Raw genomic sequence first — 51,439 nt, 5'->3', positions numbered from 1 at the left:
ACTCCACTCCACTCCACCGGACTCCGCTCCACTCCGCCCCACTCCGCCCCACTCCACTCCGCCCCACTCCACTCCGCCCCACTCCACTCCGCCCCACTCCACTCCACTCCGCCCCACTCCGCCCCACTCCGCCCCACTCCACTCCGCCCCACTCCACTCCGCCCCACTCCACTCCACTCCGCCCCACTGAACTGAACTCCACTCCGCCCCACCGAACTCCACTCCACCCCACTCCGCCCCACCGAACTCCACTCCACCGGACTCCACTCCACCCCGCTCCACTCCACTCCACTCCGCCCCACTGAACTGAACTCCACTCCACCGGACTCCACTCCACCCCACTCCCCTCCACCCCACCTCACGGAGCAAATGTACCTCCAATCTGTTCAAGAACGTTTTGGGAAACATGTCGTTCAGTGGCCGTTAAGCAACGTAGCAAACGTTCAATCAAACTGAAAGCACCCCTAGTGCAAATCATCGACTCATCAAGCTTTGATTATTGGAACCAGATTGGTAGTGCAAGGGCAAAAAGCCAGGGGAGGAAACGCTGCATTAGATATTAGGCTATTAGAATTTCTTGAAAGTATTCTCTTCTTGTTTATATTGTGTATATTTTGGTCTTCGCTGTTCTGTAAGGTAATTTTGTCGTGTGTGTGTGTGTGTGTAACACGCCATTGAAACCATTGAGGTAAATGATCGGTGTAGAGTGAAGTTGCCCCTAGATTCTGATCTTGAATCAGTTTTGTATTTCCCCTACTAATGTTATTTTTACGTTAGAATTTGTGGAGGGGAAAAGTTGATCCATGATCTGTACCTTGGTGAAACTTTACCCCGTACATCATGTGTTTTCTCTGCGGTATTTGTTAGGGTCCTTGCTATCTGGGATCCTTGGGACGTCCCAAGGATCTGTCATCCCAGTGAAGTTGCCATTTTAAAATAGTCTGGGTAAGAGTTAAGGTTCGGTTAGAGGTTAAACGCTCAGACACAGAACTAGCGTTTTCTGGCCCAGAGTACTTGGCCCCTCTGAACGTAATCTGTGAACCGAGTGCGTACAGATTTCACATGTAGAATCAGGTGAAATATGTAGAATGTAGAATCAGACGTCTATAGAGGGTGGTCCCTAAAACACAGTGCGCTGAACGATCAGCAGACGAACGCTAAATCCTCATTCGGTGCCATATGTGCAAGTCTTTCAAGTTAGGTTTAGGGTAGGGGCGTCCCAACCACTCCCGATTACCACTAACCCATTTGTTTGTGTGTTTTGGTTGAGCAGCAAGACAACGGGACTTCCTTAGTGGTTACCTGTGTTTCCTGTGTTGTTTCCAGACACGTTGTCAGGGTGATACTGGTGTAAATAGTTGATTGGACATAGGGGTGTATTCACTAGGAAATAAACAGAAGCAAGCGGGACTAAATGGGGAGGAGACCTACTGAAAACATGGTTTGCTACAGTTGGTGTGCACAAATAGACACCTCAAGCCACATGATTCAGTTTGTACCTGCAACACTTTGCTTACACCAATGTAGACTACACCCATTATGTAAATAATTATTTCACATGTTTTAGTTAATGTTATTTTTTATTTTATTGGGGGGGGTGAATTAAATAAATGTTCTTAGAAAGCATTTAGAATGTATTGAAGACAGTAAGATATGTGGTAATGTTGTTTTCTTTGGGACAGAACCTCATCCCTGTGATGAAATACCTGCTTCTCAAATGGTGCCCCCTAGTCCTCTACTTTTGACCAGGGTAGTGCACTATAAAAGGACTAGGGTGCCGTTTGGGAAGCACGCCGTATACTTTAACATTTGTATTTGTTGAAGGAATGATCTGATTGGGACTTTTGTATTGCTAAATGTTTCCTATTGTATCTCTGTAGAATCAAATGAACATGTCATTACTAATATATTAAAGATCCATTTGTATGTGTTGTGTTTGAGATTTTACTGTGGGACATGTTTCTGACTTACACTACTTTCTCAGTAGCTTGATTTCCATCTAATTGGCGATTTTTGATTTGTATGTGAATATTCTTGAATCCGCGTAATGAAAATATCCACATTTTCCCACCAGTGGAATGTTTCCACCTAATGGACTTGTTGCAAATCAAACACTGTTCATAACATCATCTGTTCACCCAGTTTAAAAAACGTATTTCTTTTCAATTCTACACAATTTTGTCATTGTGATGCGAAGAATCCTTTGCAGTTTTAAAAGCACATTTTCTTGGAATTCTATAAATGTTTTGCCCTGTCTAATGTGTATTCATGTGATATTTGAGTGACAAGAAAAATACAACAATTATCTATGTGCTAAAAAAAACCTAACTGGTCTGTAGGCTGGTTGATCTGGACATTTCTGACAAGTTATAAATATCTCTCTAAGAGGAACTGGTGATGCACCACCTTGTGCTTTCTGCTATTACAACTCTCAAGAGGAAGTTCACAGCCGGACTGAGTTCCTGCCATTTGGGAACCACTGGGCTAGTCTGCACGATGAGATTATTATCGATTTATAATCATTTTTTTTTATTTGGCAAACGGCAGTAAAGCATCATGTCACCAGAATAAGACCCTCGATTTATTGGAAAAGAGCATCGCTGTGCGCTTTATACCTCGGAAGTTCATCATCCATTTCGTCTGTAGCCTCATGAACTGCGTGGTTTCCTGAGTGGTGGTAGAGACCGCACCCCAGGTCATCGTGTGACTCCCAAGTTTACTTTGATATGATGGTGATTGTATCAATATTTCCGCATAAAGGCGTTTCCACCGCTATTTCTTGCATAATACATTTTAACGACACTTAAAAGGTCTCACCATGTCAAATGAACAAATTATCTGTCTGCATTTATAAAATTGTACCGAAACTTCCTGTTCCCAATATACAGTGAGGGGGGGGGGAAAGTATTTGATCCCCTGCTGATTTTGTACGTTTGCCCACTGACAAAGAAATGATCAGTCTATAATTTTAATGGTTTATTTGAACAGTGAGAGACAGAAGCAAGCCAGCAGTGGGATGCAGGTGGTATGCTGCTGGCTAGTGCCCTGCGAGGTTGCTAGGAGGCCGGACATCTGGCCACCCTCTTCACTATACAGGCCACACAAAACTGTCGGTCTCCCTCAAGCAGTGGCAGAGAGCAACATGGCCACAAAACTGTCAGTCTCCCTCAAGCAGTGGCAGAGAGCAACATGGCCACAAAACTGTCAGTCTCCCTCAAGCAGTGGCAGAGAGCAACATGTCTCTGCCCATCAACAACTGGACTCACTCATATCTCTGTACTTGTGGGATGGTGTAAAGTGAGTTGTGTGACGTATATATTGTTCTCAATACTTTGTTGTCGTTGCTTTATTTATGATTCCTCTGTATAGCTTGTAGCCTGTAAACATGTTCAGCGATGATGCAGTTAAAGTCAGAAGTTTACATACACTTAGGTTGGAGTCATTAAAACTCATTGTTCAACCACTCCACAATTTGTTGTTAACAAACTATAGTTTTGGCAAGTCAGTTAGGACATCTACTTTGTGCATGACACAAGTAATTTTTCCAACAATTGTTTACAGACAGATTATTTCACTTATAATTCACTGTATCACAATTCCAGTGGATCAGAAGTTTACATACACTAAGTTGACTGTGCCTTTAAACAGCTTGGAAAATTCCCTAAAATTATGTCATGGCTTTAGAAGCTTCTGATGGGCTAATTTACATCATTTGAGCCAATTGGAGGTGTACCTGTGGATGTATTTCAAGGCCTACCTTCAAACTCCGTGCCTCTTTGCTTGACATCCTGGGAAAATCAAAAGAGATCAGCCAAGACTTCAGAAAAAAATGGTAGACCTCCACAAGTCTGGTTCATTCTTGGGAGCAATTTCCAAATGCCTGAAGGTACCACGTTCATCTATACAAACAATAGTACGCAAGTACAAACATCATGGGACCACGCAGCCGTCATACCGCTCAGGAAGGAGATGCGTTCTGTCTCCTGGAGATGAACGTACTTTGGTGCGAAAAGTGCAAATCAATCCCAGAAGAACAGCAAAGGATCTTGTGAAGATGCTGGAGGAAACAGGTACAAAAGTATCTATATCCACAGTAAAACGAGTCCTATATCAACATAACCTGAAAGGCCGCTCAGCAAGGAAGAAGCCACTGCTCCAAAACCGCCATAAAAAAGCCAGACTACGGTTTGCAACGGCACATGGGGACAAAGATCGTACTTTTTGGAGAAATGTTCTCTGATCTGATGAAACAAAAACAGAACTGCTTGGCCATAATGACCATCGTTATGTTTGGAGGAAAAAGGGGGAGGCTTGCTAGCCGAAGAACACCATCCCAACCGTGATGCAAGGGGGTGGCAGCATCATGTTGTAGGGGTGCTTTGCTGCAGGAGGGACTGGTGCACTTCACAAAATAGATGGCATCATGAGGAAAGAAAATTAATGTGGATAAATTGAAGCAACATCTGAAGACATCAGTCAGGAAGTTAAAGCTTGGTCGCAAATGGGTCTTCCAAATAGACAATGACCCCAAGCATACTTCCAAAGTTGTGGCAAAATGGCTTAAGGACAACAAAGTCAAGGTATTGGAGTGTCCATCACAAAGCCCTGACCTCAATCCCATAGAAAATTTGTGGGCAGAACTGAAAAGGCGTGTGCGAGCAAGGAGGCCTACAAACCTGACTCAGTTACACCAGCTCTGTCAGGAGGAATGGGCCAAAATTCACCCAACTTATTGTGGGAAGCTTGTGGAAGGCTATCTAAACCATTTTACCCAAGTTAAACAATTTAAAGGCAATGCTACCAAATACTTCTGACCCATTGGGAATGTGATGAAAGAAATAAAAGCTGAAATAAATCATTCTCTCTACTATTTTTCTGACATTTCACATTCTTAAAATAAAGTGGTGATCCTAACTGACCTAAGACAGGGAATTTTTACTAGGATTAAATGTCAGGAATTGTGAAAAAACTGAGTTTAAATGTATTTGGCTAAAGTGTATGTAAACTTCAAATGTATGTCCTCTGTATAGCTTGTAACCTGTATGTTCAGGGATGATATGTCCTCTGTATAGCTTGTAACCTGTTTGTTCAGGGGTGATATGTCCTCTGTATAGCTTGTAACCTGTAGACATGTTCAGGGGTGATATGTCCTCTGTATAGCTTGTAACCTGTACGTTCAGGGATGATATGTCCTCTGTATAGCTTGTAACCTGTATGTTCAGGGATGATATGTCCTCTGAATAGCTTGTAGCCTGTATGTTCAGGGATGATATGTCCTCTGTATAGCTTGTAACCTGTATGTTCAGGGATGATATGTCCTCTGTATAGCTTGTAACCTGTATGTTCAGGGATGATATGTCCTCTGTATAGCTTGTAACCTGTATGTTCAGGGGTGATATGTCCTCTGTATAGCTTGTAACCTGTATGTTCAGGGGTGATATGTCCTTTATACAGTCCTTTATTACTGTTAGTACAGCTCTTGTCATATCGTATGTACAGTATATTGCTATACAGTATAGTTCCTGTGTGTTCATTCTTGGGTTGCTTTATTCCCCTCTAACCGGGGGTGGTGTCAGTGGGTCTAAACTAGTAAAATATATAGAGCCAGGTCTCTCTCTTTCACTCATAATGCCCAAGGTTACTTCTGGATGATAAACTGGGGTTCACCTGGTTGGAAGATATTGTAATGAAACAGACGGGGACACGAACCCTTAACCTTTAACCTTTCATCCTTAACCTCTTGATTAAACCTAGTCTGTTGACATTTCTCGACAATTATATATTTTTTTGTGTCAGAAACAAATGTTTATTTGTTGACTGAAACAGATGCTGTCCTTTTAAGTTTCATAACATGCAATATATATTTCCACAGTGTTGTATGATGTGCCATATCCAGTGGTGTAAAGTACTTAGGTAGAAATACTTTAAAGTATGACTTAAAATTGTTTTTGGGGTATCTGTACTTTACTATTAATATTTTTGACAACTTTTACTTTTGCTTCACTACATTCCTAAAGAAAATGATGTACTTTTTACTCCATACATTTTCCCTGACATCCAAAAGTACCCGTTACATTTTGAATGCTTATCAGGACAGGAAAATGGTTCAATTCACACACTGATCAACAGAACCTCTCTGGTCAGTGTGACGAACCTCCCACTCTGTGACGAACCTCCCACTCTGTGACGAACCTCCCACTCTGTGCCGACCCTCCCACTCTGTGCCGACCCTCCCACTCTGTGCCGACCCTCCCACTCTGTGACGAACCTCCCACTCTGTGACGAACCTCCCACTCTGTGACGAACCTCCCACTCTGTGCCGACCCTCCCACTCTGTGCCGACCCTCCGATTCCGTGCCGACCCTCCCACTCTGTGCCGACCCTCCCACTCTGTGACGAACCTCCCACTCTGTGCCGACCCTCCCACTCTGTGCCGACCCTCCCACTCTGTGCCGACCCTCCCACTCTGTGCCGACCCTCCCACTCTGTGCCGACCCTCCCACTCTGTCTGCCGAATTCTTTCTCTTTTCTCTTGTTTGCCTTAATAAGATGTCAGTGGGCGGAGCCAGGAGGGTTGTCAGCGAAATGGGACAGACCTAGGCTGGGTGTGTCCCAGGATAAATGCACCTCTTCCCCATTCATTGAAGAGACTCTCTCCATGCAGACACAGATTTTGGTTGTGGTATTTTTTGTTTGTTTGCGTTGGCACCTTTCAACACCCTTCATTATCACATTTATACACAACCACTCACGTACACTACTGATTACACACACACCATTGTTAATTATATTTAGTTTACTTTAGTTAATAAATATATTTTGTTATTCCTGATCTCCACGTTGTCTCCTTTTTTTGTTACGCACTTTGAGCCGGTTTGTGACAAGTGGGGGCTCGTCCGGGATCATAAGGTCGGTTTCTAGACATTTAAGGCGTATAGCACTCTGATGTATTATGAAGGACTAATATTAGTGTTGTTTGGCTTACTAGTGTGTTGTGTTTGGGAGAACGTGGAAATAATGTTGAACTCTGTAGGTGCTTTGTTTGCATCTTTTGTTACAGCTTGTTTGCGTTGTAATGTTTGGTGCCCAGTACTGGTTGCCTTTGTTTGTTTTGGTCAACTTGCCACTGTGGTGGATAGTTGGTTGTGTGCTGCGTTGGAGAATGTAGATTGGTTAGTTTCCAGGCCCATTCTCAGGCTGGAGACTCTTGGGTTGGGTAGTGACACTAGCTACCCGGAGCTATAGCCTTTTTCCCCCTCTGTTAGGCTTAGTGACGTGTTTCACTTTGGAATATGTTGGGCATGGGTTATTTCGTTTTGTTTTTGTGTCGGGTCTGTGGACTGAGCAGTTGGCTTGGGGGGAATCTGCCAGCGTGCTGGGGGGAATCTGCCAGCGTGCTGGGGGGAATCTGCCAGAGTGCTGGGGGGAATCTGCCAGCGTGCTGGGGGGAATCTGCCAGCGTGCTGGGGGGAATCTGCCAGAGTGCTGGGGGGAATCTGCCAGCGTGCTGGGGGGAATCTGCCAGCGTGCTGGGGGAATCTGCCAGCGTGCTGGGGGGAATCTGCCAGCGTGCTGGGGGGAATCTGCCAGCGTGCTGGGGGGTTGTTTGCTTGCCAGTCGGGCTACAGTGCGTAATTACCCACCGCAAATCCGTGTGAAGACTAGGGTTGAGTTACTGTAGGTTTTGGGAAAGCTCCATATATATCTCTTCTGTGGTGCCCAGTGTGATTGTCATTTATCTGGTTGTGGTCTGGTGTGCTCAGCAGAGGGGAAGAGCGACAATTTTTTTATTTTCTTGTGACTATGGTGTCTTACGTAAACGAGTTAACTCCATCAGAGGAACTGTTAGAATTATGTACTAAAGAACAGCTGTTGTAGTGTTCAGCGACCTTCAAAGTTAAAATTAGTGATAAACATCTAAAAAATGATGTTAGGTTGATATTGAAGGCCATTCTGATGGAGAGTGGAATGTGTTAAAATGAAGCTGCAACAAGAGGTTAGGGAAGGAAAGCTCTCAGGGGAGAGTTTGCTCTGGGAAGGTGACCCAGATTTACCTAGGGGTCGTTCTTCTTTTGGTCGTGCCCCGGACACATTTGATATTGTTGGGAACTTACGGTTGTTGCCTCAGTTTAATGAAAGGGACCCTGAGACATTCTTCTCGTTGTTTGAGCGTGTTGCTGGCGCTAGGAGTTGGCCTGATTCTGACCGCACTTTAATGTTGGAGTGTGTGCTGACTGGTAAAGTGCAGGAAGCATATTCAGCTCTTAGTGTAGCCGACAGTGTCAGTTATGATTAAAGGTTAAAACGGCTGTATTACAGATTTACGAATTGGTTCCTGAGGCTTACCGCCAACGATTTAGAACTTTATAAAGGCATAATAAAGAGACTCATGTTGAGTTTGCATGAGAGTTATCTTCACAGTTTAATCGCTGGTGTTCCGCCTCTGCAGTTATGACCTTCCAAGGGCTGTGTGATCTGATTATGTTAGAGCAATTTAAGGACACAGTCCCTGATCGTATAGCGACGTACATTAACGAACGAAAAGTAAAGATTGTCGCTGAAGCTGCGGTTTTGACGGACGAGTATGTTTTGACTCATAAAAGTGTCTTTGCAGAGCCCCGTATTCGGAGTGAGAGGGGGCGTTCGGAGTGAGAGGGGGCGTTCGGAGTGAGAGGGGGCGTTCGGAGTGAGAGGGGGCGTTCGGAGTGAGTGGGGGCGTTCGGAGTGAGTGGGGGCGTTCGGAGTGAGAGGGGGCGTTCGGAGTGAGTGGGGGCGTTCGGAGTGAGTGGGGGCGTTCGGAGTGAGTGGGGGCGTTCGGAGTGAGTGGGGGCGTTCGGAGTGAGTGGGGGCGTTCGGAGAGATTTGGGCCTCGCTCACCGAGATACTCTGGTTCAGGGGCAGAGTTTTATTCAACTAGGGTTGAGCCTGACTCCCGTGGTAAAGATGACGTGGGTCAAGAGTGTCACTGCTGTCAAAGCTCAGGTCATTGGAAAAACGAATGTCTGGTTCTCAGGGCTAGGGGTAAATTCAGTACGTGTGCTTACGTTAAATCCAAGCCAATGGTGTTAGCTGTGCCTGTTCCACATCAGTTTACTCCTGACACATTGTCTCATGCCCAGGGGCAGGTGAAAGTCCATATTGACCCAGACTATTTACCTTTCATTACGGAGGGTTTTGTGTCTATGTTAGGAAGTAACGACCTAGTGCCAGTGAAGATCCTGAGAGACACAGGTGCCTTTGAATCGTTTGTGTTGGAGTCTGTTACCCTTCTCTGCTGAGACTGATTCGGGGAATAGTGTTCTAATTAGGGGAATAGTGTTCTAATTAGGGGAATAGGTTTGAACACTCTGTCAGTTCCATTGCATAAACTGATGTTGGATTGTGGACTGGTGAAAGGTGAGGTTGTTGTGGGGCTGTGTCCTTCGTTGCCTATTGAGGGTATCGACGTTATCCTTGTGAATAACTTGGCAGGTGAGCATGTGTGGCCTGTCGTGTTTCCATCTCTAGTGGTTTCCACTAAGCCGTCATTTGTAGGGATTCCTGATGAGAGTGTGCAGAGTTTCCCAGCGGTGTTCTCTGCGTGGCGACCTGGTCACTGCGCCAGCTAACGAGAATACCATAAAGACTGTCACTACTTTCCCTGTTATCCCGTTATCTGTATCCCGCTCCGATCTAATCGATGCGCAACGGACTGACCCCACATTAAAAGAGTTGCGTGACCAAATTGTGCCTGTTGAACAGCTGGGAGATGTCGCTCATGGCTATTTTCTCCAAGAGGATGTCCTGATGAGATAGTCGGTGTTTCGTGGTAGTAGTTTTCTGGGGGAGGCGATTAGTCAGGTTGTTGTACCGGTTAAGCTTTGTGAGTTGGTGTTGACAACTTCCCACAACGATGTTGCTGGACATATGGGTGTGAGGAAAACCTACAATCGCATATTAATACTTTTCTTTTGGTCTAGGTTAAAGAGGGATGTTTTTGAGTTCATCAAAACGTGTCACACCTGTCAATTAACTGGTAAACCTAAGCAAGCTATTAAGCCGGTACCACTGCTTCCTATTCCTGTACTCAGCCAACCTTTTGAGTATCTGATTATTGATTGTGTTGGTCCTCTGCCTCGTTCTAAAAAGGGTAGTAGTTACCTGTTCACTGTGATGTCAGACCACTAGGTTTCCTGCTGCCTGTCCTCTCTGGTCTATCACCACTAGGTTTCCTGCTGCCTGTCCTCTCAGGTCTATCACCACTAGGTTTCCTGCTGCCTGTCCTATACGGTCTATCACCACTAGGTTTCCTGCTGCCTGTCCTCTCTGGTCTATCACCACTAGGTTTCCTGCTGCCTGTCCTCTCTGGTCTATCACCACTAGGTTTCCTGCTGCCTGTCCTCTCTGGTCTATCACCACTAGGTTTCCTGCTGCCTGTCCTCTCAGGTCTATCACCACTAGGTTTCCTGCTGCCTGTCCTCTCCGGTCTATCACCACTAGGTTTCCTGCTGCCTGTCCTCTCTGGTCTATCACCACTAGGTTTCCTGCTGCCTGTCCTCTCTGGTCTATCACCACTAGGTTTCCTGCTGCCTGTCCTCTCTGGTCTATCACCACTAGGTTTCCTGCTGCCTGTCCTCTCAGGTCTATCACCACTAAGTTTCCTGCTGCCTGTCCTCTCAGGTCTATCACCACTAGGTTTCCTGCTGCCTGTCCTCTCCGGTCTATCACCACTAGGTTTCCTGCTGCCTGTCCTCTCTGGTCTATCACCACTAGGTTTCCTGCTGCCTGTCCTCTCTGGTCTATCACCACTAGGTTTCCTGCTGCCTGTCCTCTCTGGTCTATCACCACTAGGTTTCCTGCTGCCTGTCCTCTCTGGTCTATCACCACTAGGTTTCCTGCTGCCTGTCCTCTCAGGTCTATCACCACTAGGTTTCCTGCTGCCTGTCCTCTCTGGTCTATCACCACTAAGTTTCCTGCTGCCTGTCCTCTCTGGTCTATCACCACTAGGTTTCCTGCTGCCTGTCCTCTCTGGTCTATCACCACTAGGTTTCCTGCTGCCTGTCCTCTCTGGTCTATCACCACTAAGTTTCCTGCTGCCTGTCCTCTCTGGTCTATCACCACTAGGTTTCCTGCTGCCTGTCCTCTCTGGTCTATCACCACTAGGTTTCCTGCTGCCTATCCTCTCTGGTCTATCACCACTAGGCTTCCTGCTGCCTGTCCTCTCAGGTCTATCATCACTAGGTTTCCTGCTGCCTGTCCTCTCCAGTCTATCACCACTAGGTTTCCTGCTGCCTGTCCTCTCTGGTCTATCACCACTAGGTTTCCTGCTGCCTGTCCTCTCTGGTCTATCACCACTAGGTTTCCTGCTGCCTGTCCTCAGGTCTATCACCACTAGGTTTCCTGCTGCCTGTCCTCTCTGGTCTATCACCACTAGGTTTCCTGCTGCCTGTCCTCAGGTCTATCACCACTAGGTTTCCTGCTGCCTGTCCTCTCTGGTCTATCACCACTAAGTCTGTGCTAAAAGCTTTGACTCAGTTTCTCTCACTGTTTGGAATCCCTAAGATCATTCAGAGTGATCAAGAATCTAATTTCACCTCTAATCTGTTTGGTCAGGTTCTCCAACAGCTCCATATTAAACACAATTTGTCTAGCGCCTATCATGCGCAAAGTCAAGGAGCGCTGGAACGTTTCCATCAAACACTTAAGTCTTTGTTGAGAGCTTATTGTACTGAGATGGATAAGGATTGGGAGGAGGGGTTGCCTTGGTTACTATTAGCCTCTAGGGAGGTTTCACAGGAGAGCACGGGTTTCAGTCCAAATGACCTTGTGTTTGGTCATAGGGTGCGTAGACTTCTCTGTTCTCCAGGATGACTGGAAGTCTCCTGAGCCCCCTCAGTCCTTGTTATCTTATGTGTGTGATTTCCGGCGACGCCTGTACGCCGCTGGTGAAATGGCTAAAGAGAAGCTATCATCTTCACAGGAGAGGATGAAGGGCGTATCTGATCGGCGAACTGAGCCTCGTCACTTTAGTCCAGGTGACCAGGTTCTTGCTCTGCTGCCAATTGTTGGTTCTCCTTTTCAAGCCAAGTTTCAAGGTCCATATACGGTTGTGCTCCAGTACACTGACCAAAACGATCTAGTTGCCACTCCAGAACGGAGAAAAGCACACCAACTGTGCCATGTAAATCTGTTAAAACCCTATTATGCACATTCCTCTGAGGCCGAACAGTGGGAGTCTACAGAGGACGGTAAACCTGTTATTTTGGCCGATACCGTTATTCCGCTGGGTTCTTGTCATGCTAGGTCTGTGCATGATGAGGAAGATGTTCCTGGTCCCGACGATTGCATACTGTAGATTGAAAAATTCAGAGACACTAGATATTTCAGACAGCCTTCTCGCTCATCTACCTGTTGATGGGCGGAAAGAGATGGTTGGTCTGATTCAGAGATTTCCATGTTTGTTTTCTGATACACGTACAAACTTAATAGAACACGATATTGACATTGGAGATGCTGATCCCATTCATCAGCGGTTCTATAGAGTTTCTTCAGAGAAACAGAGTTGCCTGGATGCTGAGATCAGGTACATGCTGAAGAGTAAGATAGCAGAGCCTTCTTTCTCCAGTTGGGCTTCTCCCTGTATCTTGGTCAGTAAACCGGATGGGACAAACAGATTTTGTACGGACTACCGTAAGGTAAAGTGTCACTAAGCCTGATTCATTTCCTCTTCCTCGGATGGAGGACTGCGTTGATCAAGTTGGCGCAGCTAAGTTTGTGAGCAAATTTTACCTGTTAAAGGGCTATTGGCAGGTGCCACTGACGAGTAGGACGTGGAATCTCTGCCTTTATTACACCCTCTGGTCTGTACTCGTATTCGGTTATGAGTTTCGGCCTGCGTAATGCACCTACCACTTTTCAGCAACTTGTGAACAGGGTTGTCTCCGGTCTGGCCGGGTGCGCTGTTTATCTGGACGATGTAGTGATATATGCAGATACATGGGAGGAACATCTGTCCCGTATTCAAGCCTTGTTCGAACTTCTGGCTGCGGGTCGCCTCACGATCAATCTGGCTAAATGTGAGTTTGCTCAGGCGACCGTTACATACCTTGGAAAGGTGGTTGGGCAGGGTGAAATGCGTCCTGTTCGGGCTAAAGTGGTAGCTATTGATGCTTTTCCACCACCAACTACTAAAAAGGAACTGATGCATTTCTTGGAAATGATTGGTTATTACCGTAGTTTTTGTAGGAACTTCTCTACTGTGGTCGCTCCCTTAACAGATTTGCTGAAAGCTAAGGCTGTTTACGTCTGGTCTTCTCATTGTCAACAGGCTGTTTACGTCTGGTCTTCTCGTTGTCAACAGGCTGTTTACGTCTGGTCTTCTCGTTGTCAACAGGCTTTTGAAGATGCAAAGAGGTTGCTTACCTCAACTCCGGTGCTGGCTGCTCCTCGCTTGGATATGTCATATACCTTGCAGGTGGATGCTAGTGATGTGGGGGCAGGTGCAGTTTTGCCGTTAGCAGATGTGTCTGGAGTTGAGAGGCCTGTTTCTTTTCCAAAAAGTTTAACCATTTCAGTTGAACTACTCGGTCATTGAAAAAGTGCTAGCATATGGGCGCTACAACACTTTGAGGTGTATGTCGGGTCGGGAGTAGTACCTATTGTGGTCTACACCAACCATAACCCTCTCACCTTTTTGAGGTCCATGATGTGGAATGCTTGTAAAAAATAAATACGATCTTGATGTGCGGCACATCCGGGGGACTGATAATGTCATTGCTGACGCGCTCTCTCGTGCGCCCTGTTCCTGAATGTCCACGTGACTGACCACTGTTATTTTGTGTCTGGTATTGTCCTGTTCTGTCGCTCCTGTCTGTTCCCTTCTGGTCTCGTTTTCTTTCCTCTTAAAGGTTGCTTCCTGTCCCCTGAGGTTGCTTCCTGTCCGCTGAGGTCTGGGGAGGATGATGTTGGCTGGGGCAAGCGGACGCAAAGGCTGGATCAATTTGTTGTGTGACTGGTATGGTGTTCTGGGGTCTTTGTTAGTCCCCGGTTTTATGGGGGGGGTGACGACCCTCCCACTCTGTGACGACCCTCCCATTCTGTCTGCCGAATTCTTTCTCTTTTCTCTTGTTTTCCTTATTAGGATGTCAGTGGGCGGAGCCGGGAGGGTTGTCAGCGAAATGGGACAGACCTGGGCTGGGTGTGTCCCAGGATAAATGCACCTCTTCCCCATTCATTGAAGAGACTCTCTCCATGCAGACACAGATTTTGGTTGTGGTATTTTTTGTTAGTTTGCGTTGGCACCTTTCAACACCCTTCATTATCACATTTATACACAACCACTCACGTACACTACTGATTACTGACTACACATCATTGTTAATTATATTTAGTTTACTTTAGTTAATAAATATATTTTGTTATTCCTGATCTCCACGTTGTCTCCTTTTTTTGTTACGCACTTTGAGCCGGTTCATGACATCATCCCTACTGCGTCTGGTCTGACAGACTCACTAAACACACACATCATTTGTAAATTATGTCTGACTGTTGGCGTGTGCCCCTGGCTATGCGTAAAATAAAATAAAAACAAATGTGCCGTCTGGTTTGCTTAATATAAGGAATTTTAAATGATTCATCCTTTTTTTTTTTTTTTCTTGAGTGGTCTGGGGGCCGGAACATAATTGTAATTTGTAGACTGCAAACTGACAGACAGATATACAATTTGACTAAAACATAATGATTTCAAACCTTGCTTATGAGTGGCAATACTTTGGAATAGATTTCCAAAATTAAAATCACTTGGTGCTGATTTGATGGTGTTTTTACAGTCATGTCCAATGGAAGAAAGCCTTGATCAACACAGCCCTAAACTGGGTGGAGTCTAGGACCCAGCAGACAGTTAGAAGGGGGAAGTTGCATCCCAATATGGCGGCCGGAGTGTGGGTGTGACAAAAGGAAAGGAGTGGGCGTGTGGAAAGGAGTGTGTGTTCAAAGCGCTCCGCTATAGGTTAGATGATTTTGATTGGTGTTTTTCTCCCTTCCGTTTACCACGCAACTATCGTACAATGAGCTACCATACCACGGGAGTTTGGACCTCTGTTTTTCTGCCAGAGGATTAGTCTGTGACATTGTTCACTGTTCTACACAAATAATTGTATACTGAACAAAAATATAAACACAACATGCTACAGTTTCATTGATTTTACTTAGTTACAGTTTATTTAAAACTGAGTCAGTTGAAATAAATTCATTAGGCCCTAATCTATGGATTTTTACACGACTGGGAATACAGATATGCATCTGTTGGTCACAGGTACCTTAAAAAAAAAATGGGCCTCAGGGTCTCGTCACTGTATTTTTGTGCATTCAAATTGCCATCGATAAAATGCAATTGTGTTTGTAGCTTATGCCTGTCCATTCCATAACCCCACCACTCTGTTCACAACATTAATGTCAGAAGAAAAATGCTCTCCTAAACAACGCCATACACATGGTCTGCGGGTGTGAGGCTGGTTGGATGTACTGCCGAATTCTCTAAAACTACATTGGAGACGGCTTATGGTAGAGAAATTAACATAAAATTATCTGGCAACAGCTCTGGTAGACATTCCAGCAGTCATGCATGCCAATTGCACGCTCTGTCAAAACTTGAGACATCTGTGGCATTGTGTTGTGCTACAAAACTGCACATTTTAGAGTGGCCTTTTATTGTCCCCAGCACAAGGTGCACCTCTGTAATGATCATGCTGTTTAATCAGCTTCTTGATGTGCCACACCTGTCAAGTGGATGGATTATCTTGGCAAAGGAGAAACGCTCACAATAAGCTTTTTGTGATTATGGAACAGATCTGGGATCTTTTATTTCAGCTAATGAAACATGGGACCAACACTTTATATGTTGCATTTATATATCTGACGTTATTTAATGTTGCTTCGTGCGTTGTATGCCTGTGCTAACTCTGACTGCCACCCTGATATTGGCTGCTTGGTTGCTACTTCCCACGCCGTTGCCGGACAGTAGTGCTTGTCAAACAGTAGAGAAAGTGTTGCCGTTCATGCCCTCCCTATTGAGTAGTAGATTGTATGTATAAAGGTAACATCTAGATGGTTATCGATATTAGTTATTTCTTGTGTTGGCTGCAATCCTACTTGAAATAAAATCGTGTGAGAGAAAATATTTTGACAAGTTAGCTACCTCTGGCGACGCGATAGTGATACCACAGATATTTCACCGGATGTAGAAATGTGAAGCATCCGCTTGGCGTTTTCCACTCACTACCAAATATGGTAGTCGGGCCGACATTCTGCTAATATTTTCATCGATGAAACATTTGATCTCAATACATTTTTCTGTTCACAAAACTATAATCTCTTACGAACAGAGTGGACTAAGTTTTCTGTAGACTTTACCTTTTGCCAAAGCTTTTTTTTAAACAATTTTTAAATGCGTTGTTTAGAAGGAGAATTGAGTTCACGTCACGTCAGAGTAGGCGTTCCCTAACTGAAATCTGCAAATATTGGCTAGCTCTTGCTTGGCTCTGCCCACTATGACTCATTAGTTCCGGTTTGAAACGACGGGCTGTGGTCTATCTTGGTTTTCTTCTACAGATCTTCGGTGATACCCAGGAAGAGACGCTTCACGTCGAGTGGCAAAACATCCGTCCAATTATCTGATTCGCTTTCCAAACACCCACAACTTTCGACAAACCCACTTTCCGGTCGCCATATTTGGCTGCAGCTGCCCATACTTGGATAGGGTGGTACCACAGATAGAACAATGAGACATGATTTACTGGATAGATAAATGTGAAGTGAGGAAGCCTAGTGGCCGGCAATGGGAGAAGATGGATTTTGACCGATATTCTGCACATTTTCTCACCGATTAAACATTTGATCTCAATACAGTTTTCTGTTGTCCAAAACTAAAATATGTCACGAAGAGAGTGGACTACTTTTTTGTAGACTTTAGTCTTTGCCAAAGTTACGAAAAAAAAAATGCATTGTTAAAGAGTACACACAGAGTAGGCGTAGCCTAACGGAAATATGCAAATATTGGCTTGGAACGCGCCAATAGGATCTCGCTAGCTCTTGCTTGGCTCTGCCCACTATGACTCAGTAGTTCCCGATTGAAACGACGGGCTGTGGTCTATCTTGGTTTTCTTCTACAGATCTTTGGTGGTCTTCAATAGGGCTGTTGTGTGTTGGTGAGGAGAGGTTGCAGCTAGCCCTGGGAAATATTCAGTGTGGAAAGAAGAAATTATACAAAACAGTTTTACTAAGAGTGCCCGTGTTTATATGTGAGGAATTTGCAATAAGCTGCATAATTGACCGAGGATCCAAGGTAAGGTCGCTGAATAATTTGCTTGTATTCTGTGCGGTCTCAGTGTGGCAAGGCTTGCCCGGTATTGTAGCCTACAAGCCAGGCTGCGGCCTGCTTTGCCTTCCCCCTGCGCTCTCACACAAGGACTTCAGCCTCGTTATGTCGCTAAAATAACTCATGTGATACTCGGTCACATCCATACTAAAAACGTGTTCACGTCTCAATTTTAATTCAGTCCTGGGGGGGGGGGGGGGGGAATGGCGTTGACCACTAAATGAAGTGCTATTTTAGCCTAGCAAAGCAGCCAGAAATTAGTGTAGTTGTTTGGTTTCAGACGCCACAGGGTTGTAATAATTCCCCATCATGCAGCGAGGCCCGAGTTTGGCGCCAAGGCCGTCGGGATTTTGTCCCAGTCTACATGTTTTGTAATGGTGGACTATTGTTGTACATATAGAGGAGGAAACAGCACCATGAGGCAATATGCCTGATTTTATATCCAAACTATTCTATTCAGTGACTAAGGTTTGGGGATCGTTATTAGCCAATTCAACTCCACGATTTACAACGGAGTTGAGCAGCGACTAGTGTGAGCGGACTGGGAGTTACAATGGCATATTAAATTCAGGTTTTTATTTAAAAAATAAAATAATAAGAATTAAGCTACAGATTTATCACTAAAAATAATAACCTCACAATTACACACGACAATCTGTTGGCTGTTCTTTGGGTGCTGAATGAAACCAGTAGTTTTTAATACATAAAACCCATATATGACTGTGGAAGTCCAGTTCGCCCACGCTAGTCACTGTTCAACTCCATAGTAAATCTTTGAGTTGAATTAGCTAGGGTAGTTCAACATTGGAAATGTACAGTAAAATGTACAGTAAAAATAATATCGTGATTGTCAAAACATACGATATATCATCAACTAATATCCTGATATGCAACTATCCATTTCCTCCCATCACTAAATGTAATAGTAGCTAATAATGTAAACTTTCGGATGTATAATGTCATCATTTTCCAATAATGTAGCCTAATAAATATACTGAATGTGTAACATAACGTTTTTGCTCTTAATGTAATAATGAATCTCTGTTTGCCGACCTTATACACTGAACACCCCCCTCTGGAGCTGTATACAGACAGGAGTGGGTCCAGGGTGTCTGCAGAAACACCTGTATGTATGTATGTGTATATATATATATATATATATATATCTATATCTCTCTCTCTCTCTTACTACAGCATCAGACATTTTTACTGTGGATTTTTAAGGATATTGATATGGCAAATGGCCCTTAAATCTTCCATTGATCCTTATGGAACGACCCCTGACCTCTGTAAAATATGAAGAATGCGAGTGGTAGTAGCACTAGTAGTGGTAGTAGTAGCACTAGTAGTAGCACTGGTAGTAGTAGTGGTAGTAGTAGCACTGGTAGTAGTAGCACTGGTAGTAGTAGTGGTAGAAGTAGCACTGGTAGTAGTAGTGGTAGTAGTAGCACTGGTAGTAGTAGTGGTAGAAGTAGCAGTGGTAGTAGTAGTGGTAGAAGTAGCACTGGTAGTAGTAGCACTGGTAGTAGTAGCACTGGTAGTAGTAGTGGTAGAAGTAGCACTGGTAGTAGTAGTGGTAGTAGTAGCACTGGTAGTAGTAGTGGTAGAAGTAGCAGTGGTAGAAGTAGCAGTGGTAGAAGTAGCACTGGTAGTAGTAGCACTGGTAGTAGTAGTGGTAGAAGTAGCACTGGTAGTAGTAGCACTGGTAGTAGTAGCACTGGTAGTAGTAGTGGTAGAAGTAGCACTGGTAGTAGTAGCACTGGTAGTAGTAGTGGTAGTAGTAGCACTGATAGTAGTAGTAGTAGCACTGGTAGTAGTAGTGGTAGAAGTAGCACTGGTAGTAGTAGCACTGGTAGTAGTAGCACTGGTAGTAGTAGCACTGGTAGTAGTAGCACTGGTAGTAGTAGTGGTAGTAGCAGCACTGGTAGTAGTAGCACTGGTAGTAGTAGTAGCACTGGTAGTAGTAGTGGTAGAAGTAGCACTGGTAGTAGTAGCACTGGTAGTAGTAGTGGTAGAAGTAGCACTGGTAGTAGTAGTGGTAGTAGTAGCACTGGTAGAAGTAGCACTGGTAGTAGTAGTGGTAGTAGTAGCACTGGTAGTAGTAGTAGTAGCACTGGTAGTAGTAGTAGCACTAGTAGTGGTAGAAGTAGCACTGGTAGTAGTAGCACTGGTAGTAGTAGCACTGGTAGTGGTAGAAGTAGCACTGGTAGTAGTAGCACTGGTAGTGGTAGAAGTAGCACTGGTAGTAGTAGTAGCACTAGTACTGGTAGTAGTAGCACTGGTAGTAGTAGCACTGGTAGTAGTAGCACTGGTAGTGGTAGAAGTAGCACTGGTAGTAGTAGTAGCACTAGTAGTGGTGGTAGTAGTAGCACTGGTAGTAGTAGCACTGGTAGTGGTAGAAGTAGCACTGGTAGTAGTAGTAGCACTGGTAGTGGTAGAAGTAGCACTGGTAGTAGTAGTAGCACTGGTAGTGGTAGAAGTAGCACTGGTAGTAGTAGCACTGGTAGTAGTAGCACTGGTAGTGGTAGTAGTAGCACTGGTAGTGGTAGTAGTAGCACTAGTAGTAGCAGCACTGGTAGTAGTAGTAATTGTTATTTTATTATATATTTTTTAATGTATTTCACCTTTATTTAACCAGGTAGGCCAGTTGAGAACAAGTTCTCATTTACAACTGCGACCTGGCCAAGATAAAGCAAAGCAGTTTGACACATACAACAACAGAGTTACACATGGAGTAAAACAAACATACAGTCAATAATACAGTAGAACAAAAGAAAACAAAAAGTATATATACAGTGAGTGCAAATGAGGTAAGTTAAGGCAATAAATAGGCCATGGTGGCGAAGTAATTACAATATAGCAATACTAGTAGCAGTAGTACTACTAGTAGCAGCAGCGGTAGTACTACTAGTAGTAGCGGCAGCCGTAGTACTACTAGTAGTAGCGGCAGCCGTAGTACTACTAGTAGTAGCGGCAGCCGTAGTACTACTAGTAGTAGCGGCAGCCGTAGTACTACTAGTAGTAGCGGCAGCCGTAGTACTACTAGTAGTAGCGGCAGCCGTAGTACTACTAGTAGTAGCGGCAGCCGTAGTACTACTAGTAGCAGCGGCAGCCGTAGTACTACTAGTAGCGGCGGCAGCCGTAGTACTACTAGTAGCGGCGGCAGCCGTAGTACTACTAGTAGCGGCGGCAGCCGTAGTACTACTAGTAGCGGCGGCGGCGGTACTACTAGTAGCGGCGGCGGCGGTACTACTAGTAGCGGCGGCGGCGGTACTACTAGTAGCGGCGGCGGCGGTACTACTAGTAGCGGCGGCGGCGGTACTACTAGTAGCGGCGGCGGCGGCGGTACTACTACTAGTAGCGGCGGCGGCGGCGGTACTACTACTAGTGGCGGCGGCGGTACTACTAGTAGCGGCGGCGGCGGCGGTACTACTAGTAGCGGCGGCGGTACTACTAGTAGCGGCGGCGGCGGCGGTACTACTAGTAGCGGCGGCGGCGGGGGTACTAGTAGTGCGGCGGCGGCGGGTACTACTAGTAGCGGCGGCGGCACTACTACTACTGGTGGCGGCGGCATTACTACTACTGGTGGCGGCGGCGGCGGTACTACTACTAGTAGCGGCGGCGGCGGTAGTACTACTACTACTACTAGTAGCAGCGGCGGCGGTAGTACTACTACTACTACTAGTAGCAGCGGCGGCGGTAGTACTAGTAGCGGCGGCGGCGGGTACTACTAGTAGCGGCGGCGGTATACTAGTAGCGGCGGGGTATCTACTAGTAGCGGCGGCGGCACTACTACTACTGGTGGCGGCGGCATTACTATACTGGCGGGCGGCGGCGGTACTACTAGTAGCGGCGGCGGCGGTAAGTACTACTACTACTACTAGTAGCAGCGGCGGCGGTAGTACTACTACTACTACTAGTAGCAGCGGCGGCGGTAGTACTACTACTACTAGTAGCAGCAGCGGTGCTAGTAGTAGCAGCAGCGCTAGAAGTAGTAGCAGCAGCAGCAGCGCTAGAAGTAGCAGCAGCAGCAGCGCTAGAAGTAGCAGCAGTAGTAGTAGTAGTAGTAGCAGCAGCAGCAACGCTAGTAGTAGTAGTAGTAGCAGCAGCAGCAACGCTAGTAGTAGTAGTAGCAGCAGCAGCAGCAACGCTAGTAGTAGTAGTAGTAGCAGCAGCAGCAACGCTAGTAGTAGTAGTAGTAGCAGCAGCAGCAACGCTAGTAGTAGTAGTAGCAGCAGCAGCAACGCTAGTAGTAGTAGTAGCAGCAGCAGCAACGCTAGTAGTAGTAGTAGCAGCAGCAGCAACGCTAGTAGTAGTAGTAGCAGCAGCAGCAACGCTAGTAGTAGTAGTAGCAGCAGCAGCAACGCTAGTAGTAGTAGCAGCAGCAGCGGCAGTAATAGTAGTACTACTACTAGCAGCGGCGCTAGTAGTAGCAGCAGCAGCGGCGCTAGCAGCAGCAGCACTAGTAGTAGCAGTAGAAGCAGCAGCAGCACTAGTAGTAGCAGTAGAAGTAGCAGCAGCGCTAGTAGAAGTAGCAGCGGCGCTAGTAGTAGCAGCAGCAGCGGCGCTAGCAGCAGCAGCACTAGTAGTAGCAGTAGAAGCAGCAGCAGCACTAGTAGTAGCAGTAGAAGTAGCAGCAGCGCTAGTAGAAGTAGCAGCAGCGCTAGTAGTAGTAGTAGTAGTAGCAGCAGCAGCGCTAGTAGTAGTAGCAGAAGTAGCAGCAGCAGCGCTAGTAGTAGCAGAAGTAGCAGCAGCGCTAGAAGTAGTAGCAGCAGCAGCAGCGCTAGAAGTAGTAGCAGCAGCAGCAGCGCTAGAAGTAGTAGCAGCAGCAGCAGCGCTAGAAGTAGTAGCAGCAGCAGCAGCGCTAGAAGTAGTAGCAGCAGCAGCAGCGCTAGAAGTAGCAGCAGCAGCGCTAGAAGTAGCAGCAGCAGCAGCGCTAGAAGTAGCAGCAGCAGCAGCAGCAGCGCTAGAAGTAGCAGCAGCAGCAGCAGCAGCGCTAGAAGTAGCAGCAGCAGCAGCAGCGCTAGAAGTAGCAGCAGCAGCAGCAGCGCTAGAAGTAGCAGCAGCAGCAGCAGCGCTAGAAGTAGCAGCAGCAGCAGCGCTAGAAGCAGCAGCAGCAGCGCTAGAAGCAGCAGCAGTAGCGCTAGTAGTAGTAGCAGCAGCGCTAGTGGTAGCAGCAGCACAGTACCTCTGCTGTGTTTGGACCTGACTGATCGTCAGTATCACAGCTACCGTAGACTGCCTGTGTGTATTGTTGCTGCTGTTCCACCAGGTGCATCAAAGCTGGGACCGGATGCATATTCTCGTTTCTGGGCAAGAGTAGTAACCAGTTTAAATCGGGTACGTTTTTTATCCGGCCGTGCAAATACTGCCCCCTAGCCTCAACAGGTTAATGATGAGCTTGGTGGGTACTATGGTGTTGAATGCTGAGCTATAGTTAATGAACAGGATTCTTACGTAGGTATTCCTCTTGTCCAGATGGGTTAGGGCAGTGTGATGGTGTCGTCTGTGGACCTGTTGGGGCGGTATGCAAACTGAAGTGGGTCTAGGGTGTCAGGTAGGGTGGAGGTGATATGATCCTTGACTAGTCTCTCAAAGCACTTCATGATGACAGAAGTGAGTGCTACGGGGCGGTAGTCATTTAGTTCAGTTACCTTCACTTTCTTAGGTACAGGGACAATGGTGGACATCTTTTTAAGCATGTGGGAACAGCAGACTGCGATAGGGAGAGATTGAATATATCTGTGAACACACCAGCCAGCTGGTCTGCGCATGCTCTGAGGGCACGGCTAGGGATACCATCTGGGCCGGCAGCCTTGCGAGGGTTAACACGCTTAAATGTCTTACTCACGTCGGCCACGGAGAAGGAGAGCCCACAGTCCTCGGTAGCGTGCTGCGTCGGTGGCACTGTATTATCCTCAAAACGAGCGAAGGTGTTCAGCCTGTGGAAGCAAGACGTCGGTGTCCACGACGTGGCTGGTTTTCCTTTTAGAATCCGTGATTGTCTGTAGACCCTGCCACATGTCTCGTCTGAGCTGTTGAACTGGGACTCGACTTTGTCCCTATGCCGACGTTTAGCCCTATGCCGACGTTTAGCCCTATGCCGACGTTTAGCTTGATTGCTTTGCGGAGGGAATAACTACGCTCTTTGTGTTCCATATTCCCAGTCTTGCCCTGGTTAAATGCAGGTATTCGCGCTTTCAGTTTTTCATGAATGCTCCTGTCACGGTTTCTGGTTGGGGGAGGTTTTAATAGTCACAGTGGGTACAACATCTCCTATGCACTTCCTGATAAACTCATTCACCGTACCGGTATATCTGCCAATATTTATTTTCTGAAGCTATTCTGAACATTTCCCGGTCCACGTGACCAAATCAATCTTGAAGTGTGGGTTCCGATTTGGTGCTTCCTGTTTTTGAGCCACGGGTGCTTCCTGTTTGAGTTTCTGCCTATGGGAGGGGAAGAGCAAGATGGAATCGTGGGCCAATTTGTCGAATGGAGAGTGGAGGGCGGCCTTGTATACGTTCTGGAAGGTTGTATAGCAATGGTTGAGGGTTTTAGCAGCGCGAGTACAGCAATTTTGTTGATATAATTTCGGGAGCTTTTTCCTCGTGCTTTATTAGAATCCTCAACTACAATAAATGCAGCCTGAGGATATGTTGTTTCCAGTTTGCATAAAGTCCAGTGAAGGTATTTGAGGGCTGTCGTGGTATCGGCTTTGGGGGGGGGGGTATAGACTGCTGTTTCTATTATTGACTAATTCTCTCGGGAGATTCATTTAATTTTCAGATATTCTAGGTTTGTTGAACATAAGGACTTGAGTTCCTGTATGTTATCACAGTTGCACCATGAGTCGTTAATCACAAAACATATACCTTCACCCTTCTGCATCCCGGAGAGATGTTTGTTCCTGTCGGCGCGATGTACTGAGAAACCAACTGGTTTTACAGAATATCTCGAGAGCCATGTTTCCGTGAAGCAGAGTATGTTACAATCCCTGCTGTCTCTCTGAAAAGCAACTCTCGTCTTGAGCTCATCAATTTTATTATCCAGAGATTGGACATTAGCGAGTAAAATAATCGGGAGCGGTGGGTGGTGTGTATGCTTCCTAAGTCTGACCAGAAGAACCTCGAGAACCTCTCCAACGCCGGTGTTGTTTTGGGTCAGCCTTTGGAGTAAGTTTGATTTGCCCTGGGGAGACCAAACAAGGCATCCGCTCCAGGGAAGTTGGAGTTCTTGTCGTAATGCTCGAAGTTCTGGTGAGTTTCCACCGCTCTAATATCCAATAGTTCTTCCCGGCTGTGTGTAATGACATAAAACAACTCCTGAGCTAATAATGTAAAAAATGGTACATAAACAAACTTAATACTGCAGAGTTGCTTAAGAGGTAGTCGCGATGCTGCCATCTCCGTCGGCGACTCATTGGACATCAAAAAGCGATTCAACCACACAGAGCAGGGAGGTTTTCCCGATGCCTCGCAAAGAAGGGCACTTATTGGTAGATGGGTAAAACAAAACGTTGAATATCCCTTTGAGCATGGTGAAGTTATTAATTACCCTTTGGATGGTGTATCAATACACCCAGTCACTACAAAGATACAGGAGTCCTTCCTAACTCAGTTGCCAGAGAGGAAGGAAACTGCTCAGGGATTTCACCATGAGGCCAATGGTGACTTTAAAACAGTTAGAGTTGAATGGCTGTGATAGGAGAAAACTGAGGATGGATCAACAACATTGTAGTTACTCCACAATACTAACCTAAATGACAGAGTGAAAAGAAAGCCTGTACAGAATACAAATATTCCAAAACGTGCATCCTGTTTGCAATAAGGCACTAAAGTAAAACTGCAAAAAATGTGGCAAAGAAATGAACTTTATGTCCTGAATACAAAGTGTTTATGTTTGGGGCAAATCCACCATCCCTCTTAATATTTTAAAACATAGTGGAGGCTGTATTATGCTATCGGGGGGTAGATCTAAGCACAGACAAAATCCTAGAAGATAACCTGTTTCAGTTTACTTTCCAATAGACTGGGAGACAAATTCACATTTCAGCTGGACAATAACCTAGAACATAAGGTCAAATACACTGGAGTTGTTTACCGAGACGACATTGGCTGTTCCTGAGTGGCCTAGTTAGATTTTAAAGCCGCTTTTGTTTTTTTAAAGTCAACTATGGCAAGACTTGAAAATGGCGGTCTAGCAATGATCAACCACCAACTTGACAGAGCTTGAGGAATTTAACGAATAATGTGCAAATATTGTACAATTCAGGTGTGCAAAGCTCTTAGACTTACCCAGAAAGACTCTGCTGTAATCACTGCCAAAGGTGATTTTAACATGTGGAGACTCTGGGTTGAATAAATCCCTAATGAAGATATATTTGTTTTTTATATTTTATAACTTTTCTTCCACCTTGTAACAACAAAATGTGTTCAAAGTGGAGGGGTGTGACTACTTTCTGTAGACACTATCTAATGTAGACATACGTTATGTAGGCAAACGCCTCGATGACACCAATAGTCACTGCATTTTGGTACACCTCAACTAAATACATTGCCTTGCAGCGTTGTTGCTTTGCAGCGTTGCTTTGCAGCGCAGCTTTGCTGCGTTGCTTTGCAGCGTTGCTTTGCTGCTTTGCAGCTTTGCTTTGCAGCGTTGTTGCTTTCCAGCGTTGCTTTCCAGCGTTGCTTTGCAGCGCAGCGTTGCTTTGCAGCGTTGCTTTGCTGCGTTGCTTTGCTGCGTTGCTTTGCAGCGTTGCTTTGCTGCGTTGCTTTGCTGCGTTGCTTTGCAGCTTTGCAGCGTTGCTTTGCAGCTTTGCAGCGTTGCTTTGCAGCGTTGCTTTGCAGCGTTGCTTTGCAGCGTTGCAGCGTTACTTTGCTGCGTTGCTTTGCTGCGTTGCTTTGCTGCGTTGCTTTGCAGAGGCAGTTGCAGTGTGTTCTGTAGTGCCTACGTTGCATAAATCCAACCTACAGCATCAAACTGTATGTGTAGACTTGACAGAAATAGAATCAGAAGGTGAATGTTGAACTTTAACCCTAACCCTCACCCTGACCCTGACCCTGACCCTAACCCTATCAATTACGTTGGATTACATAATGAAGAAAGTTTGACTGCAGAATTTTACGCTGCATTGATGCAAGATCGCTGTGGATCTGATGGAGGAGTAATGCTCCCCTGAATGTTTCTATGTTGACGCTCGTACAGAGGCCCCCATTCTGCAAGCTATTCTGGCTCTTAGCTCTGTCATGTCTTCTACCTCTGATGTCTCTTCTCCCTGTAGGGTACGTCAGGATGAAACGGCTCAGGTCTTCAAGCAGCAGTGACAGTTCTGACAATGAGAGTGAGTTCCAACTGTCTTTACATCATGACATGATGAAACCCACGACAGTCATTGAGAATAACATGCTGTCTGTAAACAGAGAAAGGCTTTAAATGTTGTTGTTTTTTCTCCAACATTAACCTGTCTTCCCCCTCTTCCTCTCTAAAACCTTCTGCATACTTTGTCGGCTGGCGCCGAGTTCGGAATGAACGGAACCAGTGTACTCACATACTCCCTTAAAAGACCTTCGCTTGAAAAAGGATTTTAAACTGCAATAGTACTATTTGTCCATCTTGAGACGCCGTAGCCAGTATACAAATTCTCAAAATCCCCTCTACCTCTCTCTACCCCCCTTCTCTCTACCTCGTTCTACCTCGTTCTACCCCTCTACCTCGTTCTACCCCCCCTCCCTCTACCTCGTTCTACCCCCCGTCCCTCTACCTCGTTCTACCCCTCTACCTCGTTCTACCCCCCGTCCCTCTACCTCGTTCTACCCCTCTACCTCGTTCTACCCCCCTCCCTCTACCTCGTTCTACCCCCCGTCCCTCTACCTCGTTCTACCCCCCGTCCCTCTACCTCGTTCTACCCCCCGTCCCTCTACCTCGTTCTACCCCCCGTCCCTCTACCTCGTTCTACCCCCCGTCCCTCTACCTCGTTCTACCCCCCGTCCCTCTACCTCGTTCTACCCCCGTCCCTCTACCTCGTTCTACCCCCCGTCCCTCTACCTCGTTCTACCCCCCGTCCCTCTACCTCGTTCTTACCCCCCGTCCCTCTACCTCGTTCTACCCCCCGTCCCTCTACACTGTTCTACCCCCCGTCCCTCTACCTCGTTCTACCCCCGTCCCCTCTACCTCGTTCTACCCCCCGTCCCTCTACACTCGTTCTACCCCCCGTCCCTCTACCTCGTTCTACCCCCCCGTCCCTCTACCTCGTTCTACCCCCGTCCCTCTACCTCGTTCTACCCCCCGTCCCTCTACCTCGTTCTACCCCCCGTCCCTCTACCTCGTTCTACCCCCCGTCTCTCTACCTCGTTCTACCCCCCGTCCCTCTACCTCGTTCTACCCCCCGTCCCTCTACCTCGTTCTACCCCTCTACCTCGTTCTACCCCTCTACCTCGTTCTACCCCTCTACCTCGTTCTACCCCCCCGTCCCTCTACCTCGTTCTACCCCCCGTCCCTCTACCTCGTTCTACCCCCCGTCCCTCTACCTCGTTCTACCCCCCGTCCCTCTACCTCTACCACCCCCCGTCCCTCTACCTCGTTCTACCCCCCGTCCCTCTACCTCGTTCTACCCCCCGTCCCTCTACCTCGTTCTACCCCCCGTCCCTCTACCTCGTTCTACCCCCCGTCCCTCTACCTCGTTTCTACCCCCCGTCCCTCTACCTCTACCACGTTCTACCCCCCGTCCCTCTACCTCGTTCTACCCCCCGTCCCTCTACCTCGTTCTACCCCCCGTCCCTCTACCTTGTACTGCTCAGGTCCTTCCACCTCCTTCTGCTCCTCTAACAAGTATGGAAGTAAACCTGGAACCCCTGCCTCCGTGCCCAAGAAACCAGCAGAGGTACGCCATGCTGCCGTTCCTTTACACACACACGCACACACGCACGCACACACACACACACACACACACCTCCCGTCAGCTTCCTGAGTGTTCTTTACACACACACACACACACACACACACACACACACACACACCTCACGTCAGAGGTACGCCACACTGCCGTTCCTTTACACACACACACACACCTCCCGTCAGCTTCCTGAGTGTTCTTTACACACACACACACACACACACACACACACACACACACACACACACCTCACGTCAGAGGTACGCCACACTGCCGTTCCTTTACACACACACACACACCTCCCGTCAGCTTCCTGAGTGTTCTTTACACACACACACACACACACACACACACACACACACACACCTCACGTCAGAGGTACGCCACGCTGCCGTTCCTTTACACACACACACGCCTCATGTCAGCTTCCTGAGTGTTTTGTCCCAAACTGCACCCTATTCCCCACAGGGCTCCGGTCAAAAGTAGTGGACTATGTAGGGGGAATAGGTTATCATTTGGGACACAGACAATGTAATAAGTGTATTTATATGTCTCCTCTCCTCTCTCCCAAGGTGTTCAGGAAAGACCTGATCAGTGCCATGAAGCTGCCAGACTCTCACCATGTCTCCCCTGAAGACTATTACCTGCTGGGGGACACCTGGAGACAGGAGTGGGAGAAGGGGGTGCAGGTGCCTGCCTTCCCCGAAACCATCCCACAGCCCTCCATCAGGTAACCACACCTCTACTTGTCTCCGTACCTCAGGAACTGATGCTGAATTGTCTGCTAGTAATCTCTTATTGTGTCTGCAGGACCATAGAGGAGAAGCCTAAGGAGGTGTTGTTCACCCTACAGAAGAGGTATATCCAGTGCTGGAGTCAGACCTCTACAGAGACGGGTTACGTTAACATCAAGGAGCTGGCTGAGGCCATGTGCTCTTATGACCTGGATAACATGGACCTCTACTGGCTGCAGGCACTCAACGCTGAGCTAGAACACATGGGTAAGGACTCAACGCTGAGCTAGAACACATGGGTAAGGACTCAACACTAAGCTAGGACACATGGGTAAGGACTCAACACTAAGCTAGAACACATGGGTAAGGGACTCAACGCTGAGCTGGGACACATGGGTAAGGACTCAACACTAAGCTAGAACACATGGGTAAGGACTCAACACTAAGCTAGAACACATGGGTAAGGACTCAACGCTGAGCTAGAACACATGGGTAAGGACTCAACGCTGAGCTAGAACACATGGGTAAGGACTCAACGCTGAGCTAGAACACATGGGTAAGGACTCAACACTAAGCTAGAACACATGGGTAAGGGACTCAACGCTGAGCTGGGACACATGGGTAAGGACTCAACGCTGAGCTAGAACACATGGGTAAGGGACAACGCTGAGCTAGAACACATGGGTAAGGACTCAACGCTGAGCTAGGACACATGGGTAAGGACTCAACGCTGAGCTGGGACACATGGGTAAGGACTCAACGCTGAGCTGGGAGACATGGGTAATGGTGTGTGTGTGGGGGGGAAGAGGAACATTAGCTAGGACACGTGTGTGTGTGTGTGTGTGTGTGTGTGGGGGGGGGACATTGTCTTTGCCTGTTTCTCTAAAGCCTCCGAGTTCTCTCCTCAAATCATCACATTTCCTCACTTCTCTGTGTTGGCAAGGAAACAGGAGGCGACTAAGGATAGACTTCACACTATTGAGAGACGGTGTATTCAGACCCCTTGACTTTCTACATATTCTGTTACATTACAGCCTTATTCTAAAATTGAATCAATCTTTTTGTTTCTCATCAATCTACGCACAATACCCCATAATGACAAAGCAAAAACAAGTCTTCTTGGGTATGACGCTACAAGCTTGGCACACCTGTATTTGGGGAGTTTCTCCCATTCTTCTCTGCAGATCCTCTCAAACTCTGTCAGGTTGGATGGGGAGCGTCGCTGCACAGCTATTTTCATGTCTCTCCAGAGATGTTAGATCGGGTTCAAGTCCGGGCTCTGACTGGGCCATTCAAGGACATTCAGAGACTTGTCCCAAAGCCACTCCTGCTTTGTCTTGGTTGTGTGCTTAGGGTCGTTGTCCTGTTGGAAGGTGAACCTTCGTCTCCCAGCTTGAGGTCCTGAGCTGGTTTTCATCAAGGATCTCTCTGTACATTGCTCCGTTCATCTTTTCCTCGATCTTGACCAGTCTCCCAGTCCCTGCCGCTGCAAAACATACCGACAGCATGATGCTGCCACCACCATGCGTCACTGTAGGGGTGGTGCCAGGTTTCCTCCAGATGTGACGCTTGGCATTCAGGCCAAAGAGTTCAGTCTTGGTTTCATCAGACCAGAGAATCATGTTTCTCATGGTCAGAGTCCTTTAGGTCCCTATTGGCTAACTCCAAGTTGGCTGTCGTGCCTTTTACTGAGGAGTGGCTTCCGTCTGGCCACTCTACCATAGAGGCCTGATTGGTGGAGTGCTGCAGAGATGGTTGTCCTTCTGGAAGGTTCTCCCATCTCCACAGAGGAACTCTGCAGCTCTGTCAGAATGACCATCGGGTTCTTGGTCACCTCCCTGACCAAGGACCTTCTCCGATTGCTCAGTTTGGCCGTCTCGGAGCTCTTCGGACAATTTCTTTGACCTCATGGCTGGATTTTTGCTCTGATATGCACTGTCAACTGTGGGACCTTTAATATAGACAGGTGTGTACCTTTCCAAATGTTGTATTTTTATTGAACCTTTATTTAACTAGGCAAGTCAGTTAAGAACATATTGTTATTTACAATGACGCACTACCAAAAGGCCTCCTGCGGGGGATGAGATTTAAAATAAATTAAATAAAAATATATGACAAAACACACATCACGACAAGAGACAACACTACATGAAGAGAGACCTAAGACGACAACACAATATGGCAGCAGCGCTACATGGTAGCAGCACAAAGCAAGGTACAAACATTTGGCACAGACAACAGCACAAAGGGCAAGAAGGTAGAGACAACAATACATCACGCAAAGCAGCCACAACTGTGTGTCTGTGATGGAGTCTTTGAATGAAGAGATTGAGATAAAACGGTCCAGTTTGAGTGTTTGTTGCAGCTCGTTCCAGTTGCTAGCTGCAGCGAACTGAAAAGACGAGCGACCCAAGGATGTGTGCGCTTTGGCGAGTATAGAGTGCAGTGATGTGTCCTATAAGGAGCATTGGTGGCAAATCTGATGGCCGAATGATAAAGAACATCCATCCGCTCGAGAGCACCCTCACCTGCCGATCTATAAACTATGTCTCCGTAATCTAGCATGGGTAGGATGGTCATCTGAATCAGGGTTATTTTGGCAGCAGGGGTGAAAGAGGAGCGATTACAATAGAGGAAACCAAGTCTAGATTTAACTTTAGCCTGCAGCTTTGATATGTGCGGCGAGAAGGACAGTGTACCGTCTAGCCAGACTCCCAAGTACTTGTATGAGGTGACGACCTCAAGCTCTAAACCTTCAGAGGTAGTAATCACACCTGTGGGGAGAGGGGCATTCTTCTTACCAAACCACATGCCCTTTGTTTTGGAGGTGTTCAGAACAAGGTTAAGGGTAGAAAAAGCTTTGGCCAAGTCAATAAAAATAGCAACACAACATTGCTTAGAATCAAGGGCAATGGTGACATCATTGAGGACCTTTAAGGTTTTAGTGACACATCCATAACCTGAGCGTAAACCAGATTGCAGACCAGAGAGAATACTATAGACATCAAGAAAGCCTGTCGGTTGGTTATTGACAAGGTTTTCCAACACTTTTGATAAACAGGGCGAAATAGAAATAGGCCTATAACAGTTAGGATCAGCTTGATCTCCCCCTTTAAATAAAGGATGAACCGTGGCTGCCTTCCAAGCAATGGGAACCTCCCCAGAAAGGAGAGAGAGGTTGACAAGGTCAGATACCTTATGATAGGGGCAGCAACCTTAAAGAAGAAATGGTCGAAACCACCAGAAGTTTTTTGGGGTCAAGTTTATTAAGGAGCTCCTTTAGCACGTCGGACTCAGTTACCGCCTGCAGGGAGAACCTTTGTAGCGGGACAGGGGAAAAAGAGAGAGAAGCATCGGGGATAGTCACATTAGAAGGGAGATGAGGAAATGTTGGACGGGCAAGGAGGCATGGCTGAGTCAAATAGGAATCCTGACTTAATGAAGTGGTGATTAAAGAGCTCAGCCATGTGCTTCTTGTCAGTAACAACCACATCATCAACATTAAGGGACATGGGCAGCTGTGAGGAGGAGGGTTTATTCTCCAGGTCTTTAACCGTTTTCCAGAACATCTTGGGGTTAGAACCACAGAGAGAGAACTGCTCCTTAAAGTAACTAACTTTGGCCTTCCGGATAGCCTGAGTGAACTTTTCTCATTTGCCTGAACGACAGCCAGTCAGCCTGAGTATGCGTGTGCCGAGCCTTTCGCCAAATGCAATTCATGAGGTGGAGTAACTCTGCAAGATCACGGTCGAACCAGGGGCTGAACCTGTTTTTAAATTCTCAATTTCTTTATGGGGGCGTGTTTGTTAACAATACCACTGAAGATATAAAAAAAGAAGGTCCAAGCGTCTTCGACAGAGGGGATCAAGCTGATTCTATACCATTTTACAGAGGCCAGGTCATGACGGAAGGCTTGTTCGTTAGTTTTTTAGCATGCGTCTATAACAAATCAGGACAGGTCGTTTCACTGAGCAGCTATTACGAACACAGGCTGTAAAACAGTGATCACTAAGGTCATTACAGAAAACACCAGACTGATACCTATCAGGATTATTTGTGAGGATAACATCAAGGAGAGTAGCCTTTTCTAGGTGTTTATGGAGTCATACCTTGTGGGATTGGTGATAATCTGAGAAATATTTAGAGAGTCCCATTGCTTTAGGACCTGGTCATATGGTTTAAGCATGTCCCAGTTTAGGTCACCAATCATGTTCAATCAATTGCATTTACAGCAGGTGGACTCCAAGTTGTAGAAACATCTCAAGGATGATCAATGGAAACAGGATGTACCTGAGCACAATTTTTCAGTCTCATATCAAATGGTCTGAATACTGATGTAAATAAGTCATTTTAAAAAAAAATGTTTAATACATTTGTAAAACCTAATAACCTGTTTTGGCTTTGTCATTATGGGGTGTTGTGTGTAGATTGACGGAAAACAGTGAATCCATGTTAGAATAAAGCCTGTCTATAAGGCTGTAAAGTCAAGGTGGTGAATACTTTCTGAATGCCCTGTATGGCCTGTAGCAACAGCGTTCTGACTGGGTTTGTTCCCAACGGAGGGACCTGTACAGGAGCTGTGTTCTGATTGGTGTATTATTCTGATTGGTGTATTATTCTGTCTCCCAGGGGAGGGGCCTGTACAGGAGCTGTGTTCTGATTGGTGTATTATTCTGTCTCCCAGGGGGAGGGACCTGTACAGGAGCTATGTTCTGATTGGTGTATTATTCTGTCTCCCAGGGGAGGGGCCTGTAGACGAGCTGACGCTGGAGCGCACCATGGAGGCGTTGGAGCGTCAGTGCCATGACAACATGAACCACGCCATCGACACGGTAGAAGGGCTGGGCATCGAGTACGACGAGGACGTCATCTGTGATGTGTGTCGCTCCCCCGACAGCGAGGAGGGCAACGACATGGTCTTCTGTGACAAATGTAACATCTGTGTTCACCAGGTAGGAACCTACCAGCACTGATTTTGCGCATAGTGGCTATATTGAAGAAGGCTTTACTTGCAATGAGTGTAATGTGGTGGTTTTTATATACGTTAGTTAAATGCACTGGTTATAAGTCGCTCTTGAAAAATGCTAATTAACTAAAATGTGAAGAAAAAATTATAATTCTACACATACCCAGTTCTCTGGCTTTAGCGTTATGACAATCTCTCATCCCTCAGTTAAACCCTTCTTCATCATAAATACATCTAACCCGCTGTGTTGACCCGCTGTCAATTTAAGGGCTTTATTGGCATGGGAAACTTATGTTTACATTGCCACAGCAAGTGAAGTAGATAATAAACTATAAAAATGAACGGTAAACATTACACTCACACAAGATCCAAAAGAATAAAGACATTACAAATGTCACATTATGTGTATATATACAGGGTTGTAACGATGTGCAAAAAGTTAAAGTACAAAAGGGAAAATAAATAAGCATAAATATGAGTTGTATTTACAATGGTGTTTGTTCTTCACTGGTTGACCTTTTCTTGTGGCAACAGGTCACACATCTTGCTGCTGTGATGGAACACTGTGGTATTTCACCCAGTAGATATGGGAATTTATCAAAATTTGGTTTGTTATCTAATTCTTTGCGGTTCTGTGTAATCTGAGGGAAATATGTGTCTCTAATATGGTCATACATTTGGCAGGAGGTTAGGAAGTGCATCTGTTTCCACCTCATTTTGTGGGCAGTGTGCACATAGCCTGTCTTCTCTTCAGAGCCAGGTCTGCCTACGGCGGCCTTTCTCAATAGCAAGGCTCTGCTCACTGAGTCTGTACATAGTCAATGCTTTCCTTCATGTTGGGTCAGTCACAGTGGTCAGGTATTCTGTCACTGTGTACTCTCTGTTTAGGGCCAAATAGCATTCTAGTTTTCTCAGTTTTTTTTGTTAATTCTTTCCAATGTGTCAAGTAATTATCTTTTTGTTTTCTCATGATATGGTTGGGTCTAGTTGTTGTCCTAGGGCTCTGTGGGGTGTGTTTGTGTTTGTGAACAGAGTCCCAGGACCAGCTTGCTTAGGGGACTCTTGTCCAGGTTCATCTCTCTGTAGGTGATGGCTTTGTTATGGAAGGTTTGGGAATCGCTTCCTTTTAGGTGGTTGTAGAATTTAACATCTCTAGTGGGTATCAGCCTAATTATGCTCTGCATGCATTATTTGGTGTTTTACATTGTACACGGAGGATATTTTTGCAGAATCTCAATTTTGTGAATTCTTGGTTGGTGAGCGGACCCCAGACTTCACAACCATAAAGGGCAATGGCTTCTATAACTGATTCAAATATTTTTTTTTAGCCAGATCCTAATTAGTATGTAGAATTTTGTTCCTTTTGATGGCATAGGAGGCTCTTCTTGCCTTGTCTCAGATCGTTCACAGCTTTGTGGAAGTTACCTGTGGCGCTGATGTTCAGGCCGAGGAATGTATCGTTTTTTGTGTGCTCTTGGGCAACGGTGTCTAGATGGAATTTGTGTTTGTTGTCTTGGCAGCTACCCTTTTTTTGGAACACCATTATTATTTTTGTCTGTCAGGGCCCAGGTCTGTCAGGGCCCAGGTCTGTCAGGGCCCAGGTCTGTCAGGGCCCAGGTCTGTCAGGGCCCAGGTCTGTCAGGGCCCAGGTCTGACAGAATCTGTGCAGAAGATCTAGGTGCTGCTGTTGGCCCTCCTTGGTTGGGGACAGAAGCACCAGATCATCAGCAAACATTTTACTTCAGATTCGAGTAGGGTGAGGCTGGGGGCTCCAGTTCTAGTGCCCTCGCCAAAATCGTTGATATATATGTTGAAGAGGGTGGGGCTTAAGCTGCATCCCTGTCTCACCCCACGGCCCTGTGGAAAGAAGTTTGTGTGTTTTCCAATTTTAACCGCACACTTGTTTGTGTACATAGATTTTATAATGTTGTATGTTTTTCCCTACAACACCACTTTCCATCAATTTGTATAGCAGACCCTCAGGCCAAACTGAGTCAAAAGCTTTTTTGAGATCAACAATGCATGAGAAGACTTTGCCTTTTGTTTTGGTTTGTTTCTTTGATTTGACATTTGCTCAGTACATTGTTTTCACTGAGTAATTGTACGAGTCTGCTGTTTATGATAATGCAGAGGATTTTCCCCAAGGTTTCTATTGACGCATATCCCACGGTAGTTATTGGGGTCAAATTTGTCTCCACTTTTGTGGATTGGGATGATCAGTCCTTGATTCCAAATATTGGGGAAGATGCCAGAGATGAGGATGATGTTAGAGTTTAGCCAAATGGGATTTGTGGTCTGTATATTTGATCGTTTCATTGAGGATACCATCAACACCTCAGGCCTCTTTGGGTTGGAAGGTTTGTATTTTGTCCTGTAGTTCATTTCAATGTAATTGGAGAATCCAGTGGGTTCTGGTCATCTTTAATAGTTGATTCTAAGATGTGTATTTGATCATGTATATGTTTTTGCTGTTCTTTGTTATAGAGCCAAAAAGATTTGAGAAGTGGTTTATCCGAACATCTCCGTTTTGGATAGATAACTCTTCGTGTTTAGAGTTTTCCAGTGTTCCCAGAAGTGGTTAGAGTCTCTGGATTCTTCCATCACATTGAGCTGATTTCTGACCTGCTGTTCCTCCCCATCCTCAGGTTGTCTGGATCTCTGTTATTGGTCGGGTATGTTTCTGAATTTGTCTCTCTTCTCCCTGTTAACCTTCTCTCCCTCTGTCTCTCTCTCTCCTGCCCAGGCGTGTTATGGTATAGTGAAGGTACCAGATGGTAACTGGCTGTGCAGGACGTGTGTCCTAGGCATTGACCCCCAGTGCCAGCTATGTCCCATAAAGGGAGGGGCGATGAAGGCTACGAGGGCGGGCACCAAGTGGGCACACGTTAGCTGTGCTCTGTGGATCCCTGAGGTAAAAATCAACACCTTGTTCCTTTTTATGCATCTGTCTGTCAGAAAGTGCTGTTAAAACAGTAAAGCTGACTGACGGTCCTGTATATCTCTAGCTGACTGACTGACGGTCCTGTATATCTCTAGCTGACTGACTGACGGTCCTGTATATCTCTAGCTGACTGACTGACGGTCCTGTATATCTCTAGCTGACTGACTGACGGTCCTGTATATCTCTAGCTGATGCCGGTCCTGTATATCTTAGCTGACTGACTGACGGTCCTGTATATCTCTAGCTGACTGACTGACGGTCCTGTATATCTCTAGCTGACTGACTGACGGTCCTGTATATCTCTAGCTGACTGACTGACGGTCCTGTATATCTAGCTGATGACGGTCCTGTATATCTCTAGCTGACTGACTGACGGTCCTGTATATCTCTAGCTGACTGACTGACGGTCCTGTATATCTCTAGCTGACTGACTGACTGGTCCTGTATATCTCTAGCTGACTGGTCCTGTATATCTCTAGCTGACTGGTCCTGTATATCTCTAGCTGACTGGTCCTGTATATCTCTAGCTGACTGGTCCTGTATATCTCTAGCTGACTGACTGACGGTCCTGTGTATCTCTAGCTGACTGACTGACGGTCCTGTGTATCTCTAGCTGACTGACTGACGGTCCTGTGTATCTCTAGCTGACTGACTGACGGTCCTGTGTATCTCTAGCTGACTGACTGACGGTCCTGTGTATCTCTAGCTGACTGACGGTCCTGTGTATCTCTAGCTGACTGACTGACAGTCCTGTATATCTCTAGCTGACTGACTGGCGGTCCTGTATATCTCTAGCTGACTGGTCCTGTATATCTCTAGCTGACTGGTTCTGTATATCTCTAGCTGACTGACTGACGGTCCTGTATATCTCTAGCTGACTGACTGGCGGTCCTATATATCTCTAGCTGACTGGCGGTCCTGTATATCTCTAGCTGACTGGTCCTGTATATCTCTAGCTGACTGACGGTCCTGTATATCTCTAGCTGACTGACTGACGGTCCTGTATATCTCTAGCTGACTGACTGACGGTCCTGTATATCTCTAGCTGACTGACTGACGGTCCTGTATATCTCTAGCTGACTGACTGACGGTCCTGTATATCTCTAGCTGACTGACTGACGGTCCTGTATATCTCTAGCTGACTGACTGACGGTCCTGTATATCTCTAGCTGACTGACTGACGGTCCTGTATATCTCTAGCTGACTGACTGAATGTCCTGCATATCTCTAGCTGACTGACTGACGGTCCTGCATATCTCTAGCTGACTGACTGACGGTCCTGTATATCTCTAGCTGACTGACTGACGGTCCTGTATATCTCTAGCTGACTGACTGACGGTCCTGTATATCTCTAGCTGACTGACTGACGGTCCTGTATATCTCTAGCTGACTGACTGACGGTCCTGTATATCTCTAGCTGACTGACTGACGGTCCTGTATATCTCTAGCTGACTGACTGACGGTCCTGTATATCTCTAGCTGACTGACTGACGGTCCTGTATATCTCTAGCTGACTGACTGACGGTCCTGTATATCTCTAGCTGACTGACTGACGGTCCTGTATATCTCTAGCTGACTGACTGACGGTCCTGTATATCTCTAGCTGACTGACTGACGGTCCTGTGTATCTCTAGCTGACTGACTGACGGTCCTGTGTATCTCTAGCTGACTGACGGTACGGTCCTGTGTATCTCTAGCTAACTGACGGTACGGTCCTGTGTATCTCTAGCTAACTGACGGTACCGTCCTGTGTATCTCTAGCTAACTGACGGTACCGTCCTGTGTATCTCTAGCTGACTGACGGTACGGTCCTGTGTATCTCTAGCTGACTGACGGTACCGTCCTGTGTATCTCTAGCTGACTGACTGACGGTCCTGTATATCTCTAGCTGACTGACTGACGGTCCTGTATATCTCTAGCTGACTGACTGACGGTCCTGTATATCTCTAGCTGACTGACTGACGGTCCTGTATATCTCTAGCTGACTGACTGACGGTCCTGTATATCTCTAGCTGACTGACTGACGGTCCTGTATATCTCTAGCTGACTGACTGACGGTCCTGTATATCTCTAGCTGACTGACTGACGGTCCTGTATATCTCTAGCTGACTGACTGACGGTCCTGTATATCTCTAGCTGACTGACGGTACGGTCCTGTGTATCTCCAACAGTAAATCTGACCAATAGCGTGCTAACAGTGTGTTCTTCCTGTATTTCTAGGTGAGCATAGCGTGTCCAGAGAGGATGGAGCCCATCACCAAGGTGTCCCACATCCCTCCATCCCGCTGGTCTCTCATCTGCAGCCTCTGTAAACTGAAGACTGGAGCCTGTATACAGGTGAGCGAGGTGGTTGGACTGTTTGTGTGACATATTTACGTGACTAGATATCACACGTCTCTTGTTTTTTGTTTTGTTGTTGTTCACATTTGTAGTCTCTTAATTTGTAATATATAGTCTGGTTTATCTTTTTGTATTGGCTCGTGAAGTGTGTATTAAGTAAGGGGTTGTTTCGAGACCCCTTCTGTTATAGTAAATTCATCAGGGACCCCCCTCATAATCAGAACACGACTACAGTGAGACAGAGATGGCGTATAAGGAATGTGACTGGCAGTGCATGGCTGTATGAACCAGGTCTCAGGGCCTGGGAAGGAACGTTTTATAGGCCCATCTAGCATCAAAGAGAACATTTAACAGGTTTCAAGCACGTTTCCTGCAGTTCTACACATTTTGCCATGAGGCAGAGAGAACTTTGCAGTTTAAAGCTTCAATTACATTAATGTTTTGGGGCAGGGGTGGGGGGGTGTAATACGAGAAGTATTGAGTTGAGAAATGTATAATTGGTGGGGGTACTGTGGATATCGGCATCCGTGTGAGCCTCCAAGGCCCATGATGCTCTGGGGTAAGAACAGACGTATCGTTACCTCGGCCAAAATGAGTTTCATTTGTTAGTGATATTCATTAAAAAATGACATGTTAAAAAAATGAAAATGTAATATATATTTTTAAATCTGGCTGCGGACCTCCTGCAGTACCTCTGCAGACCTCACTTTCACAACCCCTGAGTTAATGAACCCATACCTTCTCCTCCTCCCTCCATCCCTCTTAGTGCTCAGTGAAGAACTGCACCATCCCGTTCCATGTGACGTGCGCCTTCGAGTACAGCCTGGAGATGAAGACCATCCTGGATGAAGGAGACGAGGTGAAGTTCAGGTCCTACTGTCTGAAGCACAGCAAGCCCAAGAACCAGGCCTCCTCCGACCCCCCAGCCCCCGGCCTCAGCCCCTGTCAACCAGCCCACAACAAGCAGCCCAAGGCAGGGGAGCCAGGCTCCGGTCTCAGCCCCTCTGAGCCAGCCCACAACAAGCAGCCCAAGGCAGGGGAACCAGGCTCCGGTCTCAGTCCGGCCCGGCCCAAACCCCCCGTAGACCCAGAGAGGGGGGGCCTGAGGGCCCAGAGGTTACTAGAGCTGGAGGAGGAGTTTTCTACTCTGATTCACCCGGAGGAGCTGGCCCTGAACCTGGGTCTCCCTCCCACCTTGCTGGACTTCATCTACCAGTACTGGAAATTGAAGAGGAAGAGCAACTTCAACCGTGCTCTGCTGCCCCCTGGTGAGGAGGAGGATAACTTGCTGCTGTTGCCTCATGAAGACAGCATCCACACACGAATGAGGATGTTCATGCATCTCCGACAGGACTTAGAGAGGGTTAGTATGACTTATATTTAAATAGATATACACTCGGTATACAAAACATTAAGAACACCTGTTCTTTCCATGACATAGACCGACCAGGTGAGTCCAGGTTAAAGTTATGATCCCTTATTGATGTCACTTGTTAAATCCACTTCAATCAGCGTAGATGAAGGGGAGGAGACGGGTTAAAGAAGGATTTTATTAGCCTTGTGACAATTGAGACATTGTTTGTGTACACTACCGTTGAAAAGTTTGGTCACTTAGAAATGTCTTTGTTTTTGAAAGAAAAGCAAATTGTTTGTCCATTAAAATAACATCAAATTGGTCAGAAATACAGTGTAGACATTATTAACAATGTAAATGACTATTGTAGCGGGAAACGGCAGATTTTTTTTTTTTAATGGAATATCTACATAGGCGTACAGAGGCCCATTATCAGCAACCATCACTCCTGTGTTCCAATGGCACGTTGTGTTAGCTAATCCAAGTTGATAATTTTAAAAGGCTAATTGATCATTAGAAAACCCTTTTGCAGTTATGTTAGCACAGCTGGAAACTGTTGTTCTGATTAAAGAAGCAATAAAACTGGCCTTCTTTAGACTAGTTGAGTATCTGGAGCATCAGCATTTGTGGGTTCGAGGTTTGTGGGTTTGAGAAACAGACACCTCACAAGTCCTCAACTGGCAGCTTCATTAAATAGTACCCACAAAACACCAGTCTCAACGTTAACAGTGAAGAGGCGACTCCGGGATGCTGGTCTTCTAAGCAGAGTTGCAAAGAAAAAGCCATATCTCAGACTTGCCAATAAAAAGAAAAGATTAAGATGGGCAAAAGAACAATCTTTTGGGGCCTCCCACGCTTCCTATTCTGGTTGGAGCCAGTTTGCGCTGTTCTGTGAAGGGAGTAGTACACAGCGTTGTACGAGATCTTCAGTTTCTTGGCAATTTCTCTCAATGAATAGCCTTAATTTCTCAGAACAAGAATAGACTGACGAGTTTCAGAAGAAAGGTCTTTGTTTCTGGCCATTTTGAGCCTGTAATTGAACCCACAAATGCTGATGCTCCAGATACTCAACTAGTCTAAAGGCTGGTTTTATTGCTTCTTGAATCAGTACAACAGTTTTCAGCTCTACTAACATAATTGCAAAAGGGTTTTTCTAATGATCAATTAGCTAATCCAAGTTTATCATTTTAAATGGCTAACACAACACAGGAGTGACTGTTGCTGATAACGGCCCTCTGTACGCCTATGTAGATATTCCATAAAAAATCAGCCATTTCCAGGTACAATATTCATTTACAACATTGGTCAACTTGGATTAGCTAACACAACGTGCCATTGGAACACAGGAGTGATGGTTGCGGACAACGTAGATATTCCATTAAAAATCAGCCGTTTCCAGCAACAATAGTCATTTACAACATTAACAATGTTTACACTGTATTTCTGATCAATTTGATGTTATTTTAATGGACCAAAAATACGCTTTTCTTTCAAAAGGACATTTTGGACGTTTTGTAAGTGACCCCAAACTTTTGAACGGTAGTGTACGTGTGCCATTCAGAGGGTGAAAGGACAAGACAAAAGATTTAAGTGCCTTTGAACGGGGTATGGTAGTAGGCGCCAGGCGCACCAGTTTGTGTCAAGAACTGCAACGCTGCTGGGTTTTTCACACTCAACCCTTTCCCGTGTGTATCAAGAATGGTCCACCACCCAAAGGAAATCCAGCCAATTTGACACAACTGTGGGAAGCATTAGAGTCAACATGGACCAGCATCCCTGTGGAACGCTTTACCACCTTGTAGAGTCCATGACACAACGAATTGAGGCTGTTCTGACGGCAAAAGGGAGTTGGGGGGGGGGGGGGGGACTTTATATTAGTTTTGTTTTAGAAGACGTTATCCACACTCATACGGATGGTCATGCACATTAAATTATACTACACTGAACCAAAATATAAACGTAAAGTGAAATAAAAAGTAAAAGCTCCCAGAAATGTTCCATACGCACAAAAAGCTTATTTAGCTCAAATTTTGTGGACAAATTAGTTTACATCCCTGTTAGTGAGCTTTTCTCCTTTGCCAAGATAATCCATCCACCTGACAGGTGTGGCAAGAAGCCGATAAAACAGCAGGATCATTACACAGGTGCACCTTGTGCTGGGGACAATAAAAGAACACTCTAAAATGTGCAGTTTTATTTCGCAACACAATGCCACAGATGTCTCAAGTTTTGACAGAGCGTGCAATTGACATGCTGACTGCAGGAATGTCTACCAGAGCTGTTGCCAGAGAATTTAATGTTCATTTCTCTACCATAAGCCGTCTCCCAGCATTGTTTTAGAGAATTTGGCAGTACGTCCAACCGGCCTCAACCCCAGGACTTCCACATCCGTCTTCTTCACCTGCGGGATCGTCTGAGACCAGCCACCCGAACAGCTGAAGAAATACTCCTCAGTTTCAGTCTGTAATAAAGGCCATTTGTGATGGAAAAACTAATTCTGATTGGCTGGACCTGGCTCCCCAGTGGGTGGGCCTGGCTCCCCAGTGGGTGGGCCTGGCTCCCCAGTGGGTGGGCCTGGCTCCCCAGTGGGTGGGCCTGGCTCCCCAGTGGGTGGGCCTGGCTCCCCAGTGGGTGGGCCGATGCCCTCCCAGGCCTACCCATGGCTGCGCCCCTGCCCAGTCATGTGAAATCCATAGATTAGAGCCTTATTTCAATTGACTGATATCCATATACGGTGCATTCTAAAGTATTCAGACCCCTTCTCCTTTTTCAACATGTTGTTACTTTACAGCCTTTATTCAATTCCCCCCCCCCCTCATCAATCTACACTCAGTTCCCCATAATGACTAAGCGAAAACAGGTTTTTAGAAATATGTGTACATTTATTTAAAGAAAAACGATATTTAAATAAGTATTCAGACCCTTTGCTATGAGACTCAAAACTGAGCTCTGGTGCATCCTGTTTCCATTGATCATCCTTGAGATGTTTCTACAACTTCATTGGAGTCTAGCTGTGATAAATTCAATTGATTGGACATGATTTGGAAAGGCACATACCTGTCTATATAAGGTCCCACAGTTGACAGTGCACGTCTGAGCAAAAACCAAGCCATGAGGTCGAAGGAATTGTCTGTAGAGCCCCCGAGACAGGATTGTGTCGAGGCACAGATCTAGGGAAGGGTACCCAAAAATGTCTGCAGCATTGAAGGTCCCCAAGAACACCGTGGCCTCCATTCTTAAATAGAAGAATTTCGGTACCACCAAGACTCTCTTCCCGGCCAAACTGAGAAATCGAGGCAGAAGGGCCTTGGTCAGGGAGGTGAGCAAGAACCCCAATGGTCTCTCTGACAGCTCCAGAGTTCCTCTGTGGAGATGGTTGTCCTTCTGGAAGGTTCTCCCGTCTCTGCAGCACTCAACTAATCAGGCCTCTATGGTAGACTGGTCAGACGGAAGCCACTCCTCAGTAAAAGGCACATGACAGCCCACTTGGAGTTTGCCAAAAGGGACCTTAAGGACTCTGACCATGAGAAACAAGATTCTCTGGTCTGAAACCAAGAATGAACTATTTGGCCTGAATGCCAAGCGTCACATCTGGAGGAAACCTGGCACCATCCCTACGGTGAAGCCTGGTAGCAGCATCATGCTGTGGGGACGTTTTTTAGTTGCAGGGACTGGGACACTAGTCAGGATCAAGGGAAAGATGAACGGAACAAACTACAGAGAGGTCCTTGATGAAAACCAGCTCAGGACCTCAGGCTGGGAGACGAAGGTTCACCTTCCAACAGGACAACAACCCTAAGCACACAACCAAGACAAAGCAGAAGTGGCTTCGGGGCAAGTCTCTGAATATCCTTGAGTGGCCCAGTCAGAGCCCGGACTTGAACCCGATTTAAACATCTCTGGAGAGACATGAAAATCACTGTGCAGCAACGCTCTCCATCCAACCTGACAGAGCTTGAGAGGATCTGCAAAGAAGAATGGGAGAAACTCCCCAAATACAGGGGTGCCAAGCTTGTAGCTTCATACCCAAGAATACTCGGGTCTGTAATCACTGCCAAAGGTGCTTCAACAAAGTAGTGAGTAAAGGGTCTGAAAAAACAAACAAGGCGAAAACATTGTATTTAATCAATTTTAGAATAAGGCTGTTATGTAACAATGTGGAGAAAGAAAAGGGGTGTGAATTCATTCTCAATGAACTGTATGAACTGTACAAATGTTGCATGTTGAGTTTCTATTTTATGAACTCTGAGCTCTTTCATATCTGAGTTGGCTGCTTATATGGGATGGCAGGTTGCCAGTTCTAATCCAGGGTCTTTCAGGACGAATCTGCCACCGTGTTGTTCCCTGCAAGAGAGGAATTAGGTTATGGGCCCGTGCATATCATAACCATCTTTTCAGAATGTAAAAAGGTTAAGCAAGGAATGAGAGTAGGCTACCTGCCGCGGTAACAGAGAGAGGGGGGTTGTCAGTGAGGGGGGGTTACAGTAGGGAGGGTTACAGTAGGGAGGGGGGTTTGTCAGGGAGGGAGGGAGGGTTACAGTAGGGAGGCGGGGTTACAGTAGGGAGGGGGGGTTACAGTAGGGAGGGGGGTTGTCAGTGAGGGTGGAGGGTGACAGTCTCTGGTCTCTGGAATGGTTAGGGGTCAGGCCTGGGGGCCAAAGAGGTTAGGGGTCAGGCCTGGGGGCCAAAGAGGTTAGGGGTCAGGCCTGGGGGCCAAAGAGGTTAGGAGTCAGGCCTGGGGCCCAAAGAGGTTAGGGTATATAAAAGTGCTTCAGAAAGCGGGAATATTGGGGGTGGGGAATGAGTGCAAATCAGAAGAGCTCAAATCTCAATTCCTGTAGATATTCCCTCAAATTTAAGCTAAAATAGGCATATGAAGAATTGTTTCCAACACACAAGTTTTACTAAATTCACACACAAGTAGTCAAATGTAAAAATAATTATACAAGGATCCAACCTAATAATAATAATAATAATAATAATAATAATAATAATAATAATCATAATAATCATCATGATGACAAGTGCAATAGATCTCTAGCTTGACCTCTAAATCAATTCATATATCCAAGGGGGAGATGCAAACTAAAAACAGCCACCAGATGGAGACAGATTGCTGGGTGGCTTAGGGTGAGTGTTTTGTTAGTTGACCTGACGGCAGTGTTGTGTCCCCTACAGGTGAGGAACCTGTGTTACATGGTGAGTCGGAGGGAGAAGCTGAAACTGTCTCAGAGCAAAGCCCAGGAACAGATCTTCAACCTCCACGTCAAACTGCTCAGCCAAGAGATCGCCGCTGGTAAGATTGTGTGTGTGGCCGTATCCGAATACCTGTACTTGCATTCTAAATAATAGGCATTTTGGATATGTGAAAAAAATAACTTTTTATAGTATGTGAAATTAGCATGCTTTAAATGCCAGGTTGTCATACTCATTTATGCATTTTTAAAAATGATATATTTTTATTTAACTAGGCAAATCAGTTAAGAACAAATTCTTATTTACAATGACGGCCTACCCCGGCCAAACCTGGACGACACTGTGGCCATTGAGCGCCACCCTATGGGACACCCAATCACGGCCTGATGTGATACAGCCTGGATTCGAACCAGGGACTGTAGTGACGCCTCTTGCACTGAGATGCAGTGCCTTGGACCGCTGCGCCACTCAGGAAGCGATATCCCTATAGGGCTAATTAGTTAGGGACCATCAGTAAATTTAAGTACATGGTACAATATTATAAAATGTCAAGAGCTCCAAATTTCAACGACTTAACCTCAAACCAACTATAAATTGTAAAACAAAAATCATATTAACGAGACAACTAAAAGATGTGCAACATGAAAATATCTTCCCATTGTGCAATTTATTGACAGCCCCTAACTAGCCCCAGAGCTCCTCAAAGCCACTCTCGTTTGGTGTCAGTCAAGGCCACTGCATTTCTTTATGACCAAGCCACAAAACGAGGCCAAATCAGAAGTTCAGTACCCCTTTAAAACTTCTTATGGCTTGAATCCCGTTAGCGGGATCGATATGACAACAGCCAGTGAAAGTGCAGGGCGCCAAATTCAAAACAACAAATATCTCATAATTAAAATTCCTGAAACATACAAGTATTATACACCATTTTAAAGCTTTACTTCTTGTTAATCCAGCCACAGTGTCTGATTTCAAAAGGCTTTACGGCGAAAGCAAACCATATGATTATGTTAGGTCAGCGCCTACACACATAAAAAAAACACAGCCATTTTCCAGCCAAAGAGAGGAGTCACAAAGCAGAAATGGAGATAAAATTAATCACTAACCTTTGATCTTCATCAGATGACACTCATAGGACTTCATGTTACACAATACATGTATGTTTTGTTCGATAAAGTTCATATTTATATCCAAAAATCTGTTTACATTGGCACGTTATGTTCAGTAATGTTTTGCCTCCAAAACATCTGGTGATTTTGCAGAGAGCCACATCAATTTACAGGAATACTCATCATAAATGTTGATGAAAATACAAGTGTTATGCATGGAACTTTAGATAAACCTCTCCTTAATGTAACCGCTGTGTCAGATTTCAAAAAAGCTTTACCGAAAAAGCACACCATGCAATAATCTGAGTACAGCGCTCAGACACAAAAACATGCCATACAATATATCCGCCATGTTGGAGTCAACAATAGTCAGAAATAGCATTATAAATATTCACTTACCTTTGATGATCTTCATCAGAATGTACTCCCAGGGATCCCAGTTCAACAATAAATGTTTGTTTTGTTCGATAAAGTCCATCCTTTATGTCCAAATACCTCCTTTTTGTTCGCGCCTTTAGTTCACAAATCCAAATTCTCGACGCGCAGGTCAGACAAACTAAAAAAATCCCATTACAGTTCGTAGAAACGTCAAACGATGTATAGAATCAATCTTTAGGATGTTTTTATCATAAATCTGCAATAAAGTTTCAACCGGAGAAATCCTTTCTCTTCAGAAATGCAATGGAACTGAGCTACCTCTCACGTGAGTGCGCATGGCTGAGGCTCATGCCCTGCTGGCAGTCCTCTCACTCAATGAGCTCTTATTCTCCCCAACTTCACAGTAGAAGCCTCAAACAAGGTTCTAAAGACTGTTGACATCTAGTAGAAGCCTTAGGAAGTGCAAAATGACCCCACAGACACTGTAGTTTGGATAGGCAATCACTTGAAAAACTACAACCACTTCCAGTTTGGATTTTTTCTCAGGTTTTTGCCTGCCATATGAGTTCTGTTATACTCACAGACATCATTCAAACAGTTTTAGAAACTTCAGAGTGTTTTCTATCCAAATATACTAATAATATGCATATCTTAGTTTCTAGGCGTGAGTAGCAGGCCGTTTACTCTGGGCACGTCAGTCATCCAAGCTACTCAATACTGCCACCATCCATAAGAAGTTAAAAGTTTCTATGGGAGGAGATGGGGACTAACCCATAATTCTGATTGACTGTCATGCTGTTGTGGGAGGAGATGGGGGCCAACCCATTGATAAGGGAATTTATATGTTTAAGGTAATGACTAAAGAACTCCACCCTGAAGCATAATTGTTAGTTGTTATATATATATATATATATATATAATTAGAATGATAAACTTCAGTCCAATAAGGTTTGGTCGAGACAAGTAGAAATGTGTGTGACTAAGAAAATACAGAGAACAATTGAACTATTCATGACCTGACCTGATTAGAATTCTGAGAAACTTACGACAGGACAGGGAGTTCTGTCAAGGTTCATCTAATCTCGGAAGGGATAAACGAGTGGTGAGAACTATGGGGAAAAGATACATCCCACCTACTGTTTGTGTGTCGGTATGTGCGTGTATTAGGTAGGGAGGGAGGAAGTTATGAAATGGCATGTCTTTGTATTATGGACTTTAGAACGTTCTCTGAATAAACTGTACGGACCTTTTGCATAAGGTGAGTCTTTGCCTAATTATTATTAAACCCAGGGTCTTACAAACCTCGGGGATTGGTCAAAGCTTAAATAAGTGTTAGTTATTATCATTGGGATTGAAAATTCTCATGACACCCATCATTCTGATTGGCCCTCATGGTGTGGGAGGAAATGGGGACTAACCCATCATTCTGATTGGCTCTCATGGTCTTTGTCTCTCCAGGTCTGCCGGTGGACAGCATGTTGTTCCGGCCTCCTCCGAGAATCACCCTGAAGCTGAAGATGCCCAAAGTGTCGCTGGGTAACGGGAAGACCGGCTCCAAGTCAGGCAACGGCCCCCTGTGTCCAGATAACAGCGGGAACGTTCACCAACGCAGTGGGGGAGGGAAGGGGCTAGGGAAGGGAGGGGGGCTGGGGAAGGGTAAAGGAGGAGGGAAGCCTCAGCTCCATGGACGAGGCAAGAGAGAGGAGTGCTCCAATGGCAGTCTGCTGTCTGCTTCAGGTCAGTCACGTAGGGAGGGGAGTAATGCCGCTGGACCAACACTGACTAACCGTGCCGCCAGGGGCTCAGCCCTGACCATTAAACAGACTGGCAAGCCTCTAATGGGTAAGCCGTTGACACTCCACGCCGCTCTACATGGCCACCCTTCCAATGGAAACGGCAAACTGGACCAAGAGCAGACGGGGCCCGTCCCTAGATCCAACGGCATGATGGAGAAGATGGTGGCCGTGGCCCAGAAGGACAGCTCTTGTCAGACCCCCAGCGAACAGGAAACCAGCGAGGGTTCAGGGGTCAAGGCCAGCCAATCAGTCAGTTTCAGTGATTCCACCATGGAGCACTTCAGCCGGTCGTTCAAGGAGGCGACGGTCAGCTTGGTGCGGACCACGGAGGACCTGCGGGGGGACAAGCTGTCCCAGGGGGGTAAAGGTACCAGATCAGCCAAGGACCGACCCTGGGCCAAACCAGTTCCTGGAGTCCCCCAGGGACTCGGTAGTACCAGATCACCACCCTACCAGGAGACGGATGGATACTGCCCTGACCTGGAACTCAGTGACTCGGAGCCAGAGGCTAAAGGTCAGAGGTCGAGGCAGGGTAGGGTAAAGCAGAGCCTGGGGGGGTCCAGTAGGACCTCAGTACAGAGGTGACAGCCATGACATGACCTTTGCCCCGGCTCTGTCAGAACGAGCAGCTCTCTGGTCACGGGGCAGAGCCAGAGCCCCTACAATGGCTGGGCCATCTATCTATTGTACACAGGGACACTGGGACAGCAGCACAGGACTGATGCATGACAGGCGTCCTGAACCAGATCATCGCCTCAGTGGGACTCTAAGCCACATGTCTTCTCGAATGGATTTTTTGTTCTCTCTCCCTCCATGCTCGGTGTGAACGGAAAGCCCTTAGACTGTCTTCTGATTAAACTACTTGTCTTTTTTATTTCTCTCTTCTCTCGATAGAAATGATTAGAGCCTGACTGATGGGGGTTTCTTTTTTGGGGGGGGGGGGGACAACTTACTGATGTCGATTTAGTGATTTGCATCGGAGAAATTAAAGTGTAATTTTTCCACACTGAAGTCTAGTAAATTGCCATCCAAAATAGCAATTGTCCAATAAATATGCTTGAAATGTCTTTTTATTTTATTTTTTTAATTTTTAATTTTATTATAATTATAATTTTATTTTTTTCATCTTATCGGTCGCGCTCTATAAATGATTTTCTGTTCTGCACTCAACCTCCCTATCTAGGTTAACATCTACATAATAGGTGAATCTGGTTAACATCTACATAATAGGTGAATCCACTCAACCCCCCTATCTAGGTTAACATCTACATAATAGGTGAATCTACTCAACCCCCCTATCTAGGTTAACATCTACATAATAGGTGAATCCACTCAACCCCCCTATCTAGGTTAACATCTACATAATAGGTGAATCCACTCAACCCCCCTATCTAGGTTAACATCTACATAATAGGTGAATCTACTCAACCCCCCTATCTAGGTTAACATCTACATAATAGGTGAATCCACTCAACCCCCCTCTGTTTCTTTTGCGATCTCTTGAACTGCCAGCTGTCCTTTCACATCATTTCAGATGAGGAAACTGTCGATGAACACTCAGTTCTTCCATTTGTCTCCTATTTCCAGAGGGAGTGTTGTAATCTCTTTCTAAGAGAATTATTGTTTTTGATATGTATGAATATGAAATTCACTGACTGTGTATTGGTATGATTTTGTATCCTTTTTACTAGGGAATAAATAGTATATTTAATCAAATTGGATATTTTGTGACATTTTTGACCCCTGGAACAGAAGAGCTGCAGTGTTATGGAACCTGATGCTCTGGTGTATGTCTGGTGGGGGTGTATGTCTGGTGGGGGTGTATGTCTGGTGGGGGTGTATGTCTGGTGGGGGTGTATGTCTGGTGGGGGTGTATGTTTGGTGTATGTTCTGACTGGTGGGGGTGTATGACTGGTGGGGGTGTATGTCTGGTGGGGGTGGGGGTGGTTGACTGGTGGGGGTGTATGTCATGTCTGGCGGGGGTGTATGTCATGTCTGGCGGGGGTGTATGTCATGTCTGGTGGGGGTGGATGACTGGTGGGGGTGTATGTTCTGACTGGTGGGGGTGTATGTTCTGACTGGTGGGGGTGTATGTTCTGACTGGTGGGGGTGTATGTTCTGACTGGTGGGGGTGTATGTTCTGACTGGTGGGGGTGTATGTTCTGACTGGTGGGGGTGTAAGTTCTGACTGGTGGGGGTGTATGTTCTGACTGGTGGGGGTGTATATCTTGACTTGTGGGGGTGTATGACTGGTGGGGGTGGGGGTGTATGACTGGTGGGGGTGGGGGTGGGGGTGTATGACGGGTGGGGGTGTATGTCTGGTGGGGGTGGTTGACGGGTGGGGGTGTATGTCATGTCTGGCGGGGGTGTAGGTCATG

At 46.1% G+C, this 51,439-nt stretch overlaps 1 protein-coding gene across 4 annotated transcripts; it reads left to right on the top strand.

Annotated features, from left to right (window-relative positions):
* The first annotated feature begins 17,131 nt into the window (after positions 1-17,131).
* Positions 17,132-50,777, top strand: LOC115151416 (protein Jade-3). 4 transcript variants are annotated; one of them, XM_029695332.1, is made up of 12 exons: positions 17,132-17,320; positions 26,637-26,696; positions 28,153-28,235; positions 28,820-28,977; positions 29,058-29,248; positions 33,722-33,933; positions 36,691-36,858; positions 39,109-39,225; positions 39,995-40,214; positions 40,275-40,591; positions 45,761-45,878; positions 48,724-50,777. In XM_029695332.1, the coding sequence occupies exons 2-12, from the start codon at positions 26,648-26,650 to the stop codon at positions 49,644-49,646; spliced, it is 2,556 nt and encodes an 851-aa protein (XP_029551192.1). In that variant the 5' UTR covers positions 17,132-17,320; positions 26,637-26,647; the 3' UTR covers positions 49,647-50,777. The 4 variants fall into 4 exon arrangements, with proteins under 4 accessions (XP_029551192.1, XP_029551191.1, XP_029551194.1 ...); XM_029695331.1 differs by having other exon boundaries at positions 39,995-40,591; XM_029695334.1 differs by lacking the exons at positions 17,132-17,320; positions 26,637-26,696; positions 28,153-28,235; positions 28,820-28,977; positions 29,058-29,248 and adding an exon at positions 29,519-29,537 and having other exon boundaries at positions 39,995-40,591.
* Positions 50,778-51,439: the final 662 nt, after the last annotated feature.

This window comes from Salmo trutta, chromosome 17 (assembly GCF_901001165.1).
Source record: "Salmo trutta chromosome 17, fSalTru1.1, whole genome shotgun sequence".
NCBI lineage: Eukaryota > Metazoa > Chordata > Actinopteri > Salmoniformes > Salmonidae > Salmo > Salmo trutta.
Note: the sequence above shows the minus strand (reverse complement) of the source record. Positions and strands in the feature narration are given on the sequence as shown.

Bases quoted from the DNA above. Each gene is read 5' to 3' on its own strand.
- LOC115151416 (XM_029695331.1), top strand. From the start codon at position 26,648: ATGAAACGGCTCAGGTCTTCAAGCAGCAGTGACAGTTCTGACAATGAG. The intron at 29,249-33,721 runs GTAAGGACTCAA...TCTGTCTCCCAG, and splicing joins CGCTGAGCTAGAACACATGG to GGGAGGGGCCTGTAGACGAG. The intron at 36,859-39,108 runs GTAAAAATCAAC...CTGTATTTCTAG, and splicing joins GTGCTCTGTGGATCCCTGAG to GTGAGCATAGCGTGTCCAGA.